Below are 72,089 nucleotides of genomic sequence, written 5' to 3' on the forward strand. Positions count from 1 at the left end.
AGAGAGACATCAGGCAGTTACAGTGCCAAGCAGGAGAGAGTGAGACATCAGGCAGTTACAGTGCCAAGCAGGGAGAGAGAGACATCAGGCAGTTACAGTGCCAAGCAGAGAGAGAGACATCAGGCAGTTACAGTGCATCAGACAGTTACAGTGCCAAGCAGGGAGAGAGAGACATCAGACAGTTACAGTGCCAAGCAGGGAGAGAGAGACATCAGGTTACAGAGAGGGAGAGAGAGAGAGATCAGGCAGTTACAGTGCCAAGCAGGGAGAGAGAGACATCAGACAGTTACAGTGCCAAGCAGGGAGAGAGAGACATCAGGCAGTTACAGTGCCAAGCAGGGAGAGAGAGAGAGAGAGAGATCAGGCAGTTACAGTGCCAAGCAGGGAGAGAGAGACATCAGGCAGTTACAGTGCCAAGCAGGGAGAGAGAGAGATCAAGCAATTACAGTGCCAAGCAGGGAGAGGGAGAGAGAGACATCAGGAAGTTACAGTGCCAAGCAGAGAGAGAGAGAGACATCAGGCAGTTACAGTGCCAAGCAGAGAGAGAGAGAGAGACATCAGGCAGTTACAGTGCCAAGCAGAGAGAGAGAGAGACATCAGGCAGTTACAGTGCCAAGCAGGGGGAGAGAGAGATCAGGCAAGGGAAAACAGTACCCTTGCTACACTACACCCACACCTTCTTGCCAACCCAAATCTCTCTCCCCCTATCTAGTCTACATCCTTGTTCCTCACCTTTTATCCGCCTCGCCTGCGCTCAAACCTCTCTCTCTCTCTCTCTCTCTCTCTCTCTCTCTCTCTCTCTCTCTCTCTCTCTCTCTCTCTCTCTCTATCTCGCTCTCCCTCTCTCTCTTGCTATCTCTCTCTCTCTCTCTCTCTCTCTCTCTCTCTCTCTCTCTCTCTCTCTCTCTCTCTCTCTCTCTCTCTCTCTCTCTCGCTCTCTCTCTCTCTATCTCTCTCTCTCTCTCACTATCTCTCTCTCGCTCTCTCTCTCTATCTCTCTCTATTTCTCTCTACTCTCTCTCTCTCTATCTCTCTCTCTCTCTCTCTCTCTCTACTCTATCTCTCTCTCTCTCTCTCCCTCTCTCTCTCTCTGGGCTGTCAAACAGATGGTGTGTTCCGAGCTCCTGTCTGCAGCAGAGCAGAGCTGAGACGGTATAAGGTGATGTCATCCTGCAACGTGAGCTTCCCTGTAGCACTGATGCAACACTTTGTAACGAGCTGCGGTCAGGCACAACTGTTGAGCCCTCTATCTATCTCTATCCCTCTTTCTAGCCCTCTTCCTCTCCTCCATCTTTCTACCCTATATTTCTCAATTTGTGTTTCTTTGTTTGATTCAAATCCCCACTTCCCCTCGTTTATATTTGTTCTCTACCCACACAGTCCCCCTCCCTCCCTCCCTCCCTCCCTCCCTCCCTCCCTCCCTCCCTCCCTCCCTCCCTCCCTCCCTCCCCCCTCCCTCCCTCCGGTTGTCACAGTTTCATGGCACCACGGCTCAGCATTACTCATGCAGTAGCACAGTCAGCCAGTCAGCCAGTCAGCCAGCCAGTCAGTCAGTCAGTCAGTCAGTCAGTCAGTCAGCAAGTCTGCCATTCAGCCAGGCAGTCAGCCAGTCAGTTAGCCCGTCAGTAAGCCAGTCAGTCAGTCAAGAAGAACCTCTTCAGTTAAAGGGCCAGCTCTACCGTTGGCTGCTGGGTTAACCCTTCCTCCCCTCTCCATACCGATGACTGCTGGGTTAACCCTTCCTCCCCTCCCCATACAGATGGCTGATGGGTTAACCCTTCCTCCCCTCTCCATACCGATGACTGCTGGGTTAACCCTTCCTCCCCTCTCCATACAGATGGCTGATGGGTTAACCCTTCCTCCCCTCTCCATACCGATGACTACTGGGTTAACCCTTCCTCCCCTCTCCATACAGATGGCTGATGGGTTAACCCTTCCTCCCCTCTCCATACAGATGGCTGATGGGTTAACCCTTCCTCCCCTCGCCATACCGATGGCTGATGGGTTAACCCTTCCTCCCCTCTCCATACAGATGGCTGCTGGGTTAACCCTTCCTCCCCTCTCCATACAGATGGCTGATGGGTTAACCCTTCCTCCCCTCTCCATACAGATGGCTGATGGGTTAACCCTTCCTCCCCTCGCCATACCGATGGCTGCTGGGTTAACCCTTCCTCCCCTCTCCATACAGATGGCTGCTGGGTTAACCCTTCCTCCCCATACCGATGACTGCTGGGTTAACCCTTCCTCCCCATACAGATGGCTGCTGGGTTAACCCTTCCTCCCCATACAGATGGCTGCTGGGTTAACCCTTCCTCCCCATACCGATGACTGCTGGGTTAACCCTTCCTCCCCTCTCCATACTGATGACTGCTGGGTTAACCCTTCCTCCCCATACCGATGGCTGCTGGGTTAACCCTTCCTCCCCTCTCCATACCGATGACTGCTGGGTTAACCCTTCCTCCCCATACCGATGGCTGCTGGGTTAACCCTTCCTCCCCTCTCCATACCGATGACTGCTGGGTTAACCCTTCCTCCCCTCTCCATACCGTTTTCTGCTGGGTTAACCCTTCCTCCCCATACCGATGACTGCTGGGTTAACCCTTCCTCTTCTCCCCATACCGATGACTGCTGGGTTAACCCTTCCTCTTCTCCCCATACCGATGGCTGCTGGGTTAACCCTTCCTCTCCTCCCCATACCGATGGCTGCTGGGTTAACCCTTCCTCTCCTCCCCATACCGATGACTGCTGGGTTAACCCTTCCTCCCCTCTCCATACCGTTTTCTGCTGGGTTAACCCTTCCTCCCCAGACCGATGACTGCTGGGTTAACCCTTCCTCCCCAGACCGATGACTTCTGGGTTAACCCTTCCTCCCCAGACCGATGACTGCTGGGTTAACCCTTCCTCCCCAGACCGATGACTGCTGGGTTAACCCTTCCTCTCCTCCCCATAACGATGGCTGCTGGGTTAACCCTTCCTCCCCTCCCCATACCGATGGCTGCTAGGCTAACCCTTCCTCCCCATACAGATGGCTGCTGGGCTAACCCTTCCTCCCCATACAGATGGCTGCTGGGTTAACCCTTCCTCCCCTCTCCATACAGATGGCTGCTGGGTTAACCTTTCCTCCCCTCTCCATACAGATGGCTGCTGGGCTAACCCTTCCTCCCTTCTCCATACAGATGGCTGCTGGGCTAACCCTTCCTCCCCTCTCCATACAGATGGCTGCTGGGCTAACCCTTCCTCCCTTCTCCATACAGATGGCTGCTGGGCTAACCCTTCCTCCCCTCTCCATACAGATGGCTGCTGGGTTAACCCTTCCTCCCTTCTCCATACAGATGGCTGCTGGGCTAACCGTTCCTCCCCTCTCCATGCAGATGGCTGCTGGGTTAACCCTTCCTCCCCTCTCCATACAGATGGCTGCTGGGTTAACCCTTCCTCCCCTCTCCATACCGATGGCTGCTGGGTGAACACTGACCTGACAGAAAATTACATTGAGCATTGAAGTATTCAATGAATATCAAATCTATTCTACAGAGGAAATGGAATATTCACTGGGGTTATACATACTGTATGTGATTGAGAAACAAGTGTCCAAACACATATTGTCTGTGTTGGTTTTCCCATATCCTGAGAATAGCTGTGTGTGAGTGTTTTACATTTGACTCATTTAGCAGACACTCTTATCCAGCACTTACACTAGTGGGTGCATACATTTGAATACTACATGTTTTTCTTTCATACTGTTCCCCCTCGTGGGAATCGAACCCACAACCCTGGCACTGCTCTAACAACTGAGCCACACAGTGCTGAGAATAGAGAATATCTGAGTGTGAGGGTTTTCTTTTTGTCTGTGTTAATATCTTCTGAGTCCTCTTGAGTTATCAACAGGGTCCCAACCATGACCAGGAAGCAACGCCTGATACTACAGCACAGAGGCACAGCACCCTAGGATAAGATTACACCACCAAACAAACAACACTATCTCACCAGTGATATGTCAATCAGGACTCCCTCCCTCCCTCTTTAATAAACCCCCATTGTTGGCTGGAGATGGCTCCTGCAACTCTAGTCCTCCCTCCTCAGGCATAGCTTTCTGTCATGTCAGTCAGAGCTAAGCTGCAGAACAGGGTAAGCGATCGCATAGCTGCTAGCCATGCACGCCAAACACTGCACCCTCCCATGACTGGCTCTAGGCTCTGCGAGGCTGGGTGTGCAGCGGTGGACTGGTGTGAACTGCGTGTTTGGGAACTGCGTTTGTGTGCGTGTGAATGTGCCACTTCATCCTGTGACCTGGCGTAGAGATTAGACAGGCAGCAGAAACGAGATGTGTCATCCTGACAGGAGCCTGCTACAGTGGAATGACAGGAGGTGGAGCTTCAGCCTGGCTGAGCCTGGGCTGGATTAGAGGGACACTGAAAGAGAGAAGAGACACTAGAGCCCTAGCGAACCAAACTCTCTCTCTTTTTCTCATCCACTTACTTTCTGCCAATGTCCTGGTAGGGCTCTGTAGCCACCAACCGGAGTATGAAATATAACTGCATCAATCTACGCTAACATATGGAATTGTTTTAAGATGGTCATACTAAGGATAATTTAGTTATTTGATTTTGAATTTTATGAAAAACATTTTTGGGGATGAAATAATGAATTTGGTGTTACTGCTATGAGCCCAAACAACAGAATTAATATAAGAAAGATCAGGAAACATTTTAATTATTTTTATAAACACGTATTTAAACGGGTGAAGATGAGTTATGGTGGAAATATTTACCATTCAACACCATGGCCATTGAAATTGCATTGGGATTTATGCAAATATGGTTGTAGTGTGAAAACTATAAGTCGTATCAACAAGTTCACTTCAGTCAGCCTCCGTGTGATAAAGTTGTTTTAGTGTTGGTGTCTTTTTACGGTTTTGGCGCTACAGTTGGCAACACAAGGCAAATAATAAGTATGAACCATTTCTAACATTATGCTTTTATTTCAGCAATCACACCTACTAATAAGAGACTGTGCAGGGCTTGGAGCTGTGCTGCATGTTCGTGCTGCCTCCTCCACCTCCTTATCAGCTGCACATACAGGGCCGTCATGATGCAAGCCGTGTGTGTGTGTGTGTTTTTGTGTGTGTTTGATACAGTGAATGTTTATTTTTTGTTTGCTTGTGTGTGTTAGTTATGATATTGTGAGTATTTTTAGAGTGAGAATGTGTGTTTGTATGAGTACGTGTGCGTGTGTGTGTGCGTGTGTGTGTGCGTGTGTTTGTGAGGGGGGTGTGATCTAAATTTGTATTTCTGCTTGCTTTGGATGCAATTCAAAAAAAATTTAACCTCAAGGGAGAGAAGAAGGGAAGCTGGTTGTGTAGTGGATACAGTGATGCTCTATCAAACATCCCACTACAAGTAGCACCTACATCACGATACACCTACATCACAATACACCGACATCACAATACACCGACATCACAATACACCGACATCACAATACACCGACATCACAATACACCTACATCACAATACACCGACATCACAATACACCGACATCACAATACACCTACATCACAATACACCGACATCCCAATACACCGACATCACAATACACCTACATCACAATACACCGACATCACAATACACCTACATCACATACACCTACATCACAATACCTCACAATCACAATCACAATGCCTGACATCACAATACACCATCACAATGACATCACAATACACCGACATCACAATACACCGACATCACAATACACCGACATCACAATACACCGACATCACAATACACCGACATCACAATACACCTACATCACAATACACCGACATCACAATACACCAACATCCCAATACACCGACATCACAATACACCGACATCACAATACACCAACATCACAATACACCAACATCACAATACACCAACATCACAATACACCGACATCACAATACACCGACATCACAATACACCAACATCCCAATACACCGACATCACAATACACCTACATCACAATACGTATGTTTGTTTCCACTAATATTTCCACTCTTTTGTATTGATAGATAACGCAGACTACTTCATAGTCATTCACTGTCAATACACTGTCTAACCCATACAGTCATTCACTGTCAATACACTGTCTAACCCATACAGTCATTCACTGTCAATACACTGTCTAACCCATACAGTCATTCACTGTCAATACACTGTCTAACCCATACAGTCATTCCAATACACTGTCTAACCCATACAGTCATTCATAATACACTGTCTAACCCATACAGTCATTCACTGTCAATACACTGTCTAACCCATACAGTCATTCACTGTCAATACACTGTCTAACCCATACAGTCATTCACTGTCAATACACTGTCTAACCCATACAGTCATTCACTGTCAATACACTGTCTAACCCATACAGTCATTCACTGTCAATACACTGTCTAACCCATACAGTCATTCACTGTCAATACACTGTCTAACCCATACAGTCATTCACTGTCAATACACTGTCTAACCCATACAGTCATTCACTGTCAATACACTGTCTAACCCATACAGTCATTCACTGTCAATACACTGTCTAACCCATACAGTCATTCACTGTCAATACACTGTCTAACCCATACAGTCATTCACTGTCAATACACTGTCTAACCCATACAGTCATTCACTGTCATACAGTCAACCCATACAGTCATTCACTGTCAATACACTGTCTAACCCATACAGTCATTCACTGTCAATACACTGTCTAACCCATACAGTCATTCACTGTCAATACACTGTCTAACCCATACAGTCATTCACTGTCAATACACTGTCTAACCCATACAGTCATTCACTGTCAATACACTGTCTAACCCATACAGTCATTCACTGTCAATACAGTCATTCATTCACTGTCAATACACTGTCTAACCCATACAGTCATTCACTGTCAATACACTGTCTAACCCATACAGTCATTCACTGTCAATACACTGTCTAACCCATACAGTCATTCACTGTCAATACACTGTCTAACCCATACAGTCATTCACTGTCAATACACTGTCAACCCATACAGTCATTCACTGTCAATACACTGTCTAACCCATACAGTCATTCACTGTCAATACACTGTCTAACCCATACAGTCATTCACTGTCAATACACTGTCTAACCCATACAGTCATTCACTGTCAATACACTGTCTAACCCATACAGTCATTCACTGTCAATACACTGTCTAACCCATACAGTCATTCACTGTCAATACACTGTCTAACCCATACAGTCATTCACTGTCAATACACTGTCTAACCCATACAGTCATTCACTGCCAATACACTGTCTAACCCATACAGTCATTCACTGTCAATACACTGTCTAACCCATACAGTCATTCACTGTCAATACACTGTCTAACCCATACAGTCATTCACTGTCAATACACTGTCTAACCCATACAGTCATTCACTGTCAATACACTGTCTAACCCATACAGTCATTCACTGTCAATACACTGTCTAACCCATACAGTCATTCACTGTCCATACACTGTCTAACCCATACAGTCATTCACTGTCAATACACTGTCTAACCCATACAGTCATTCACTGTCCAGGATTTCAGTCTATCTCCTCCAAATCTCTCAAGTCAGAGCCATATCTACCTCAGGACTGACTCTGGGTCAGTTTCTCTTCATACAGCACTGTTACCTAGCTCCTTAAGGGCCGACTCTGGGTCAGTTCCTATTCTTTCTATAACATCCTGACTCCATCTCCCTTTGAGGCTGACTCTGGGTCACATCATATGAGGGGTTTTGGTCAAACGAGGCAGAACAAAGGAAGGCCAGATTCAAACCCTCTAACTCCATGGCTCTCTTCCAGGGGCCATGTGCATCATGGAAATGACTGCTGTTTACACTAACAACACAGAGGACAGGGAGGGCATGGGGGAGGGAAAAAGAGAGGGCAGGGAGGAGGGGGAGAGAGGGAGGGTGGGGGGAGTAGAGGGAGGAAGGAAGGGAGGGAGGGGAGGGGGAGAGTGGGGAAGAGACGGAAGGAGGCGAGGGACAGGAGGAGGGGAGGGAAAAAGAGGGGGGAAGGGTTAGTGTGGGACACCGCTTGTGTAAGCCAATGTAACAGGACTCAAAGCCTGTGCAGCAGAACAGACTCAAGGCTCAGTTGCGTTTACACAGTTTGTATGTTTAGGGTCTGCATTGGTCAATAGAGACTGTATCGTGACACTGCTGAAATCAGGCCTAAGTGACAGTGGAGTGGTTGAGTAACCATGACCGGGTGAAAAAATAAGAAGAGAACGTTTTAGTGGAAACCCATCCTCCGCTGGCCAGTTCCTGATGTCACTTGGCAGCCACATCCCCATGGCAACTGCACCCATACTAACCAAACTGAGGAGGAGGAGATGAGATGGGGGAGGTTGTTTGACAACAGTCCTGTTTATACAGTAAATCCTATCCTGTTGAGAGGTTTATGGTCACAATGCTGTCAGTGAATGGACAGAGCCCTACAAAACACACACAGGGGACACTCATTCAGACAGTGACTGTCACAGCCGAGCTCAGTGTCTTCTCAATGGAGCTGGAGTGGGTGGTTGGGTTGCTGGTTGTGTACAAGAAAAACAGAGGGTCATTTGCTTCTGTAGCTCAGTTGGTAGAGCATGGCGCTTGTAACGCCAGGGTAGTGGGTTCGATCCCCGGGACCACCCATACGTAGAATGTATGCACACATGACTGTAAGTCGCTTTGGATAAAAGCGTCTGCTAAATGGCATATATTATATTATTATTATTATTTGGATGAGACTACTAGCCAAACACTGATTGTGGGGGTGAAGATGGTGGGGGTGGAGATGGTGGGGGTGAAGATGGTGGAGGGTGTAGATGGTGGAGGGTGGAGATGGTGGGGGTGGAGATGGTGGGGGTGAAGATGGTGGGGGTGGAGATGGTGAAGGGTGTAGCTGGACCAGGCTGTGGTGGAGCGGGGGTGTGGGGTCACCATGCAGGCACAAAAACCACACACACACACACATCTTCTGGCACTCAGCTCACAACCAAACACACAGGCCCAAACGAACACCCACAAATCACACTAAACGAAATGAAACACGTTGAGTCGGGCCTAACGCGGACGGATCGGGAGAAGGATCTGAGGGATTCCAACACTCAGAGAAGGAAATGAGAGATTTGACAGAGAAGAGGAATGAGAGAGAGAAAGAGAGAGAGGAAGCGAGATGAAACGAGAGGAGAGGCAGGCGGGCGAGGTAAACAGAGTGCCTGTGGTGGGTGGACCACCTCAACGTGCCAAACAGAGCCCAGAACCCAGAGCCCAGAACCCAGAGCTGAGCTGGCACATTGGGTGTGAGTGAGAGAGAACAGATGGAAAAGTCTTACCAGTTATCAACTCAATTGTTGCTTTGCTGTACAGTGTCAGCAGCACTCTATCGCCTAGAGCTGAGAGGTCATATTGAAGGCATCACCATCCTGTTATAGAGGCCATTTTGGAACAGACTAAACTATAGGAGTGCCTTACAAAAGCATTTTCCATCTTTATGAAAAACGTTTCTGTAACAAAGGTCTTGATAAAACAAAATATATACTTACATTTTTTTTTTCAAAGAACATTACTTATGACAAAATACGAAGAAATACATTTTTATCTATGGGTCACTTATCTCAGTTCAAACTGTGTTTAACATCCCTCCTACAGGAAGGTAATGATAAGGAGGTGGACGTTCTAAAGTGCCTGAAGAACAGTGTGAACCTATTAGAGGCACATCAGTTGGCTTTCTTTCTACGTCTGCAGGGTCAGGGAGAGAGGCAAAGGTCAGCGTGTATTGAACTGTCCTTGAGAAGGGGACTGAGGATCACAGACATGAGAAGAGGTCTTTTTGGTATTTTATTAGGATCCCCATTAGCTGATGCAAAAGCAGCAGCTACTCTTCCTGGGGTCCAACACAAAACATGCCATAATACAGAACATTAATAGACGCGAACAGCTTAAGGACAGAACTACATACATTGTTTTTAAAGGCACACAGCCGACATATCAATACATACACACAAACTATCTAGGTCAAATAGGGGAGAGGCGATGTGCCGTGAGGTGTTGCTTTATCTGTTTTTTGAAACCAGGTTTGCTGTTTATTTGAGCAATATGAGATGGGAGTTCTATGCAATAATGGCTCTATATTATACTGTACGCTTTCTCTAATTTGTTCTGGATTTGGGGACTGTGAAAAGACCACACTCAAGCCTTTTCACAGAGGCTTGAGTGTGAGAGTGAATGTTCATTTATTTGTATGTTCATTTGCATATGTTTGTATGTTACGAAAATGTGCTGGTACACATGTATGTGAATTCTCTGTGGTTTTGTGTGTCGTTCCAGAGTAGAATAGTACATCACAGATGGTTTTACTGCCAGAGTGTGCTTCAGTCTGTTAACCAGCACTCTAGTCCTGGACTGGAAGGGGTTAACATCAGCTGACTAAACAGAGGGTGAACAAAATGACTCATTTGAATATCTTTCTGACAGGCGAGAGAGGAATCTGCCTCACAAAAATCTACCAAGTCATGCTGCACTGATTAGAAATCCACTCTATTTTATTTAAAAAAATATAAACCTTGTTCACTTCGTTACTTCATCAAAACCGTTCATTTCCCAAGGGCTCCGATGTGCATTATCTAAACAATAAACAATCAACGTGCTGGTACTAAATGTGCTAAAACCATGTTAAAATAACCTTAAATGACTTAAGTCAAAGTAGTGCTGGGACACACTCTTAGCTGATACGGTTAGGCCTGTGTGTGTGTGTGTGTGTTTTGTCTGTGTGTGTGTTTTGTCTGTGTGTGTGTGTGTTTTGTCGGTGTGTCTGTGTGTGTTTTGTCTGTGTGTCTGTGTGTGTGTGTGTGTGTATTTGGTTGGTGTGTCTGTGTGTGTGTGTGTGTTTTTGTCGGTGTGTCTGTGTGTGTGTGTTGTATGTGTGTGTGTGTGTGTGTGTTTTGTCGCAGTGTCTGTGTGTGTGTGTGTGTGTGTTTTGTCGGTGTGTCTGTGTGTGTGTGTGTGTGTGTGTGTGTGTGTGTGTGTGTGTGTGTGTGTGTGTGTGTGTGTGTGTGTGTGTGTGTGTGTGTGTGTGTGTGTGTGTGTGTGTGTGTGTGTGTTTTGTCGGTGTGTCTGTGTGTGTGTGTGTGTCTGTGTGTGTGTGTTTTGTCGGTGTGTCTGTGTGTGTGTGTGTGTCTGTGTGTGTGTGTGTGTCTGTGTGTGTGTGTGTCTGTGTGTGTGTGTGTCTGTGTGTGTCTGTGTGTGTCTGTTTGTGTGTTTTGTCGTGTGTGTGTGTGTGTGTGTGTGTGTGTGTGTGTGTGTGTGTGTGTGTGTGTGTGTGTGTGTGTGTGTGTGTGTGTGTGTGTGTCTCTACTTTTATTAGATTAGAAGAGAGAAAAACAATCAAATAAAGGATGGCCTATCAACCTATATGAAAACAGCTACTTATGTGATAATGCCGGTGATTGGAGGATATATTGACACAGGTGTTGTTGGGCCCAAGTCGAAGTCGAGGAAACCGTGCCAGTATATCCTCCAATCACCGCCCTCCAGGGCAGTATCCCTTCTATACAACGGGTTACCAACCTATTCAAATCATGTTTGACAAAACAGCTACAATGAGCTAAACCCTCATCTATATTATTCCTCTGTCCTCTCAGCCGAGGAACACATTACAGTATAATCAATATAAAGTAGTAAAGATGTGCTTCCGTTGGTGAGCAGATGTGTTCATAAACACACTAACTAACTAATGGGACAAGCTGGGCAGTTTAGAAAAAGAGGCTAAAAACTGACCGTGGGAAAAGCTAATCGAATCAAAGTTTTGACAAATTAGGTCAGAGGAGAAGAAAGAGGATGTTGTGTGTGTGTGTGTGTGTGTGTGTGTGTGTGTGTGTGTGTGTGTGTGTGTGTGTGTGTGTGTGTGTGTGTGTGTGTGTGTGTGTGTGTGTGTGTGTGTGTGTGTGTGTGTGTGTGTGTGTGTGTGTGTGTGTGTGTGTGTGTGTGTCAGAACCAGTATACATCAGCACATAACTTGACACTACATTACATTGCATTAGACTTCATATATTTAGCTAGCAGATGCTCTTGTCCAGACTACAGAGTGAATTCTCAGCTCTGTAACACAACGCTGCATGACGCTGCAGAACAGAACACACAAAACAACCACACTGGAGCAACAGCGGCCGGCGCTGACGGAAGGTTCAGTTAATGACGTTACAGACAGTGTGTGTGTGTGTGTGTGTGTGTGTGTGTGTGTGTGTGTGTGTGTGTGTGTGTGTGTGTGTGTGTGTGTGTGTGTGTGTGTGTGTATGTGTGTGTGTGTGTGTGTGTGTGTGTGTGTGTGTGTGTGTGTGTGTGTGTGTGTGTGTGTGTGTGTGTGTGTGTGTGTGTGTGTGTGTGTGTGTGTGTGTGTATGTGTGTGTGTGTGTGTATGTGTGTGTGTATGTGGGTGTATGTGTGTGTGTGTGTATGTGTGTGTGTATGTGTGTGTGTGTAATGCATGTGTATGTGTGTGTGTATGTGTGTGTGTGTATGTGTGTGTGTGTGTATGTGTGTGTGTATGTGTGTGTGTGTGTGTGTGTGTGTGTGTGTGTGTGTGTGTGTGTGTGTGTGTGTGTGTGTGTGTGTGTGTGTGTGTGTGTGTGTGTGTGTGTGTGTGTGTGTGTGTGTGTGTGTGTGTGTGTGTAATGCATGTGTATGTGTGTGTGTGTGTTGGGGCGCAGGGTGTTGCGTCACCTCTATGGTGGGGTGATGACCGACACCAGGCCGCGATGCTGTGGCACTGATCCCCATGTTCCCAGCTTTGTCACTGTTTAGCCAATCATTAGGGCCGTTGTTTAATTATTCAGAGGCTGGGCCGGCCCAGGCCACTCAGCCGACCTGATGGAGATGATTGCAGCCGTTACAGGGATAAATAGGTTAAGCCTCTCAGATGGCCTGAGAAAAATAAATGATGAGACAGACCAGCCTGACAGTAGGTCTCGGTAATGAAGAGCACAAAGGGTTAACCTTACTGAACATACATTAAGCTCAGTGTGTCCAGTAAGTCAGTAAGTCAAATGGACAGATACTATTACATATTGGAATAATATCTTTCGAGACAGAAACAACTGTTTGGTAGCAGCACACTGTGTAACTCAGAGCAGTGACATTAACACTCACAGCAACACTCACAATAACACTCACAGTAACACTCACACTCACAGTAACACTTACACTCACAGTAACACTCACACTCACAGTAACAGTCACACTAACATTAACACTCACAGTAACACTAACACTCATAATCACAGTAACACTCACACTCACAGTAACACTAACACTCACAGTAACACTCACAGTATCACTCACACTAACACTCACAGTAACACTAACACTCACAGTAACACTCACAGTAACATTCACACTAACATTAACACTCACACTCACAGCAACACTCACACTTACACTCACAGCAATACTAATACTTACACTCACAGTAACACTCACACTCACATTCACACTAACACTCACAGTAACACTAACACTCACAGTAACACCCACACTCACAGTAACACACACACTCACAGTAACACTCACACTCACACTAACACAAACATTCATAGTAACACTCACAGTAACACTCACACTCACACTAACACTCACACTCACACTAATCTCATCCACCAGCCGGCTCTCTCTCAAACTGTCTGACTTCACAGAATGTAAATTGAATGGGAGTCTATGGCAGGAACGACGAAAACAACCGCTGTGTAATTGACTGATCTCTCAGTCCATCACCATCTAGTGCAACCCTTAGAACCTCCCACCTACATTGTGGACTTCAAAGCACCAACAGCGCAAGTGATTTAAACAAGTGAGTTCGGAAAATCTGAAAGAGTCTTAGAAATAATTTTCACATATAAACTTTCTATGCCAGAACTCAATATGGTTAATGTGATGGAACATTTACTTTGATTGGTATATTTTTGCAATTTTTCAAAGTCCCGTCTAATACAACGGTTGCAGGCTTGCTCCCTCTCGCGCCTCGATTTAGAGCCACGCCTAGTGATTCGCTCAGAATTTGAATTGATGAGCATGTCACCCTCCCACGGGGGACGAGGTTATACACACATACAGTACAAGGTCACAGGCAACACTGTGAAATAATAGAAAAGCTCATTGTGTTTTAATGCAGCTGCCACACTTGGACATGAACAGGCACTCTGCCCTGTTCAGAGTTCAGAGTTCAGGCCTGATCCCGGGAGGGCGTGACCTAGATTCCACCCAGAGAGACAGAGGGATATAACAGACCTGGGTAGAGTTGTTCATATCGTCATACCGTTTCTGTACCATATCGGGGTATACGGTATTACCGGAAGTGCACACAAAGGGCGCTTTAAAAAAATAATCGCTCAAATCCTTTTGTACAATCTATAGTCACATTTTCAAAACTCTAAACACAATTAGCACAACATGCGTCTGTTGCGGACCATACCATTAACACAATTCATGTTGCTTTCACAGAATTAACACGTTTCTACAATGCTCATACTTTTTTCATCATTTTCCCAATACTAAAATGATGGATCTTTCTTGTCTTATTTACAAATGCTTGCACACGGCCAGAAATGAAGACCAAATGTTCAAAACCTTAAATATAGTATAAAGCCTGTACTTCTGCAACAACAGCATCTCTAAAGCTATAGTCTCTGATCCACCTCTACGCAGACGACACCATTCTGTATACTTCTGGCCCTTCTTTGGACACTGTGTTAACAACCCTCCAGGCAAGCTTCAATGCCATACAACTCTCCTTCCATGGCCTCCAATTGCTCTTAAATACAAGTAAAACTAAATGCATGCTCTTCAACCGATGGCTACCTGCACCTACCCGCCTGTCCAACATCACTACTCTGGACGGCTCTGACTTAGAATACGTGGACAACTACAAATACTTAGGTGTCTGGTTAGACTGTAAACTCTCCTTCCAGACCCATATCAAACATCTCCAATCCAAAGTTAAATCTAGAAATGGCTTCCTATTTCGCAACAAAGCATCCTTCACTCATGCTGCCAAACATACCCTTGTAAAACTGACCATCCTACCAATCCTCGACTTTGACGATGTCATTTACAAAATAGCCTCCAATACCCTACTCAACAAATTGGATGCAGTCTATCACAGTGCAATCCGTTTTGTCACCAAAGCCCCATATACTACCCACCATTGCGACCTGTACGCTCTCGTTGGCTGGCCCTCACTTCATACTCGTCGCCAAACCCACTGGCTCCATGTCATCTACAAGACCCTGCTAGGTAAAGTCCCCCCTTATCTCAGCTCGCTGGTCACCATAGCATCTCCCACCTGTAGCACACGCTCCAGCAGGTATATCTCTCTAGTCACCCCCAAAACCAATTCTTCCTTTGGCCGCCTCTCCTTCCAGTTCTCTGCTGCCAATGACTGGAACGAACTACAAAAATCTCTGAAACTGGAAACACTTATCTCCCTCACTAGCTTTAAGCACCAACTGTCAGAGCAGCTCACAGATTACTGCACCTGTACATAGCCCACCTATAATTTAGCCCAAACAACTACCTCTTTCCCAACTGTATTTAATTTATTTATTTTGCTCCTTTGCACCCCATTATTTTTCTACTTTGCACATTCTTCCATTACAAATCTACCATTCCAGTGTTTTACTTGCTATATTGTATTTACTTTGCCACCATGGCCTTTTTTGCCTTTACCTCCCTTCTCACCTCATTTGCTCACATTGTATATAGACTTGTTTATACTGTATTATTGACTGTATGTTTGTTTTACTCCATGTGTAACTCTGTGTCGTTGTATGTGTCGAACTGCTTTGCTTTATCTTGGCCAGGTCGCAAATGTAAATGAGAACTTGTTCTCAACTTGCCTACCTGGTTAAATAAAGGTGAAATAAAATAAATAAATATTGGCGGCAGGGTAGCCTAGTGGTTAGATCGTTGGACTAGTAACCGGAAGGTTGCAAGTTCAAACCCCAGAGCTGACAAGGTTGTTCTGCCCCTGAACCCATTGTTCCTAGGCCGTCATTGAAAATAAGAATTTGTTCTTAACTAACTTACCTCATTAAATAAATATTGAAACAGCTGATAAGCATTTTTGAATGAACAGATCATTGAAACATTGAGATATAGCTGATTTACTGTAAGTTGTGTAAAATATACCAACTGATTCCAATCTCAATCGGAGATTTAACCAGGTTTTGAAGTTCTTTCAATTACATGGATATACACAGTAAAATGGAGACTCTTTGGATTGATTTTGTTCAATGTGGTTTTTCAAAAAATCATGTCTGGACAAGGGAGAGGAATAGTTTGACCAGGGAGAGGAATAGTTTGACCAGGGAGAGGAATAGTTTGACCAGGGAGAGGAAAGCTCCTTAGTGAAGATCAAGACCATTGTAGGATTGGTCATTGCTGACAATGCAATAAAACTGAGAGAAATTCAGAGCAGAATTGTAGAGGACAACCTGGTGTTTCACAGTGTGGAAAGCATCAGCCTGGCTACCATTGGTTCAGACTCTGACCAAACAGAGTTGGAATGAAACAGTTGTACACAGTTCCTTTTGAAAGGAGCATCGAGCGGGTCAAGGATCTCCGGCACCAATACGTCCAGGTATGGAGTCTATCCATTATGTCTTGTTCTATAGTGAGTTTTACACTATGCTACTCTACATGTAAACATGGGTTACAGTACATACAGTAGGACATAGTGAAAAGCATTTACACATACTGTGTTTGATTTCTTTCAGAGAATCATGGAGTTGGAGGTTAATCAGACCCCACATGAAGTAATTTATGTAGAAGAGGCAGAAACACATCGGCAGGGAAAAACATAATCGGGAAATGGGCGACCGTTGATGTGCCGGGTCAGAGAGGAGCAAATATCACGATGTGTGCTGCCATCTCCAGTGCTGGTTTGGTCCTGCAGAAATGCCCTACAACACTGAGCACCTTCTTCTGTGTTTAGATGACCTCCACCAACAACTGGTGCCAGAAGCAGAAAGCGAACCGCTGGGAGGAAACATGAGGACATTTGTGATTGCATGGGTCAATGTAGCATTCCACCAATCACATGTAATCACAAACTGGTCTGCAGCCCATCCAAGAATGGTTTCCCCTTTTCTCCCCCCCCCTCACCTATCCTCCCCCCTACTCACCTTTTCTCACCTCTACTCACCTTTCCTCACCTCTACTCACCTTTTCTCCCCCCTACTCACCTTTTCTCCCCCTACTCACCTTTCCTCCCCCTACTCATCTTTCCTCCCCCTACTCACCTTTCCTCCCCCTACTCATCTTTCCTCCCCTACTCGTCTTTCCTCCCCCTACTCATCTTTCCTCCCCCTACTCACCTTTCCTCCCCCTACTCACCTTTCCTCCCCCTACTCATCTTTCCTCCCCCTACTCATCTTTCCTCCCCCTACTCATCTTTCCTTCCCCCTACTCACCTTTCCTCCCCCTACTCACCTTTCCTCCCCCTACTCATCTTTCCTCCCCCTACTCATCTTTCCTCCCCCTACTCACCTTTTCTCCCCCTACTCACCTTTCCTCCCCCTACTCACCTTTCCTCCCCCTACTCACCTTTCCTCCCCCTACTCATCTTTCCTCCTCCCTACTCATCTTTCCTCCCCCTACTCACCTTTCCTCCCCCTACTCACCTTTCCTCCCCCTACTCACCTTTCCTCCCCCTACTCATCTTTCCTCCTCCCTACTCATCTTTCCTCCCCCTACTCACCTTTCCTCCCCCTACTCACCTTTTCTCCCCCTACTCACCTTTTCTCCCCCTACTCACCTTTTCTCCCCCTACTCACCTTTTCTCCCCCTACTCACCTTTTCTCCCCCTACTCACCTTTTCTCCACCCTACTCACCTTTCCTCCCCCCTACTCATCTTTTCTCCACCCTACTCACCTTGTATTTTGGATGTGTTGTTAAACCAAAGGTCATGTATGTTGGAGGTGTTGTTGAACCAAAGGTCATGTATGTTGGATGTGTTGTTGAACCAAAGGTCATGTATGTTGGAGGTGTTGTTGACCAAAGGTCATGTATGTTGGATGTGTTGTTGAACCAAAGGTCATGTATGTTGGAGGTGTTGTTGACCAAAGGTCATGTATGTTGGATGTGTTGTTGAACCAAAGGTCATGTATGTTGGATGTGTTGTTGAACCAAAGGTCATGTATGTTGGATGTGTTGTTGAACCAAAGGTCATGTATGTTGGATGTGTTGTTGAACCAAAGGTCATGTATGTTGGATGTGTTGTTGACCAAAGGTCATGTATGTTGGATGTGTTGTTGAACCAAAGGTCATGTATGTTGGATGTGTTGTTGAACCAAAGGTCATGTATGTTGGATGTGTTGTTGAACCAAAGGTCATGTATGTTGGATGTGTTGTTGAACCAAAGGTCATGTATGTTGGATGTGTTGTTGAACCAAAGGTCATGTATGTTGGATGTGTTGTTAAACCAAAGGTCATGTATGTTGGAGGTGTTGTTGAACCAAAGGTCATGTATGTTGGATGTGTTGTTAAACCAAAGGTCATGTATTTTGGATGTGTTGTTGAACTTTGGCAGTAATTTCATGTTGCTAATAAAGCTTTTACAGCAGCAATTCTGTCACTTACTATTTTTTTCTACTGTACATTTTATAAAGTAAAGATGACTCATTCACTTTTAGATAGTTTGCTGCCAAAAAAAACACACATCCGACACACAACCAAAAAATGTAGAGTGGTTTACAGTAAAAGGAAACTGAATTATAAAAACAATAGATTTCATATTGTCTATTGTCTGCAGGTAGAACTGAAACATGAAAAGTAATGCAGTTTTTTGTAATGTCATTATCTGTTAGTATTTTGAAAGTCGATGTGCTATAATTGACTATACGTTCCTCTTGGATAGAAAACATGTGCTAGTGTTTTGACAGAATAATTAGATATTGAGTCGGGTTTTCCGTGTTTTGATAGAGTTATTCTATGCAGAAAAACGTTTTTTTTGCATTTTGAAATGTAGTTAGTATTTAAAGAACAAAATGTGGTTTTGAGTAGAAAATTAACTATTTGGTTAATTGTGTGATGTGGGTGTGTTGCTGTGTTGAGTTTAGTAAATGGATCTTAAGTATAGGTAAACGCTTGTTAGCAATTGTAAAAAATATATATATATATATAAAAGCAACAGGGATCTTGATACAGGACAGTATTGAATGTCTCTGCTGGAACCAAGAAGATTGATCTTGACATCTCGCCACTTTGCTAGCAAGTTAGCAAACCAAATGAATAGCTGGAGGTCTGAGCAGGATATCATTTATATTTTTTAATGGTATTGAAAATCATACCGTCAGTATTTTCAAATACCCCGGTATATGGTATAAGCAGTATATCACCCACGCCTAGTCTTGGGTTCAAATAGGTATGAGACAGATGGAAGAGGGTCTGGATGAGTTGATAGAGGTATGAGACAGAGGGAAGAGATAGCGGGATCAAGGGTCTGGATGAGTTGATAGAGGTATGAGACAGAGGGAAGAGATAGCGGGATCAAGGGTCTGGATGAGTTGATAGAGGTATGAGACAGAGGGAAGAGATAGCGGGATAAAGGGTCTGGATGAGTTGATAGAGGTATGACAGAGGGATGAAGAGGCAAAGACAGAGAGGTCTCTTTAACAATGATTATTATGTCACATAAGCCAAGCTAAAATACCCTGATCCACCACACAGGGTGACATCAGGTCACCACCTCAACCTGCCTTCTGACTGGCTGCCGCTGGCCTAAGTCCCGGTCAGGCCTCCCGCTCCCAGCCAATCAGGCTAAAGGGCCATATGTCACCATGGAGATACAGTATTCAGAGCAGATACTGTATTTAGCATTGACAGCTGATGGCAATATGGAACCTTCTGCCCAAATTCCACTCTTTCCTCTCCTCCCTGTGTCCCTCTATCTACACTTGAAGTCAGAAGTTTACATACACCTTAGCCAAATACATTTAAACTCAGTTTTCACAATTCCTGACATTTAATCATAGTAAAAATTCCCTGTATTAGGTCAGTTAGGATCACCACTTTATTTTACGAATGTGAAATGTCAGAATAATAGTAGAGAGAATTATTTATTTCAGCTTTTATTTCTTTCATCACATTCCCAGTGGGTCAGAAGTTTACATACACTCAATTAGTATTTGGTAACATTGCCTTTAAATTGTTTAACTTGGGTCAAATGTTTCGGGTAGCCTTCCACCAGCTTCCCACAATAAGTTGGGTGAATTTTGGCCCATTCCTCCTGACAGAGCTGGTGTAACTGAGTCAGGTTTGTAGGCCTCCTTGCTCACACACACCTTTTCAGTTCTGCACACAAATGTTCCATGGGATTGAGGTCAGGGCTTTGTGATGGCCACTTTGTTGTCCTTAAGCCATTTTGCCACAACTTTGGGAGAATGCTTGGGTTCATTGTCCATTTGGAAGACCCATTTGCGACCAAGCTTCAACTTCCTGACTGATGTCTTGAGATTGTGTGGATATATTGAAGCAACATTTTCCTTCCTCATCACAATGCCATCTATTTTGTCAAGTGCACCAGCCCATCCTGCAGCAAAACACCCCCACAACATGATGCTGTCATCCCCGTCCTTCACAGTTGGGATGGAGTTCTTTGGCTTGCTAGCCTCCCCCTTTTTCCTCCAAACATAACGATGGTCATTATGGCCAAACAGTTCTAGTTTTGTTTCATCAGACCAGAGAACATTTCCCCAAAAAGTTTTTTTTATGGCAGTTTTGGAGCAGTGGCTTCTTCCTTGCTGAGCGGCCTTTCAGGTTATGTCGATAAAGGACTCGTTTTACTGTGGATATAGATACTTTTGTACCCGTTTCCTCCAGCATCTTCACAAGGTCCTTTGCCGTTGTTCTGGGATTGATTTGCACTTTTCACACCAAAGTACGTTCATCTCTAGGAGACAGAACACGTCTCCTTCCTGAGCGGTATGACGGCTGCGTGGTCCCATGGTGTTTATACGTGTGTACTATTGTTTGTACAGATGAACGTGGTACCTTCAGGCATTTGGAAATTGCTCCCAAGGATGAACCAGACTTGTGGAGGTCGAATTTATTGTTCCTGAGGTCTTGGCTGATTTCTTTTGATTTTCCCATGATGTCAAGCAAAGAGGCACTGAGTTTGAAAGTAGGCCTTGACATACATCCACAGGTACACCTCCAATTGACTCAAATGATGTCAATTAGCCAGAAGCTTCTAAAGCCATGACATAATTTTCTGGAATTTTCCAAGATATTTAAAGGCACAGTCAACTTAGTGTTTGTAAACTTCTGACCCACTGGAATTGTGATACAGTGAATTATAAGTGAAATAATCTGTCTGTAAACAATTGTTTGAAAAATTACTTGTGTCAAGCACAAAGTAGATGTCCTAACCGACTTGCCAAAACTATAGTTTGTTTACAAGAGATTTGTGGAGTGGTTGAAAAACAAGTTTTAATGACTCCAACCTAAGTGTATGTAAACTTACAACTTCAACTGTATTTCTAATTTCTATCTTTCCATTCCTCCCACTATCTCTTTCCTAAGTCTCTGAATTGGAGAGAGTGAGTGGCAGTCAGCCATCCTCTCAGACCTGTAGCACTCCACTCACTCTGGCTCTACTCTAGTTTCACTCTGAATTGGAGAGAGTGAGTGGCAGTCAGCCATCCTCTCAGACCTGTAGCACTCCACTCACTCTGGCTCTACTCTAGTTTCACTCTGAATTGGAGAGAGTGAGTGGCAGTCAGCCATCCTCTCAGACCTGTAGCACTCCACTCACTCTGGCTCTACTCTAGTTTCACTCTGAATTGGAGAGAGTGAGTGGCAGACAGCCATCCTCTCAGACCTGTAGCACTCCACTCACTCTGGCTCTACTCTAGTTTCACTCTGAATTGGAGAGAGTGAGTGGCAGTCAGCCATCCTCTCAGACCTGTAGCACTCCACTCACTCTGGCTCTACTCTAGTTTCACTCTGAATTGGAGAGAGTGAGTGGCAGACAGCCATCCTCTCAGACCTGTAGCACTCCACTCACTCTGGCTCTACTCTAGTTTCACTCTGAATTGGAGAGAGTGAGTGGCAGTCAGCCATCCTCTCAGACCTGTAGCACTCCACTCACTCTGGCTCTACTCTAGTTTCACTCTGAATTGGAGAGAGTGAGTGGCAGACAGCCATCCTCTCAGACCTGTAGCACTCCACTCACTCTGGCTCTACTCTAGTTTCACTCTGAATTGGAGAGAGTGAGTGGCAGTCAGCCATCCTCTCAGACCTGTAGCACTCCACTCACTCTGGCTCTACTCTAGTTTCACTCTGAATTGGAGAGAGTGAGTGGCAGTCAGCCATCCTCTCAGACCTGTAGCACTCCACTCACTCTGGCTCTACTCTAGTTTCACTCTGAATTGGAGAGAGTGAGTGGCAGTCAGCCATCCTCTCAGACCTGTAGCACTCCACTCACTCTGGCTGAGTAATCAGTGGTGATGACATCATAAAGAGACTCCAGAGGCATTTAGAGTCACTGTGGCATCTGTAAGTGCTGGGGTGGTTCTTATACAAGGCCAGTAGTTTGGCAGTGAAAACACCGGACTAAAACACATACAGCAGATACTGTACATATTATAATATATGCCATTTGGCAGACACTTTGATCCAAAACGACTGACAGTCATGTGCGGATAAATTTAGCATATGGGTGGCCCTGGGAATTGAACCCACAACCCTACCAACTGAGCCACACAAGACCAGAGTACATGGGTAAGTCACCGAGGACATTGGATATGGGATGGAACCACTGCAATCATGTCTTCATAAGATCCTACATCTGCACATGTACAGATGTAGGATCTTAATTTGAGCCAGTTTGCTACGGCAGGAAAATGATTCTGCAGCAACAGGAAATGTGAATTTTTATGTAGATTATAATTAGTGGACATTTGTGTAAGGGGTTGATCCATATTTGTGAGGGAAAATCAAGTCTGATATTTCAACCAATGCCCAGAAACAGCTAACAGACATGGGAGAAAGGGTTGGAGAGAGACAGAGTGGGAATAAAGTGTAAGGGAGGTGAGAGAAGGGTGAGGAGTGTGTGTTTGTGTGTGTCTGTGTCTGTGTGTGTGTATGTGTATGTGTTGGCATAGAAAACATTCAGTAGCTCACACCTCTAGTTTTGGGTGTGTCTAACAGAATTGATGAGGTAGAATATGGGAGTTTTAATCAGGATTTAGAGTGAGAGCGGCTGATAGACTGAGCTTAACACAGCTGGAGGCTCAGCCCAACTGGCAGGGCACAAACACATAAGCATGGAAGAAGACATGCTGTCTCCCCTCTCTCGGTCTCCCTCTCCCTCTCTCTCTCTGTCTCCCTCTCTCTGTCTCCCTCTCTCTCTGTCTCCCTCTCTCTCTGTCTCTATCTCCCTCTCTCTTCCTCTCTCTCTCACGCTGTCTCTCTCCCTCTCTCCCTCTCTCTCTGTCTCCCTACATTTACATTTACATTTAAGTCATTTAGCAGACGCTCTTATCCAGAGCGACTTACAAATTGGTGCATTCACCTTATGACATCCAGTGGAACAGCCACTTTACAATAGTGCATCTAAATCTTTTAAGGGGGGTAGAAGGATTACTTTATCCTATCCTAGGTATTCCTTAAAGAGGTGGGGTTTCAGGTGTCTCCGGAAGGTGGTGATTGACTCCGCTGTCCTGGCGTCGTGAGGGAGTTTGTTCCACCATTGGGGGGCCAGAACAGCGAACAGTTTTGACTGGGCTGAGCGGGAACTGTACTTCCTCAGTGGTAGGGAGGCGAGCAGGCCAGAGGTGGATGAACGCAGTGCCCTTGTTTGGGTGTAGGGCCTGATCAGAGCCTGGAGGTACTGAGGTGCCGTTCCCCTCACAGCTCCGTAGGCAAGCACCATGGTCTTGTAGCGGATGCGAGCTTCAACTGGAAGCCAGTGGAGAGAGCGGAGGAGCGGGTTGACGTCTCTCTCTGTCTCCCTCTCTCTGTCTCCCTCTCTCTGTCTCTCTGTCTCCCTCTGTCTCTCTCCCTCTCTCTCTGTCTCACTCTCTCTCTGTCTCCCTCTCTCTGTCTCCCTCTCTCTGTCTCTCTCTGTCTCCCTCTCTCTCTGTCTCCCTCTCTCTCTGTCTCCCTCTCCCCCTCTGTCTCTCTCCCTCTCTCTCTGTCTCCCTCTCTCTCTGTCTCCCCCTCTCTCTGTCTCCCTCTCTCTGTCTCCCTCTCTCTCTGTCTCCCACCCTCTCTGTCTCCCTCTCTCAGTCTCTCTCTGTCTCCCTCTCCCTCTCTCTCTGTCTCCCTCTCTCTCTGTCTCCCCCTCTCTCTCTCTCCCTCTGTCTCTCTCCCTATGTCTCTCTCCCTCTCTCTCTGTCTCCCTCTCTCTCTGTCTCCCCCTCTCTCTCTCTCCCTCTGTCTCTCTCCCTATGTCTCTCTCCCTATGTCTCTCTCTGTCTCCCCCTCTCTCTCTCTCCCTCTGTCTCTCTCTGTCTCCCACCCTCTCTGTCTCCCTCTCTCTGTCTCTCTCTGTCTCCCTCTCCCTCTCTCTCTGTCTCCCCCTCTCTCTCTCCCTCTGTCTCTCTCTGTCTCCCCCTCTCTCTCTCTCTCCCTCTGTCTCTCTCTGTCTCCCACCCTCTCTGTCTCCCTCTCTCTGTCTCTCTCTGTCTCCCTCTCCCTCTCTCTCTGTCTCCCTCTCTCTCTGTCTCCCCCTCTCTCTCTCTCCCTCTGTCTCTCTCCCTATGTCTCTCTCCCTCTGTCTCTCTCCCTATGTCTCTCTCCCTCTGTCTCTCTCTGTCTCCCCCTCTCTCTCTCTCCCTCTCTCTCTCTCCCTCTCTCTCTCTCCCTCTCTCTCTCTCCCTCTGTCTCTCTCCCTCTCTCTCTCTCCCTATGTCTCTCTCCCTCTGTCTCTCTCCCTCTCTCTCTCTCCCTCTGTCTCTCTCCCTATGTCTCTCTCCCTCTGTCTCCCTCTCTCTCTGTCTCCCCCTCTCTCTCTCTCCCTCTGTCTCTCTCCCTATGTCTCTCTCCCTCTGTCTCTCTCCCTATGTCTCTCTCCCTCTCTCTCTGTCTCCCCCTCTCTCTCTCTCCCTCTGTCTCTCTCCCTCTGTCTCTCTCCCTATGTCTCTCTCCCTATGTCTCTCTCCCTCTCTCTCTGTCTCCCCCTCTCTCTCTCCCTCTGTCTCTCTCTCTCTGTCTCCCTCCCTATGTCTCTCTCCCTATGTCTCTCTCCCTCTGTCTCTCTCTCTCTGTCTCCCTCCCTATGTCTCTCTCCCTATGTCTCTCTCCCTCTGTCTCTCTCTCTCTGTCTCCCTCCCTATGTCTCTCTCCCTATGTCTCTCTCCCTCTGTCTCTCTCTCTCTGTCTCCCTCCCTATGTCTCTCTCCCTATATCTCTCTCCCTCTCTATTCAATTCAAGGGCTTTATTGGCATGGGAAACATATGTTAAAAAAGTGAAATAAACAACACAAATTAACAGTAAACATTACACAGAATAAAGATATTTCAAATGTCATATTATGTGCAAATACTTCAAGTACAAAAGGTCAAATAAATAAACATAAATATGGGTTGTATTTACAATGGTGTTTGTTCTACATTGGTTGACCTTTTCTTGTGGCATCAGGTCACACATCTTACTGCTGTGATGGCACACTGTGGTATTTCACCCAGTAGATATGGGAGTTTATCAAAATTGTGTTTGTTCTTGAATTCTTTGTGGGTCTGTGTAATCTGAGGGAAATATTTGTCTCTAATATGGTCACACATCGGGCAGGAGGGTAGGAAGTGAGGCTCAGTTTCCACCTCATGTTGTGGGCAGTGTGCACATAGCCTGTCTTCTCTTGAGAGCCATGTCTGCCTACGGCGGCCTTTCTCAATGGCAAAGCTATGCTCACTGAGTCTGTACGTAGTCAAAGCTTTCCCTAAGTTTGTGTCAGTCACAGTGGTCAGGTATTCTGCCACAGTGTACTCTGTTTAGGGCCAAATTGTATTCTAGTTTGCTCCGTTCTTTAGTTAATTCTTTCCAATGTGTCAAGTAATTCTCTTTTTGTTTTCTCAAGACATGGTTGAGTCTGATTGTGTTGCTGTCCTGGGGCTCTGTGGGGTCTGTTTGTGTTTGTGAACAGAGCCCCAGGACCAGCTTGCTTAGGGGGCTCTTCTCCAGGTTCATCTCTCTGTAGGTGATGTCTTTGTTATGGAAGGTTTGGGAATCGCTTCCTTTTAGGTGGTTGTAGAATTTAACGACTCTTTGCTGGATTTTGATAATTAGTGGGTATCGGCCTAATTCTGCTCTGCATGCATTATTTGGTGTTTTATGTTGTACACAGGGGATTTTTTTGCAGAATTCTGCATGCAGAGCCTCAATTTGGTGTTTATCACATTTTGTGAATTCTTGGTTGGTGAGCGGACCCCAGACCTCACAACCATAAAGGGCATCGGTTTCTAAGTATTTTTAGCCAGGTCCTAATTCGTATGTCGAATTTTATGTTCCTTTTGGTGGCATAGAAGGCCCTTCTTTCCTTGTCTCTCAGATCGTTCACAGCTTTGTGGAAGTTACCTGTGGCGCTGATGTTTAGGCCGAGGTACATATAGTTCTTTGTGTGCTCTAGGGCAACGGTGTCTAGTTGGAATTCGTACTTGTGGTCCTGGCAACTGGACCTTTTTTTGGAACACCATTATTTTTGACAAAGTCTGTGTAGAAGATCTAGGTGCTGCTGTCGGCCCTCCTTGGTTGGGGACAGAAGCACCAGATCACCAGCAAACAGTAGACATTTGACTTCAGATTCTAGTAGTCTCTCTGTCTCTCTTTCTGTGCCTAAACTCTAAAGCCTTTTCACAATGTGCTGTATCAGTGCCACTGCAGGGGCCTCACACAGCACAGCTCAGCATGACAGAGTGTTAGCCACAGTGGGTCACTGCCCCTTTAAGACAGCTTCACGCCTGACCAGACCGTTTCACACAATGAAGTACAGAGTGCCCCCTCAGAGTGCCGAATCAGTGGTTTTGACAACGATACGTGTTAATCAACACACACACACACTCTCTCACACACACACACACACACACTACACACACTACACACACACACACACACACACACACACACACACACACACACACACACACACACACACACACACACACACACACACACACACACACACACACACACACACACACACACACACACACACACACACAGTGTGTGCCCAGGCCCGGGACCAGGCCCGGGGTGGCAGAGGGCTTATCAGAGGGAGCAGCTGTTTCCTGCTCAGACCCAATGGGCAGCGAGCAGATGAATCACCAGTCCGAGTGGCAACACCAGACTGGTGGCCTCAGGGAAGGGTGTGTGTGTGTGTGTGTGTGTGTGTGTGTGTGTGTGTGTGTGTGTGTGTGTGTGTGTGTGTGTGTGTGTGTGTGTGTGTGTGTGTGTGTGTGTGTGTGTGTGTGTGTGTGTGTGTGACTGCCCTTGCCCAACATGATGGATGATAGTGTGTGGATTTGAACAGTGTAAATGTAGCATAAAAGCCCTGCCCTGGGGCAGATTGGAGCGGAGAACGCTATCAGAGGAGAGATGGACCGAACTGGAACATGTGTGTGTGTCTGCGTGTGTGTGGCGTGCGTCTGGCAGACTTTGGAGTAGACATGTAGAGGAGCTTATAAGAGGGCCTCTGGATATACGGACACACACCAGCTGGCAGAAATACAGACCTATAGACCTATTTCAAACCTTGTATGTGTGTCTGTCTTTGTGTGTGTGTGTGTCTCTGTGTCTCTCTGTCTGTGTGTGTGTGTGTGTGTGCTCCAGCTGAGCACTAATAGAGGACAGGTCAGCTGATGGGGGTAGGGGGGGCCAGCCCAGCAGGCTTCTCTTCTGCCCTCTGGCAGCCAGCCGGCCAGCCTGGAGATTACACTCACTAGTCATTTACCTAGCCCTAGAGAGCGGGAGGGAGGGGAGAGATTGGAGGGAGAAGGAAAGAGGGAGAGAGGAGAAGGGAGGGAAGGAGGGAGGGATGGGAGGGGGAGAGAGAGAAAGAGGGGAGAGAAAAGAGGGTAGCATGAGAGAGAGAAGGAAGTGGAACCAGGAGAGGGAAGAGGGGACTGAGTGAGAGGGGGAGAGAGGGAGAGAGGAGAGAGGGGGAGAGGGGGAGAGGGAGAGAGAGGGAAATAGAGTGGAGCCAGGGGAGAGAAGGAGAGAAGAGGGAGTGAAAGGGGGAGATAGGAGAGAGAAAGGGAGAGAGAGAGGTGTGTGAGAGGAGTAGAGAGGAGTGAGTGAGAGGGAGAGAGAGGAGAGAGGTGGAGAGAGGGAGAGAGGGAGAGAGAGGGAGAGAGGGAGAGAGAGGGAGGGGAAGAGAGAGGGGAAGAGTGGAGCCAGGAGAGAAGAGAAGAGGGAGTGAAAGGGGGAGATAGGAGAGAGAAAGGGAGAGAGAGAGGTGTGTGAGAGGAGTAGAGAGGAGTGAGTGAGAGGGAGAGAGTGAGAGGGGTAGAGAGGAGAGAGGAGTGAATGAGAGGGGGTGAAAGGAGGAGAGAGGAGTAAATGAGAGGGGGTGAAAGGAGGAGAGAGGAGAGAGTGAGAGTGAGAGGGGTAGAGAGGAGTGAGTGAGAGGGAGATAGTGTGTCACGTAGAGTAGGCCAGAAGGCTAAACTGGATAACCTAACCTCTATCAAAATAAAAAGATGGCGGAGCCGCAAAAGTTCTTCTGTGCAAAGGTGTTTATTTACAAGTGATTCCGGAACAAAAAACACCAGTACTGCCATCAACGTCTACCTTATGGGACAGCTTAAAAACAATGCTGCCCCATCCACAGCTCAATCCAAAACAAAAACCTCCCCATGACTGAAAGAGAGGCTCCTTTTGTAGGGCTAGCCCCTCCCCTCAGAACAATTAACTCTAATTAATTAATCAATTAACAAAACAAACCTACATTTTCCATGAACTACACATACTAAAGGATATACATTGCAACACGGTTTTAAACAATATCACAACATAACATTTACAACATTACATCACTACTGACAATATCTTTCAATATGCCCATATGCATTAATGAGCCATTTGGGACAGGCACTATAAAGCCAACCCAATTCCCTTAGCTCGGGTCCTTTTCCAGCATACCCGGAAGCTACAGAACAAACAATGCGCTCATCCACAACATTGATAAGTATAAAATGCATGCACCAAGACAGAAGTTAATTTGTGTGTCGACCCACATTGTTAACTTATCTTATAATGGCGCAGGGAGGAGTGATGAATATGTGTGTGCGTTAAAGAACCAAATGCTGCCCGCGGCCAGTGACGGACTTCTACGTCACAGAGTGAGAGGGGTAGAGAGGAGTGAGTGAGAGGGAGAGAGTGAGAGGGGTAGAGAGGAGTGAGGGAGAGAGTGAGAGGGGTAGAGAGGAGAGAGGAGTGAATGAGAGGGGGTGAGAGGACCAGAGAGGACTGAGCAGTACAAATGAGTGTGATGAATTGATTTAATAACTTTGACTGTGGTATTAAAGAAACACAAAATCACACACTAACACACTGCTTCTTTTTAGCCATTGTTGATGGGGAAATACACACACACACACACACACACACACACACACACACACACACACACACACACACACACACACACACACACACACACACACACACACACACACACACACACACACACACACACACACACACACACACACACACACACACACACACACACACACACACACACACACACAGTGCCCTTTGATTCTGGGGAACATGGGATTCAATTGTTAATAGACTAATCTGAGCATTTGAGTCATCACAATACCTCTGTGCATTAAGAAAAAATAACACAATCCCTGACACAATATTACTTGACATTTTCCCAGAACTACAGATCTACCCAGAATCAGCCAGCAGTGAAGAAATACTTCCTGTTGTTTTCTGGAAGTCAGTCTTTTAGACAAAGGGTCAACACTATGAACAAACCATAAATTAAAATTCCAGGCTAATCTCCCATTAAAATAAACACGCCCCAAAAAAGTATTTCATATTCAATCAAACTAGGGGTGAGGAAAGTATTTAGGGAATGTCCTCTCAAATATTCCCCCTTTCCCCTATAGGAATCACTAACTTATCCAATGAACAGTATTTCCCATAAGGTTCCTGCCTGCCTTCACTCACTATGCAAACAGTAAAGCAGAGCTTTGTGACACATTGTGTGGTTCTACAGGAGGAACCCAGACAGCTAATGGGATGAGCCCAGGACCCTGAGACCCTGACTGGAGAGAAAGAGAGGCAGCACTGGGATCTGAGAAAAGGAGGGCCGACCTACCAGACTACCACTCCTACCACCGGTGGTGCCTGCTGGGCTGGTAGCACTATCGACAGCCCCCTGACAGATCTGGGGCATGGAGGGGTTAGATTTAGGGCCTGGAAGACCAGACACTCCTGCTGAGTGGGAGTAGTAGGGTGTGAGGGTTGAGGATGGCATGGGGGGGGGGTTAGATTTAGGGCGTGGAAGACTAGACACTCCTGCTGAGTGGGAGTAGTAGGGTGTGAGGGTTGAGGATGGCATGGGGGGTTAGATTTAGGGCGTGGAAGACTAGACACTCCTGCTGAGTGGGAGTAGTAGGGTGTGAAGGTTGAGGATGGCATGGGGGGGTTAGATTTAGGGCGTGGAAGACTAGACACTCCTGCTGAGTGGGAGTAGTAGGGTGTGAGGGTTGAGGATGGCATGGGGGGGTTAGATTTAGGGCGTGGAAGACTAGACACTCCTGCTGAGTGGGAGTAGTAGGGTGTGAAGGTTGAGGATGGCATGGGGGGGGGTTAGATTTAGGGCGTGGAAGACTAGACACTCCTGCTGAGTGGGAGTAGTAGGGTGTGAGGGTTGAGGATGGCATGGGGGGGGGTTAGATTTAGGGCGTGGAAGACTAGACACTCCTGCTGAGTGGGAGTAGTAGTGTGTGGGGGTTGAGGATGGCATGGGGGGGTGAGTGGATGGTTGTACAGCAGAGAGTGATTGTCTAACAGCACTTGAAGAAGCCACCATCAGCATGTCCATTTTTCAAACAAGTCCAACTGTGACCAATCGCCTGCTTGACTATACAGCTACAGCAGATAGATAGATAGATGGATGGATTAACTATACAGTTAATTTTTATTGTTTATTTCACTTTTGCATATTATCTACCTCACTTGCTTTGGCAATGTTAACACATGTTTCCCATGCCAATAAAGCCCCTTGAATTGAAATAGATAGATAGATAGATAGATAGATAGATAGATAGATAGATAGATAGATAGATAGATAGATAGATAGATAGATAGATAGATAGATAGGCCTGCTACATTAATTTACTAGAAAACGTGGGGATGTCAGTGGGGTGTCTGTCTCTGTCTGAGAGTCTGTCTTCCTGTCCATCTCTGCACTCATCCTCCCTGTCTGCCTCCTCCTCTCCCTGCCCTCTCTTTTAAACCCCAGTCCCCTCCCTCCTCTCCCTGTCAGAGAGTGGAGCCCTCACAAGGGTAAAATCAACCCAACACTTATGACAATGATGTACCATATTTCACTGTGACATTTGCCAGATGCACATATGCCTGGAACGCTGTGCTCTCATGAGTGAATGACAACCGTCACACAGAACCCTCATGTTGTGTGTGTGTGTGTGTGTGTGTGTGTGTGTGTGTGTGTGTGTGTGTGTGTGTGTGTGTGTGTGTGTGTGTGTGTGTGTGTGTGTGTGTGTGTGTGTGTGTGTGTGTGTGTGTGTGTGAGTGTGAGTGTGTCTAAGAGAGTGTGTGTGTGTCAGTGGCCCTTCATGCGAAAGAGAGACAGAGTGAGAGAGAGAAAGAGTGATAGAGGGGGGAGAGAAAGAGTGATAGAGGGGGGAGGGAGAGGATAGCGGGGGGAGAGGGAGAGAGACGCAAAGGAGAGGATGAGAGAGAATGATGAGAAAGACTGAGAGGATGATGACAAAGAGAGGGGGGTTAACAAAGAGAAGGAGAGAGTGGTAAAAAGAGAGAAATTAGAAGAGAAAGATAGAGGGGATGAGAGAGTGAGAGAGAGGGACATCTGCTCCAGTTCCCCTCACACCAATGTGACACATGATGGATGATGTAAGCAGCGCTGCCTTCATTTGTTAAGATTTTCCTCCTTCTGAGTCCTGCTTTGTGTTGTATAAACATTAAGAAATGTGCTGCCTGAGAACCAACCATCTCTGGTGCTGGGCCCTTCACTCACATAAGCCTACATGCATGTCCTCATCTCATGCTGGGCTCTTCACTCACATAAGCCTACATCATGTCCTCAATTCATGCTGGGCCCTTCACTCACATAAGCCTACATCATGTCCTCAATTCATGCTGGGCCCCTCACTCACATACGCCTGTCCTCATCTCATGCGGGGCCCTTCACTCACATAAGCCTATATGCATGTCCTCATCTCATGCGGGGCCCTTCACTCACATAAGCCTATATGCATGTCCTCATCTCATGCGGGGCCCTTCACTCACATAAATATGAAAGAAAGAAAAAGGACATGAAAATGTTCTACAGTAGCTAAGCATCTGATGATATGTGTCACAATGCAACAGATGAAACATACAGTAGCTAGTCTTCTTCTTGTCTAGAAGAAGGTAAAGAGTATTAGGACTAATAGATTCAGGCAGCCAAACGTGCTGACGTCTGCTCATCAAAGAAAAGGTTAGACAAGCCTGGGAGTGAGAACAATCAGGATTAGACGTATATCATGTATTATCAAAGCATTTACACAGAACCTCCTTGTCTAGCAAAGACACCATCCGCAGCAGCAGCCATATCCAATCACTGTGTGTGTGTGTGTGTGTGTGTGTGTGTGTGTGTGTGTGTGTGTGTGTTTGTGTGTGGGTGTGTGTGTGTGTGTGTGTGTGTGTGCGCGGGCGTTCGTGTGTGTGTGTGTGCGTGTGTGTGCGTGTGTGTGTGTGTGCCCGCGTGCGTGTGTGTGTGCCCTGTCTGTCTCTCTGTGTCCTTCTGTTCTTAAGACTATTACCATCCCTATTAACTGGTCATCATCTGCGTGAAGAGAATACTCAAAATAACCAACACACAGCTGAGGGATCAATAGTGAGTAGAAAGAGACAATAGGAGGGGGAGCACAATGATATAACCCCCTTAATGAAGGACAGGGATAAAACAAAGCATTACACAGACAATCAGAACCAGGATGGGTAGGGGTGGAGGGGTGTGTGTGTGTGTGTGTGTGTGTGTGTGTGTGTGTGTGTGTGTGTGTGTGTGTGTGTGTGTGTGTGTGTGTGTGTGTGTGTGTGTGTGTGTGTGTGTGTGTGTGTGTGTGTGGGGGAAGGGGGGGGGCAGTGAATTGGCAAAGAGGAGATGAACAAGGAAAAATGGTGGTGGCTTAGCTATTAATAATTAAAAGGGAGGGTGTAGGGGGGAAAGGGAGGGGTGGCAGGCAGTAAGCACTAAGCTGTGACAGATAAAGGATAATGCCTCTTCAGACAGCACTATTAAAGCCCGAGCTATAACTATATTGAGCTTATCGCCTGGAGACAGGGCACGACTCTCCCCTCACAATGGCGTCATTATTTACACCCAGATGGAGAGGGCCATTGTTAGCCTCCGTGGAGGAGCCCCAGATTTATAACCCTCGTGCATCGACCTCTGACTTTCACTGGAAAGCAGCCAGCACCATCCTCAGGTCTGGAGGATTGATGTCTGGGCTGGACACAGGGCTGGACACAGGGCTGGACACAGGGCTCGACACTGGGCTGGACAAGGGGCTAGACACGGGGCTGGACACGGGGCTCGACACTGGGCTGGACACGGGGCTAGACACGGGGCTGGACACGGGGCTAGACACGGGGCTGGACACGGGGCTTGACACGGGGCTCGACCGATGCAACAATGGACAGGGACAGTAAGCCGAGGAGGAAGGGAGACAAACAAAGTCCAAGCACATGAACAGATATCATTTGTAATTTTTAAATGGTGAGTGCATCTGATCACAGGACTCTGATGATGGTTGCTATAGTAACTACTAACTGAATCACAGGACTCTGTTGATGGTTGCTACAGTAACTACTAACTAGAGTCACAGGACTCTGATGATGGTTGCTATAGTAACTACTAACTGAATCACAGGACTCTGATGATGGTTGCTTTAGGAACTACTAACTGAATCACAGGACTCTGATGATGGTTGCTATAGTAACTACTAACGGAATCACAGGACTCTGGTGATGGTTGCTATAGTAACTACAAACTGAATCACAGGACTCTGATGATGGTTGCTATAGTAACTACTAACTGAATCACAGGACTCTGATGATGGTTGCTATAGTAACTACTAACTAGAGTCACAGGACTCTGATGATGGTTGCTATAGTAACTACTAACTGAATCACAGGACTCAGTTGATGGTTGCTACAGTAACTACTAACTAGAGTCACAGGACTCTGATGATGGTTGCTATAGTAACTACTAACTAGAGTCACAGGACTCTGATGATGGTTGCTATAGTAACTACTAACTGAATCACAGGACTCTGACGATGGTTGCTATAGTAACTACTAACTGAATCACAGGACTCTGATGATGGTTGCTATAGTAACTACTAACTGAATCACAGGACTCTGTTGATGGTTGCTACAGTAACTACTAACTGATCACAGGACTCTGATGATGGTTGCTATAGTAACTACTAACTGAATCACAGGACTCTGATGATGGTTGCTATAGTAACTACAAACTGAATCATAGGAAACTGATGATGGTTGCTATAGTAACTACTAACTTAATCATAGGACTCTGATGATGGTTGCTACAGTAACTACTAACTAGAGTCACAGGACTCTGATGATGGTTGCTATAGTAACTACTAACTGAATCACAGGACTCTGTTGATGGTTGCTACAGTAACTACTAACTGAATCACAGGGCTCTGATTATGGTTGCTATAGTAACTACTAACTGAATCACAGGACTCTGATGATGGTTGCTATAGTAACTACTAACTGAATCACAGGACTCTGATGATGGTTGCTACTGTAACTACTAACTGAATCACAGGACTCTGATGATGGTTGCTACAGTAACTACTAACTAGAGTCACAGGACTCTGATGATGGTTGCTACAGTACCTACTAACTAGAGTCACAGGACTCTGATGATGGTTGCTATAGTAACTACTAACTGAATCACAGGACTCTGATGATGGTTGCTACAGTAACTAAATCACAGGACTCTGATGATGGTTGCTACAGTAACTACTAACTGAATCACAGGACTCTGATGATGGTTGCTATAGTAACTACTAGCTGAATCACAGGACTCTGATGATGGTTGCTACAGTAACTACTAACTGAATCACAGGACTCTGATGATGGTTGCTATAGTAACTACTAACTGAATCACAGGACTCTGATGATGGTTGCTACAGTAACTACTAACTGAATCACAGGACTCTGATGATGGTTGCTATAGTAACTACTAACTGTATTACAGGACTCTGATGATGGTTGCTAATGGTGTGGTAGACTCCATCAAGTTAGCAATGGTGACTGCTTTAGAGGCAGAAGAGACTCTCTGGTTATTGTCTGTGAAATTGCTTTTGGGTAGCACATAGTTGGTTCGTTCCATAAGTTACCAACATTGGGTACTATAGAGCCTACCAACAGGCAGCTCAGATTATAGTTATTTTATGGTTATATTGTGGGTGAAATAGAATTTTGGGTAGCACAGAAGTGGTTTGCTATCTTTACAGCAGTGTGGTGCATCATGGATAGATAATAAGTCCTTAACAGATACTGTCAACCACATTTTGTTTCACCTTTATTTAACCAGGTAGGCTAGTTGAGAACAAGTTCTCATTTGCAACTGCGACCTGGCCAAGATAAAGCAAAGCAGTGTGACACAGACAACAACACAGAGTTACACAATACACAAGCCAAAGGCAGCCAAATGAGGTGTTGGCTTTGGCGATGATGAGTGATATTTACCTGCTGGAACATGTGCTACGGGTGGGTGTTGTTATCGTGACCAGTGAGCTGAGATAAGGTGGAGCTTTACCTAGCATAGACTTATAGATGACCTGGAGCCAGTGGGTCTGGCGACGAATATGTAGCCAACTAGAGCATACAGGTCACAGTGGTGGGTGGTATAAGGTGATTTGGTAACAAAATGGATGGCACTGTGATAGACTGCATCCAGTTTGCTGAGTAGAGTGTTGGAAGCTATTTTGTAGATGACATCGCCAAAGTCAAAGATTGGTAGGATATTCAGTTTGGCGGTGTGAGTGAAGGATGCTTTGTTGCGAAATAGAAAGCCGATTCCAGATTTGATTTTTGATTGGAGATGTTTAATATGAGTCTGGAAGGAGAGTTTACAGTCTAGCCAGACACCTAGGTATTTATAGTTGTCCACATATTCTAGGTCGGAACCGTCCAGGGTGGTGATGCTAGTCGGGCGTGCGGGTGCGGGCAGTGAACGGTTGAAAAGCATGCATTTGGTTTTACTAGCATTTAAGAGCAGTTGGAGGCCACGGAAGGAGTGTTGTATGGCATTGAAGCTCGTTTGGAGGTTAGTTAGCACAGTGTCAAAGGAAGGGCCAGAAGTATACAGAATGGTGTCGTCTGCGTAGAGGTGGATCAGGGAATCGCCCGCAGCAAGAGCGACATCATTGATATATACAGAGAAAAGAGTCGGCCTGAGAATTGAACCCTGTGGCACCCCCATAGAGACTGCCAGAGGTCCGGACAACATGCCCTCCAATTTGACACACTGAACTCTGTCTGCAAAGTAGTTGGTGAACCAGGCGAGGCAGTCATTAGAAAAAACAAGGCTATTGAGTCTGCCAATAAGAATGCGGTGATTGACAGTCGAAAGCCAGGTCGATGAAGACGGCTGCACAGTACTGTCTTTTATCAATGGCGGTTATGATATCTTTTAGTACCTTGAGTGTGGCTGAGGTGCACCCGTGACCGACTCGGAAGCCAGATTGCACAGCGGAGAAGGTACGGTGGGATTCAAAATGGTCAGGGATCTGTTTATTAACTTGGCTTTCGAAGACTTTAGATATGCAGTGCAGGATGGATATAGGTCTGTAACAGTTTGGGTCTAGGGTGTCACCGCCTTTGAAGAGGGGGATGACCGCGGCAGCTTTCCAATCTATGGGAATCACGGACAATATGGAAGAGAGGTTGAACAGGCTGATAATAGGGGTTGCAACAATGGCGGCGGATAGTTTTAGAAAGAGAGGGTCCAGATTATCTAGCCCAGCTGATTTGTACAGGTCCAGGTTTTGCAGCTCTTTCAGAACATCTGCTGTCTGGATTTGGATGAAGGAAAAGCTGGGGGGCTTGGGCCGGGGTTGGAGTAGCCAGAAGGAAGGCATGGCCAGCCATTGAGAAATGCTTATTGAAATTTTCGATTATCATGGATTTATCAGTGTTGACCGTGTGTCCGTGTTACCTAGCCTCTGAGGCTTTACAGTGTCCCAAAACCTTTTGGAGTTAGAACTACAGGATGTGAATGTCTGCTTGAAAAAGCTAGCCTTTGCTTTCCTGACTGACTGCGTGTATTGGTTCCTGACTTCCCTGAATAGTTGCATATCGTGGGGACTATTCGATGCTATTGCAGTCCGCCACAGGATGTTTTTGTGCTGGTCAAGGGCAGTCAGGTCTGGAGTGAACCAAGGGCTATATCTGTTCTTAGTTCTGCACATGCAGTCCACCTAACTGCCTGATCACAAATCATCTTCACTAAAATATACATTTTTATCTGAACCATGGTTAACAATCAGGCTAATCTGAGTCCAGGATAAACAATCAGGCTGATAATTTTTTACATATTATATCTTATTAAGCAGACAGTCTTATCCAGAGTGTCTTACAGGAGCAATTAGGGTTCAGTGTCTTGCTCAAGGGCACATCGGTGAGCGGCCCAATGCTCTTATCCGCCAGGCTACCTGCCGCAAAGCCCCCGGTTAACAATCAGATTGATCAGAGCCCAGGGTTAACAATCAGGATCAGAGCCCAGGGTCAACAATCAGTCTGATCAGAGCCCAGGGTTAACAATCAGGCTGATCAGAGCAGCAGGGTCAACAATCAGGCTGATCAGAGCCCAGGGTTAACAATCAGGCTGATCAGAGCCCAGGGTTAACAATCAGGCTGATCAGAGCAGCAGGGTTAACAATCAGGCTGATCAGAGCAGCAGGGTTAACAATCAGGCTGATCAGAACCCAGGGTTAACAATCAGGCTGATCAGAACCCAGGGTTAACAATCAGGCTGATCAGAACCCAGGGTTAACAATCAGGTTGATCAGAGCAGCATGGTTAACAATCAGGCTGATCAGTGCCCAGGGTTAACAATCAGTCTGACCAGAACCCATGGTTAACAATCATGCTGATCAGAGCCCAGGGTTAACAATCAGGCTGATCAAAGCAGCAGGGTTAACAATCATGCTGATCAGAACCCAGGGTTAACAATCAGGCTGATCAGAACCCAGGGTTAACAATCAGGCTGATCAGAACCCAGGGTTAACAATCAGGCTGATCAGAGCAGCAGTGTACAAGAGACATCATCCCACAGGGTCTAGTGCGTTTGATGGGAAACTATATCACCCCCCTCACACATCCACTCACGCTACCGACCCCCCCCCCCCAACACACACACACAGTGAGAGGATATGCTGTGCCATCAGGGATCTTTCCAAGGGACCATTCATTTTCATCTCTGTGCAGCTCACCCTCTCGTTCTCTCTCTCTTATTATCTCCCCTCTCAGTTTCGAGGGCTCCTGTTATTTACATGGCACGGCTACAGTACATAATCCCCAGTAAAAGTCTTAGTGAACGGCTTAGAGGTGTATAACCTCCCCCTCTAAGCCAGTTAATGAACGTCTGTCCTGATCATTTAGCCAGAATGACACCAAATAGTGCTGAGATAGCTGCCCTGGACTGGAAACACACTTGGTGCTTTCAAAACCGCTCATAGTGCTCTATTCAAAAGTAGTGCACTATTTAGGGAAAAGGGTGCCAATTTGGATATAGCCACTTTCTGCATGATAAGAGCCTCCAGGGAGAAGACCAAGTCCCAGTCATTCAGTCATTCAGTCAGCCACTACAGACCTGTCATTGGACAATGACAGGTCAATCCACAGTATCTTCTTGGATTTATTGTAATTATTGTAATCATTTCTAAGTGAGGTCAGAATCAGTCTAGTTTCATCTAAAACAATAACAGGGCCAGTTTAGTCTAGTTGTGGTACGCCCATATCATTCTGTTGTTGTGGTACGCCCACATCATTCTGTTGTTGTGGTACGCCCACACCATTCTGTTGTTGTGGTACGCCCACATCATTCTGTGGGTCATGAGCGTGTCACACACACACACACACACACACAACAACAACAACAACAACAACAACAAAAAACACACACACACAAAAGGATATCCATCCACAGCCAGGCCTTATGGGATTGAAGGAGCGTCCCTCGTCAGTCACCTTCCAACCCAGGGATGGGCAGTGTGTTTCCCCTCTGGGACGATTCATATCCCCTGGGGTAGCCCAGCGCTAGTAAGAGCTAGGCTAATTTGTTAGCGCAGAGCGGGCGCTGTGGCCACAACATATTTACCATCACAGGGGTCAGACTTCGACATCATCACCACAGTGATTCTCCACATATCTCCCATGATTCTGTCTGTCTGGCAGCCAGGAAGGCACCCTCATTCCATCTCACCCTCTCACCTCTCCCTCACTGAGTCTCCTCTCCCTCAATCTCTCACCTCTCCCTCACTGAGTCTCCTCTCCCTCAATCTCTCACCTCTCCCTCACTGAGTCTCCTCTCCCTCAATCTCTCACCTCTCCCTCACTGAGTCTCCTCTCCCTCAATCTCTCACCTCTCCCTCACTGAGTCTCCTCTCCCTCAATCTCTCACCTCTCCCTCACTGAGTCTCCTCTCCCTCAATCTCTCACCTCTCCCTCACTGAGTCTCCTCTCCCTCAATCTCTCACCTCTCCCTCACTGAGTCTCCTCTCCCTCAATCTCTCACCTCTCCCTCACTGAGTCTCCTCTCCCTCAATCTCTCTCCGCTCCCTCATTTATTCTCCTACACCTCTCCTCTCCCTATAACTCTCTTCTCCCTTAATCCCTCTCCCTTGTTTGTTCTCCTCTCCCTATACGTCTCTTCTCCCTTAATCCCTCTCCCTGGTTTGTTCTCCTCTCCCTATACCTCTCTTCTCCCTTAATCCCTCTCCCTGGTTTGTTATCCTCTCCCTATACCTCTCTTCTCCCTTAATTCCTCTCCCTTGTTTGTTCTCCTCTCCCTATACCTCTCTTCTCCCTTAATTTCTCTCCCTTGTTTGTTCTCCTCTCCCTATACCTCTCTTCTCCCTTAATCCCTCTCCCTTATTTGTTCTCCTCTCCCTATACCTCTCTTCTCCCTTAATCTCTCACCTCTCCTTCCTTCCCTCTCCTGTCCCTCCGCCCCTCTCCCCCTACCTTCATCCCTCACCTCTCCTGCCTTCCCTCTCCTGTCCCTCCGCCCCTCTCCCCTACCTTCATCCCTGACCTCTCCCTCTTCACCCTCCTTCCCTCTCCTGTCCCTCCGCCCCTCTCCCCTACCTTCATCCCTCACCTCTCCCTTTTCACCCTCCTTCCCTCTCCTGTCCCTCCACCCCTCTCCCCTACCTTCATCCCTCACCTCTCCCGCCTTCCCTCTCCTGTCCCTCCGCCCCTCTCCCCTACCTTCATCCCTCACCTCTCCCGCCTTCCCTCTCCTGTCCCTCCGCCCCTCTCCCCTACCTTCATCCCTCACCTCTCCCTCTTCACCCTCCTTCCCTCTCCTGTCCCTCCGCCCCTCTCCCCTACCTTCATCCCTCACCTCTCCCTCTTCTCCCTCGTTCCCTTTCTACTCCTTGTGCAATTTATCTTGAGTAGAGATGATTAACCCTTCCTATCTGACATTAGTAGACCATGTGTTGTGCTGTGGTAAGCTAGTGGAGTCGGGGCTTAGCCAGGCTGGGCTGCAGATAGTATTAAGGGTCTGCTGAGCTGCCCTAAGCCCTGCAATGGAGTCATTATCCTATCTTCTCCTCTAACACACCCACACATGCAGACACGCTCCACCAGGTCAGGCCAAGCCAGGGTAGACTAGTGGTTGGGTCTACTTAGCAGGGTATAGTAGTCTGTGGGTCTACTTAGCAGGGTATAGTAGTCTGTGGGTCTACTTAGTAGGGTATAATAGTCTGTGGGTCTACTTAGCAGGGTATAGTAGTCTGTGGGTCTACTTAGCAGGGTATAGTAGTCTGTGGGTCTACTTAGCAGGGTATAGTAGTCTGTGGGTCTACTTAGTAGGGTATAGTAGTCTGTGGGTCTACTTAGCAGGGTATAGTAGTCTGTGGGTCTACTTAGTAGGGTATAGTAGTCTGTGGGTCTACTTAGTAGGGTATAGTAGTCTGTGGGTCTACTTAGCAGGGTATAGTAGTCTGTGGGTCTACTTAGCAGGGTATAGTAGTCTGTGGGTCTACTTAGTAGGGTATAGTAGTCTGTGGGTCTACTTAGCAGGGTATAGTAGTCTGTGGGTCCACTTAGTAGGGTATAGTAGTCTGTGGGTCTACTTAGCAGGGTATAGTAGTCTGTGGGTCTACTTAGCAGGGTATAGTAGTCTGTGGGTCTACTTAGCAGGGTATAGTAGTCTGTGGGTCTACTTAGCAGGGTATAGTAGTCTGTTGGTCTACTTAGCAGGGTATAGTAGTCTGTGATTGAATTGGTAGTAGTTCATCTTATCATGGGACACTGACTGACCTCAGACATACTAAGCACTAATCATTTTACAGTAGCGTCACGGCTTTGCCTGGATTAGGGTAATTCATCCCCTAGGTTAGCGTAATTCATCCCCTGGGTTAGCGTAATTCATCCCCTGGGTTAGCGTAATTCATCCCCTGGGTTAACGTAATTCATCCCCTGAGTTAGGGTAATTCATCCCCTGAGTTAGGGTAATTCATCCCCTGAGTTAGGGTAATTCATCCCCTGAGTTAGGGTAATTCATCCCCTGAGTTAGGGTAATTCATCCCCTGAGTTAGGGTAATTCATCCCTTGAGTTAGGGTAATTCATCCCCTGGGTTAGAGTAATTCATCCCTTGAGTTAGGGTAATTCATCCCCTGGGTTAGAGTAATTCATCCCTTGAGTTAGAGTAATTCATCCCCTGGGTTAGAGTAATTCATCCCTTGAGTTAGAGTAATTCATCCCCTGGGTTAGAGTAATTCATCCCTTGAGTTAGAGTAATTCATCCCCTGGGATAGAGTAATTCATCCCTTGAGTTAGAGTAATTCATCCCCTGGGTTAGGGTAATTCATCCTCATGTCAAACCAATAGACCCTCATTACCAAGCTATATGCACTGACCTTTCCTGACTTATTTGCCCTTTGGTTAAAAAATAACCCAGATGAGAAGCAGAAACAGGCACCAGATGGATAGGGGATCTGACCACCAATCACATTCTATTCTACTGTTTGTCCTCATTTCACCCACGTTTTGACTATGGTGGTTCCATCTAAGTTGTACAAGGAGTCGAAAGCGTTCCACAGGGATGCTGGCACATGTTGACTCCAATGCTTCCCACAGTTGTGTCAAGTTGGCTGCATGTCCTTTGGGTGGTGGACCATTCTTGATACACACGGGAAACTGTTGAGCGTGAAAAACCCAGCAGCGTTGCAGTTCTTGACACTCAAACCAGTGCGCCTTGACACTCTACTACCAAACCCAGTTCAAAGGCACTAAAATCTTTTGTCCTGCCCATTTATCCTCTGAATGGCCCACATACACAATCCATGTCTCAATTGTCTCAAGGCTTAAAAACCCTTCTTTAACCTGGCTCCTCCCTTAATCTACACTGATTGAAGTGGCTTTAACAAGTGACATCAATAAGGGATCACCATTCACCTGGTCAGTCTGTCGCGGAAAGGGCAGGTGTTCATAATGTGTTGTACACTCTGTGTATATTGAATATTGATTGATTTAGTGATTGAGCATCAAGCAACTCATCTAATCTATATTATTCACAATTGAAAACAAGCATGTACTATTTTTAGGGTAGACTAACAAACATTCTGTGTTAAACCACAGTATGCCTTTTTGTTACGGATAGAAAAGTGAGGCGAAAGTTCAACTTCACCCATGTCATATTCTAGGCAAAGACAGAAGAGGTGCATGCTTCATTCTTTCACCTGATGTTTCATTACTTCAACTGAATTTTCATTCTCAGAAGTAGAACAAAATGCATTGGGAGTTTACTGAGACTCAGCGATAGTGTTATAGAGTCGACGCACTGACATTACATTGTAACAATTCAGTCTACCTAAATCTCCAATGTGCAAAATACATTTACACTGCAAGGCGCCGTTGACAAAACTCTCACTCTCTGTCTACTTCCTATAGGGACCTGTGAGAGATGCCTATGTATTTAACATAGGCATGCTATGTCATGTGGGTGTATGCCTGATTCAAGAGCTGTAGTCGATACAGACACGCAAGACAACCGGGAAAGGTTGCACGGAGTAGCAGTTATGACTTTACGGTAGGTAGCCTAGCATTAACTGTGATGAAGACATAAGGCGACAGCTTCTGTAGTTCTGAATACAGGCCCACAATCAACACTAGTGAAGCTGGCTAGCAAGCACACTAATATGAGATGACACTACGTTAGTCTATCTGCTGTTCTCTTCCTCGCAATTTAATTTGGAAGTTCAAATTTCCTTCAAGGAGCATAAACCCCAAATCTCTTTTGGAATTATTTTCCTAAAACATACAGGCTTTTCTGCTTGCGTTTGCGGTGACCACCATAGAGACGCAGTGAGGGACGGGGCTTTCCTCCCTGTCTGCCCGGGGTTCACTCAGAGGATAACGTCTTTAAGTGGGTGCTTGGATTTCCCACAAGTCTCTGTGTATAATTTAGTAACACAACCCTATGCTTAAGCAGCCTGTCCAATCCTTAATCTCACACAGACACACATCCACCACAACACAGTGCAACACTGTCAGGGACTGCTGACCCACACACACACACACACACACACACACACACACACACACACACACACACACACACACACACACACACACACACACACACACACACACACACACACACACACACACACACACACACACACACACACACACACACACACACACACACACATGAACACGGGCACAAACGTCCATGCCCTCCCACACCCATCGACTAAAGCTAGCATGTATTAAATGTTCTAACACAAAGTACAGAAACTCATGACCTTCGCATTAACCTCATGCACTCTGTGTTTAATAGTACCAAGCGTCATATAGACTACTGATCCTACATTGTCATAGGCAGCTTTCTACTGATCTAGGGAGGAGCACTACTGAACACAACAGCCTTTTGTTTGGTTAGGGTTATGTGGCCCAGGAGAACAGCATTGTCACACACTAACTCCACCACACACAGCTCATTGGCTGGAGGAAAGCCGTGTGATTGGCTGGTTTGTTTGCATTTGGGGCTGAAACAAGGACAATGCCATGACCTTTGACCCCTGGCCTTTAGCTTTCTCCTCCAGGTGTCATAAACTCTAAACTCCAGCTCGGAGGAAGTTCAGAAGTCTCCCAGGCAGCAGGCAGGCGGGGAAAGTTCACTTCACTTCTCTCCTTCTACCCAAAGTGACAACAGTGTGGGTCTGACAGCTTTTACATAATTAACCATCTATCTAGGGATGTGACGATACCAGTAGCACTTTATATTTTTCCATGGCAAAAATGAAAACACGAAGCAGACTAAACTCTTCGGTCCTGCTGTATATAACGTATTGTGTGCTATAGGTTGGAGAATAAACACATGTCGCCCTGGATAACAGCAACATGTTTGGGCTGTTTTCTTAAAGAAGTGTTCCCTTGCCACGATACTAACTAGTATCGCGATACAGGTATCGTTCCGGGCCTTCATCTACATCTTTAAAAAGACAACAACCAGGACCTACCGCACAAACACTTATTCAAGAGAGTTAGTCAGCTAGCTGAGCTCTAGTCTGGTTTATCTGGTGTTTGCTGCCGCGATGCACGAGGAGGAGAGCCATGGATCCATCTAAAGCCTGTGTCACGCAAAAGGCCAAGTCAGAATCTATTCCCCTGTCCTCCTGACATAGGGAGAGATGGATGGAGGGAGGAGGGGAAGGGAGAGAGAGAGGGAGGGAGGGAGGGAGGGAGGGAGGGAGGGAGGGAGGGAGGGAAGGGAGGGGGGAGGGAGGGAGGGAGACCAGAGTTCCTGATCAGGGGAATGGGATAGCGTGAGAGACTGGGAGAGGAAAGAGGACACGCAACAGGACCCCCTGCCTGATGTGCTGCCACACACACACACACACACACACACACACACACACACACACACACACACACACACACACACACACACACACACACACACACACACACACACACACACACACACACACACACACACACACACACACACACACACACACACACACACACACACACACGCAAGCTCATACACACACACTCGCTCAAACGAGCCCAAAACCAGACAGACAAGCACTCATTTTAGACACACAAACGTGGTTGCATACACACGTCACTCTCACTGCCCCTCTTTCTCATGCTCAAATGACCCCCACACACACACACATCACTCTCACTGCCCCTCTTTCTCGTGCCAAAAAGTTTTGAGAACGACACAAATATTAATCCCTCTTTGCAATGCAAATGAACTGAATCCCCACAAATCATTTCCACTGCATTTCAGATTTGCCACAAAAGGACCAGCTGACATCATGTCAGTGATTCTCTCATTAACACAGGTGTGAGTGTTGACAAGGACAAGGTTGGATATCACTCTGTCATGCTGATTGAGTTCGAATAAAAGACTGGAAGCTTCAAAAGGAAGGTGGTGCTTGGAATTATTGTTCTTCCTCCGTCAACCATGGTTACCTGCCAGGAAACATGTGCCCTCATCATTGCTTTGCACAAAAAGGGCTTCACAGGTAAGGATATTGCTGCCAGTAAGATTGCACCTAAATCAACCATTTATTGGATCATCAAGAACTTCAAGGAGAGTCGTGAAGAATGCTTCAGGGCACCCAAGAAAGTCCAGCAAGCGCCAGGACCGTCTCCTCAGGTTGATTCAGCTGCAGGATCGGAGCACCAACAGTACAGAGCTTGCTCAGGAAGGGCAGCAGGCAGGTGTGAGTGCATCTGCACGCACAGTGAGGCGAAGACTTTTGAAAGATGGCCTGGTGTCAAGAAGGGCAGCAAAGAAGCCACTTCTCTCCAGGAAAAACATCAGGGACAGGCTGATATTCTGCAAAAGGTACAGGGATTGGACTGCTGAGGACCGGGGTAAAGTAATTTTCTCTGACGAATCCCCTTTCCGATTGTTTGGGGCATCCGGAAAAAAAGCTTTTCCGGAGAAGACAAGATGAGCGCTACCATCAGTCCTGTGTCATGCCAACAGTAAAACATCCTGAGACCATTCATGTGTGGGGTTGCTTCTCAGCCAAGGAAGTGGGCTCACTCACAATTTTGCCTAAGAACACAGCCATGAATAAAGAATGGTATCAACACATCCTCCGAGAGCAACTTCTCCCAACCATCCAGGAACAGTTTGGTGATGAACAATGCCTTTTCCAGCATGATGGAGCACATTGCCAAGGTAAAAGTGTTAACTAAGTGGCTCGGGGAACAAAACATTGATATTTTGGGTCCATGGCCAGGAAACTTGTGGTATATCCTCAAGAGGCAGGTGGACAAACAAAACCCCACAAATTCTGACATACTCCAAGCATTGATTATGCAAGAATGGGCTGTCAGGCCTCGAGGGTGGCGCATTGGTTAAGGGCGCTGTACTGCAGCGCCAGCTGTGCCATCAGAGTCCCTGGGTTCGCGCCCAGGCTCTGTCGTAACCGGCCGCGACCGGGAGGTCCGTGGGGCGACGCACAATTGGCCTAGCGTCGTCTGGGTTAGGGAGGGATTGGTCGGTAGGGATGTCCTTGTCTCATCGCGCGCCAGCGACTCCTGTGGCACGCATTGCGCGCTAACCAAGGTTGCCAGGTGCACGGTGTTTCCTCCGACACATTGGTGCGGCTGGCTTCCGGGTTGGATGTGCGCTGTGTTAAGAAGCAGTGTGGCTTGGTTGGGTTGTGTATTGAAGGACGCATGACTTTCAACCTTTGTCTCTCCCGAGCCCGTACGGGAGTTGTAGCGATGAGACAAGATAGGAGCTACTACAACAATTGGATACCACAAAATGGGGGAGAACATAAAAAAAAAAAGAATGGGCTGTCATCAGTCAGGATGTGGCCCAGAAGTTAATTGACAGCATGCCAGGGTGGATTGCAGAGGTCTTGAAAAAGAAGGGTCAACACTGCCAATATTGACTCTTACATTTACATTTACATTTAAGTCATTTAGCAGACGCTCTTATCCAGAGCGACTTACAAATTGTAATTGTACATGTAATTGTTAATAAAAGCCTTTGATACTTCAGTATTCCATAGTAACATCTGACAAAAATATCTAAAGACACTGAAGCAGCAAACTTTGTGGAAATTAATATTTGTGTCATTCTCAAAACTTTTGGCCACAACTGTATAATATTCAACAGTCCCACCAACCTTCTTACACACAACCCCCCCCTCCTTCTCTCTGATTCACAACACCCCCCCCTCCTTCTCTCTGATTCACAACACCCCCCTCCCTCCTTCTCTCTGACTCACAACACTCTCCTTCGCTCTTATTCACACTGCCCCCTCCTCTCCTGCTCTTTCCTCGAGTGAGGAGGCTAGTCTAGAGAGAGGGCTGAACATGGAAACCACTCACATGCAAAGGCCTTCACGACCAGCCCTCGCACTACTGAAGGACCAACAGAGCGTGTGTTGTATCACACTGGGACTCAGTACAAGACCAAACACCATTCCGGGGGCAGGCGAGCGTGTGTGTATGTGTGTGTGTGTCTGTATGTGTGTCTACCAGACAGGCAGTCATCACTTGGGATGAACGGCGCATACGGTTGCTCTTACCGATGTGTTTACACTTTAGCAGAATGCCCCTAGAGAGAGAATGAGATTGAAATAAGAAAAGCTGAATGAAGCAGAGACTCTTTCTCTCTCTCCATCTACCTGAGTGGTAACCTGATGACCCCCCCTCTTCCACTGAGTAATCCTGGGGTGTGAATGTAAAAAGTCACTGGTCCATGTCTTCTATAACTCTGGGTGTCTTGGTGTCTCTTACTCATTCATGTGTATGTGTGTGCGAGTGTGCATTCATGTGTGTGTGTGTGCATTCATGTGTGTGCATGCTTGCGTGCATGACTATATATATGTGTGTGTGTGTGTGTGTGTGTGTGTGTGTATGTGTAAGTTCTGACCCCTGACCCCTGACAGGCAAGACAGTAGAGTATTTTCTAGGAGCTGCAGTGATGTTGTAAAATAATTAGTTGCTAACTTCAGCTGGTGTGGATCGAGATACAGCGTACTTGTGTACTAAATCACAGCTGTTAATGTCCATCACTCTGCTCTGCTATTCCTACAGCATGTAAATACATCACATATCTGGAGTCAAACCAGGACTTATACAGATAAAGACTAAGAAGGAAAGGGATGGGGATGGAGAGAGAGGGGGGTGGGGGAGGGAGAGAGAGAGCGAGAGAGAGAACGAGAACGAATGAGAGAGAGAGAGAGAGAGAGAGAGAGAGAGAGAGAGAGAGAGAGAGAGAGAGAGAGAGAGAGAGAGAGAGAGAGAGAGAGAGAGAGAGAGAGAGAGAGAGAGAGAGAGAGAGAGAGAGAGAGAGAGAGAGAGAGAGAGAGAGAGAGAGAGAGAGAGAGAGAGAGAGAGAGAGAGAGAGTACGAGAGAGAGCAAAAGCAGAGAGAACAGTCTATGACTTGGGTGACTGGAGTCTCTGACAATGTTTTGAAACTTCCTCTGACACTGCCTGGTATATAGGTCCTGGATGTCAGGAAGCTTGGCCCCAGAGATGTACGTGGGCCGTACGCACTACCCTCTGTAGCGCCTGAGCAGTTGCCATACCAGGCGGTGATGCAACCAGTGATGCTCTCGATGGTGCAGCTGTAGAACTTTTTGAGGATCTGGGGACCCATGCCAAATCTTTTCAGTCTCCTGAGGGGAAAAGGTGTTGTCATGCCCTCTTCACGACTGTCTTGGTATGTTTGGACCATGATAGTTTGTTCGTGATGTGGACACCAAGGAACTTAACTCTCGACACGCTCCACTTCAGCCCCGTCAATGTGAATGGGGGCATGTTCGGCCCTCGTTTCCTCGATCATCTGCTTTGTCTTGTTCATGTTGAGGGCTGAGGTTGTTGTCCTGGCACCACACTGACAGGTCTCTGACCTTCTCCCTATAGAATGTCACATCGTTATCGGTGATCAGGCCTACCACTGTTGTGTCATCAGCAAACTTAATGATGGTGTTGGAGTCGTGCAAGGCCACACAGTTGTGGGTGAACAGGGAGTACAAGAGGGGACTAAGTGTTGAGGATTAATGTGGCATATATGTTGTTGCCTACCCTTACTACCTGGGGTAGCCCGTCAGGAAGTCCAGGGTCCAGTTGCAGAGGGAAGTGTTTAGTCCCAGGGTCCTTAAGTTAGTGAGGAAATTTGAGGGCACTATGGTGTTAAACACTGAGCTGTAGTCAATGAACAGCATTCTCACATAGGGGTTCCTTTTGTCCAGTGTGTAGTGTGATTGAGGTTGCATCATCTGTGGATGTGTTGGGGCAGTATGTGAATTGGAGTGGGTGTGTTGATGTGAGCCATGACCAGCCTTTCAAAACAATTGATGGCTACTGACGTGAGTGCAATGGGGCGATAATCATTTAGGCAGGTGGGTCTATGGTGGTCTGATTGAAACATGTAACTATTACAGACTCGGTCAGGGAGATGTTGAAAATGTCAGTGAAGACACTTGCAAGTTGATCTGCGCATGCTTTCACTACACTTCCTGGTAATCCGTCTGGGCCCAGCGGCTTTGTGAATGTTGTCCTGTTTAAAGGTCTTGCTCACATCGGCTACGGAGAGAGTGATCACACAGTCATCCGGAACAGCTGGTGCTCTCATGCATGCTTCAGTGTTCCTTGCCTCGAAGCGAGCATAAAAGGCATTTAGCTCGTCTGGGAGGTTCGAGTCACTGGGCAGCTCGCGGCTGGGTTTCCCTTTGTAGTTTGTAATATTTTTCAAGCCCTGCCACACCCGACGAGCGTCAGAGGCGGTGTAGCAGGATTCAATCTTAGTCCTGTACTGATGCTTTGCCTATTTGATTGTTCATCTGAGGGCATAGCGGGATTTCTTAGAAGCGTCCAGATTAGTGTCCCGCTCCTTGAAAGCGACAGATTTAGCCTTTAGCTCGGTCGGATGTTGCCTGTAATTCATGGCTTCTGGTTGGGAAATCTACGTACGGTCACTGTGGGAACGACGTCATCGATGCACTTACTGATGAAGCCGATGACTGAGGTGATATACTCCTCAATGCCATTGGATGAACCCCAGAACATATTCCAGTCTATGCTAACAAAACAGTCCTGTAGAGTAGCATCCACATCATCTGACTATTTCCGTATTGAGCGAGTCACTGGTACCTCCTGCTTTAGGAAGCCATAATATGACATTAGACTCTATGTCTCTATTCCTTCAATACTTTAAAAAGTATCTTGCCTATGCCGCTCTGTACCATCACTCATTCATATATCTTTATATCTTTATGTACATATTCATTATCCCCCTACACTTGTGTGTATAAGACAGTAGTTTTTGAATTGTTAGTTAGATTACTTACTTGTTGGTTATTACTGCATTGTCGGAACTAGAAGCACAAGCATTTCGCTACACTCGCATTAACATCTGCTAACCATGTGTATGTAACAAATACAATTTGATTTGATTTGATTTGTTTACAGGTCATTTCTGATTGTTTTTGTTTATTATCTATTTCACTTGTTTTGGCAATGTAAACATATGTTTCCCATGCCAATAAAGCCCCTTGAACTGAATTGAATTGAGAAATGCAGGGGTGAGAGATGGGGATAGAAAGAGAGAGAGAGGGAAAGAGAGCGAGAGAAGGGGAGAGAAAGCAAGAGAGACAGAAAGAGAGAGAGAGAAGGGGGAGGGAGAGAGAAGAAGAGAGAGAGTACAGATAGGGGGGAGAGAAGAAGAGAAAGAAAAAGATTGAGGGGAGCGAGAGAAAGAGAACGGTAAGGAGAAAGTTACAGGTTACAGGATAAAGGCCTTCCCATTTCTGGGGTTCTAACTATCCTCAATTGAGGTTAGATTACTTTAAGTGTCAGGTTAAAGCGTTGGGCCACTAACTGAAAGGTTGCTGGTTTGAATACCAGAGCAGACAATGTGAATAATCTGTGACCTTGAGCCATACTACTATGGCTGTCACTTTAAAACAAGACATTTCATTGCAACTATCTGGTGTATGTGACAATTAAATATATATATTTGTTTTAATTTTACCGGAGAAACAGCAGGCGAAAAAAGGCCTTTGTTTACCTAATACAAAATCACCAGTCTTGTTTTTGGTTCAGTACGTTTGACCTGTTTATATGATAATGGGAGCAAACAGGCGAGGTTGTTTGGTGACAGCTAAGAGGTTGTTAAATGCAGTATTTGAGTGGTTGGCGTGGGAACTATTCTCCAAGGGTCTGAGCCCTGAAGGTTGTGGTGACGTACTGACTGGAGGAGAGCGTACGTGACATGTCCTAATGTTCGGCCATGCGTGTGTGTATGTGTGGTTGTGTGTATGTGTGTGTTCAATTCTAGGAAAGCCCAGGGTGACACAGAGAATGCAGACAGGAGGGTGACAGAGAGGAGAGTACTGTTGTTTGAGGATAACCACATACCTCCATACGCCCCCATACTATAGCATACACAACAACTAGCATGTTGAGAGAGAGATCGAGATAGAGATAGAGAGAGATAGAGAGGGAGAGAGAGAGAGAGACAGAGAGAGAAACAGAGAGAGAGAGAGACAGACAGAGAGAGAGAGAGAGAGACAGACAGAGAGAAAGAGAGAGAGACACAGAGATAGAGAGACAGAGAGAGAAACAGAGAGAGAGAGAGAGACAGACAGACAGAGAGAGAAACAGAGAGAGAGAGACAGACAGAGAGAAAGAGAGAGACACAGAGAGAGAAGACAGAGAAAAAGAGAGAGAGGACAGAGAGGGAGAGAGAGACAGAGAGAGACAGAGAGAGAGAGAGAGAGAGAGAGAGAGAGAGAGAGAGGGGAGACTCCCGAACCATGGGACGCCATATTCACAGCCTACTTCCATTAGCGGGTGGGTGATATACCCTAACAATCCTAAAAATCCTATTTATGGATGATTCACAGTATATATATCTATATTTGTGGGACCAAACCTCAAATGCAAATGGAGAGTTGAAACTGCTTGTTGTCAGAGGAGAAATTATATTTAGTCTTTATTGTTGTGAGTGGAAGGAGGAGGGGCTTGGTGTCTGTGTACCAATGGGAAGGTGCACAGTGCACACAGCACAGAAAGAGGAGGGGCTTGGTGTCTGTGTACCAATGGGAAGGTGCACAGTGCACACAGCACAGAAAGAGGAGGGGCTTGGTGTCTGTGTACCAATGGTAAGGTGCACATTGCACACGACACAGAAAGAGTAAACATTCATAAAAAGTAAAAATACAGGCATTTGGAACACCGTGCTAAAACATACATTCTAATTAATCAAATGAATTTGATATAACACCCAGCCCTAGCACTGAGTTTCTCTCTCTATCACTGTGATCCCATCATCGCCACTACTCCCGGTGATACAGTGGTCACCAATTATTGACCTTATCTTATGCACCGTCCTCTCTAATTTCATCATCCGCTAAAGGCCTACCGAATTACCACAGGGTCACTCTCCTGGGACAGAGGGCCGTTACTACGCTCACTGTGCACTGTCGCCAAGGAAATGATGCCAGTTGCTAGGGACAGGGGTGGTGTGATATGGACAGGGTGGACCGAGGGACAAATAGTGACAGATGAGGAATGGGGACCAATCAGAACCTCTGGCCCTTTCTGCATCATCTGATGACATCACGCTATCATCACTCCAGGAAGCGGAGCCTGTTCCTAGAACAGTTTAATTAGCCAATTACATCTGCCGATTGGCTTTTTATTCCCTTTCTATTGTCCCTGATGATGAATGAATGAGCTTAAGGGCTTCGGCACCTGGGGGTCACCCGGGGATCAGCGGGGCCAGCAGTACAGTAGACTGGCTAGCTGTACAGGACTTAACAGGCCTAAGGAACAGGTCAATCCTGTTTGACTAATGTTGTTGGTAATCAGCTGAACAATAGGTGATGACAATAGAACACTGTTAAGAGTCAGCAAGCTAAGGGCTGATGTTAAAAGCCCTTTAAGTTCATGTGTTTTAAAGGGAGAGGATCAACTAATATGACGAAACACTAGAAATAATGTTTTACAGTAGCAAGATCCGCACATGACAAGAACTTAAACCAGTCAGATCCCTGCACAACTTCATGTCCATGTGACATGACCAACAGACATGTGCAAACATAGCAAACATGAGTTTTAAACATGAGTTTTAAACATATTGACTATTAAACATATTGAGTAATAAACATATTGAGTATTAAATATATTGAGTATTAAACATATTGAGTATTAAACATATTGAGTATTAAACATGCTGAGTTTGAAACATGCTGAGTTTGAAACATGCTGAGTTTGAAACATGCTGAGTTTGAAATATACTGAGTAATAAACATATTGAGTATTAAATATATTGAGTATTAAATATATTGAGTATTAAACATATTGAGTATTAAATATATTGAGTATTAAATATATTGAGTATTAAATATATTGAGTATTAAATATATTGAGTATTAAATATATTGAGTATTAAATATATTGAGTATTAAATATATTGAGTATTAAACATAATGAGTATGAAATATATTGAGTATTAAACATATTGAGTATTAAATATATTGAGAATTAAATATATTGAGTATTAAACATATTGAGTATTAAATATATTGAGTATTAAACATATTGCGTATTAAATATATTGAGTATTAAATACACTGAGTATTAAACATATTGAGTATGAAATATATTGAGTATTAAATACACTGAGTATTAAACATATTGAGTATGAAACATATAGAGTATTAAATATATTGAGTGCTTTTTCTGTTGTGTGTTTTAAATGTGGCCAAAACATCAGTCAGGCCTTTCCTGGGAAAACTGGTGCCACAAAGGGAGGGATGGATGGAGAGACATAGAGCAATGGACAGAGTTAGCGGACAGTGGGACAGGGACAGGATAGCCTGTGGTTTTCTCTCTCTCTGCCGTTCTTTCCAGAGCGAGCCTCACCCTGGAGAGACCTCTGAAATGCAAACACTGTGGTTTTCCACAGGGGGAAAATTCCCCGGATTTGTGAATTTGTCAGCAGACAGAGGGTATGAGGAGCCACAGTGAGGACATGTGTGTGTTTGTGTGTGCAGTGTATTTGTGTGTGTGTATCTGGGAATCTGTTGAGGCATGAGGGTTTTCAGCTAGTCTTACGTGCCACCCCCCTCTCTGTCTGTTCTCTCTCTCTCCCTCTCTGTCTGTTCTCTCTCTCTCTCTCTCTCTCTCTCTCTCTCTCTCTCTCTCTCTCTCTCTCTCTCTCTCTCTCTCTCTCTCTCTCTCTCTCTCTCTCTCTCTCTCTGTCTGTTCTTGCTCTTTCTCTGTCTCTCCTCTCTCTCTCTCTCTCTCTCTCTCTCTCTCTCTCTCTCTCTCTCTCTCTGTCTCTCTGCCTGTTCTCTCTCTCTCTCTCTCTCTCTCTCTCTCTCTCTCTCTCTCTCTCTCTCTCTCTCTCTCTCTCTCTCTCTCTCTCTCTCTCTCTCTGTCTGTTCTCTCTCTTTCTCTGTCTCTCCTCTCTCTCTCTCTCTCTGTCTGTTCTCTCTCTTTCTCTGTCTCTCCTCTCTCTCTCTCTCTCTCTCTCTCTCTCTCTCTCTCTCTCTCTCTCTCTCTCTCTCTCTCTCTCTCTCTGTCTCTCCTCTCTCTCTCTCTCTGTCTGTTCTCTCCCTCTCTCTGTCTGTTCTCTCTCTTTCTCTCTCCTCTCTCTCCCTCTCTTGCTTCAATCAGCTGATGAGTTCACCTCAGTAGCCTCTGCACTGATGCTCTTTTCCCAAACACTCTTTGAAGCCAGAAAAACAGAGAAGCACAGAAACAGAGTCTTAATAAACACACTGCCGCTCTGTTTTCAAACCGCCTATTTTCTTGATAATATCTCCTTTAGTCTTCCCTCTCTGGTCTGGTTCTGCACCCTTATTTAAAAAGGAATGAGATTGAGTGTGTGTGTGTTTGTGTGTGTGTCTGTGCTGTCAGAGAGGAGTGTATGATATGCGTGCGGAGGCCAAGGTGCGGAGGCCAAGGTGCATTTTAGACCCACATTCCTGGCTGAGAGCCCCCCCCCAGGCTGAGAGCCTCCAGTGGGCTCTCTGCCAGGCTCTGCCTACAGACGGAGGGATGCGAGGGGTTGGAGCCAGGCCTAGTGGTTCTTCCCTCCCTGGATGAGTAAGATAGCTCTCAGCCTGCAGCAGCCTTCAGTCTGGAGACCCAACAACAGTATAGACCTGATTTCCTTGAGTTCCAATTATCCCTCTATAGCCCAGCTATACAAACGACCTCTCTTGACAATAAAGTCAACCCATATTCCTGCAGCCTCCATAACACAAAGACCCCCCCTCTCTTCCTGCATGCCCCCTATGGCAGAATGCTGTAGGCTACAGCCCTCTTTACCTCTAATGCTATTATCCCCAATCTGTGTTTGTTAAGACAGACGAAGATAACCCCCCTATTTCACCTGGGCTGCCTGTCCTAGTGGGGCCTGTGTGTGTGTGTGTGTGTGTGTGTGTGTGTGTGTGTGTGTGTGTGTGTGTGTGTGTGTGTGTGTGTGTGTGTGTGTGTGTGTGTGTGTGTGTGTGTGTGTGTGTGTGTGTGTGTGTGTGTGTGGTAACAGTCGGGTGGGGTCAGTCTTTAAAGCAGGCTCCGGTGGGTGTGAGGGCCCCAGCTCGTTTATTGATTGGTCTGTGATGTGGACAGACAGACAGAGGCGCCGTGGCCCCCCTCTACCCCCTGCCCCAAGGCGCAGTCGTCACACTGGAGGGGCTAGGGTGGAGGAGCCCAGGTGGGCCTCTTTGAAATCAGGGCCTGTCCTGTCGCCCACCTCAGGGCTAATCTGGCAGGGGTATACCAATTACAGGGACCCCCAGTGGTAAGAGTAATTGGGGGAAGAGAAAGAAGAGGGCAGAGAGAGGGATGGTGGGGTGTGATAGAGAGGCTGTTGGAGGGAGTCTCCTCTCTCTCTCTCTCTCTCTCTCTCTCTCTCTCTCTCTCTCTCTCTCTCTCTCTCTCTCTCTCTCTCTCTCTCTCTCTCTCTCTCTCTCTCTCTCTCTCTCTCTCTCTCTCTCTCTCTCTCTCTCTCTCTCTCTCATACACACACACACACACACAGTCTCTATAGGCCACATATTAAACCTGCATCTACATCCACACAAGCCAAGTCTGCTCAATTGGAACGCCGACTTGCTCAAGATCATTAGTGAGATCGGGCACTGATGTTGGGAGAATAGGCCTGGCTCGCAGTCGGCGTTCCAATTCATCCCAAAGGTGTTTGATGTGGTCCTCTGTAGCTCAGTTGGTAGAGCATGGCGCTTGTAACGCCAGGGTAGTGGGTTCAATCCCCGGGACCACCCATACGTAGAATGTATGCACACATGACTGTAAGTCGCTTTGGATAAAAGCGTCTGCTAAATGGCATATATTATTATTATTATTATGTGGTTAAGGTCAGGGCTCTGTGCAGGCCAGTCAAGTTCTTCTGACAAATAATTTCTGTATGCACCTCGCTTTGTGCATGGGGGCAAAGTTGGAAGCACAGAATCATCTAGAATGTCATTGTATGCTCTAGGGTTAAGATTTCCCTTCACTAGAACTAAGGGGCCCAAACCATGAAAAACAGCTCCAGACCATTATTCCTCCTCCACAAAACTTGGCACGCCACAGTTGGCACTATGCATTTGTTCAGGTACTGTTCTCCTGGCATCCGCTAAACCCAGATTTGTCCTTCGGATTGCTAGATGGTGAGCGTGATTCATCACTCCAGAGAACGCGTTTCCACTGTTCCAGAGTCCAATGGCAGCGAGCTTTACACCACTCCAGCCGACGCTTGGCATTGCGCATGATGATCTTATACTTGTGTGCGGCTGCTCAGCCATGGAAACCCATCTCCTGAGGAACAGTTCTTGTGCTGATGTTGCTTCCAGAGGCAGTTCGGAACTCGGTATTGAGTGTTGCAACTAAGGACAGACAATTTTTACGCGCACTCGGCTGTCCCGTTCTGAGCTTTTGTGGCCTATCAATTCGCGGAAGAGTTGCTCCTAGACATTTCCACTTCACAATAACAGCACTTACAGTTGACTGGGGCAGCTCTACCAAGGAAGAAATTTGACGAACCGACTTGTTGGAAAGTTGGCTTCCTATGACGGTGCCATGATGATACTCAATGATCTCTTCAGTAAGGCCATTCTACTGACAATGTTTGTCCATGGAGATTGCATGGTTGTGTTCTCAAATGTATACACCTGTCATCAGCAGGTGTGGCTGAAATAGCCAAATCCACTCATTTGAAGGGGAATCCAAATACTTTTGTGTATATATAGTTTATTTCGGAGTGTGCATCAATGTAAGCTTCAACCAAAATATTCCCAGGATTGTTGACGTAATATGACACAACCATGTAAAAAACGAGACACAATTTCTTAAAAACAATGGCGGCTGACTTCAGTGCGAAAAGTTGCCCACTTACTTACTTAAGAGATCATTAGAGTGTGAAGAATGGTAGTATGCAAATGTAGAAATACACACAGATATGTACGTATTACTCATGTATCCACTTGAGACTTGGGGCCTAATTCACTCAGTATTTATGTACCTTCTTCCCACCATTAGCTCTGACAAATTGAAAACTCTAGTCATTGGCGACTCCATTACCCGCAGTATTAGACTTAAAGCGAATCATCCAGCGATCATACACTGTTTACCCGGGGGCAGGGCTACCGACGTTAAGGCTAATCTGAAGATGGTGCTGGCTAAAGCTAAAACTGGCGAGTGTAGAGAGTATAGAGATATTGTTATCCACGTCGGCACCAACGATGTTAGGATGAAACAGTCAGAGATCACCAAGCGCAACATAGCTTCTGCGTGCATATCAGCTAGAAAGATGTGTCGGCATCGAGTAATTGTCTCTGGCCCCCTCCCAGTTAGGGGGAGTGATGAGCTCTACAGCAGAGTCTCACAACTCAATCGCTGGTTGAAAACTGTTTTCTGCCCCTCCCAAAAGATAGAATTTGTAGATAATTGGCCCTCTTTCTGGGACTCACCCACAAACAGGACCAAGCCTGACCTGCTGAGGAGTGACGGACTCCATCCTAGCTGGAGGGGTGCTCTCATCTTATCTGCCAACATAGACAGGGCTCTAACTCCTCTAGCTCCACAATGAAATAGGGTGCAGGCCAGGCAGCAGGCTATTAGCCAGCCTGCCAGCATAGTGGAGTCTGCCACTAGCATAGTTAGTGTAGTCAGCTCAGCTATCACCATTGAGACCGTGTCTGTGCCTCGACCTAGGTTGGGCAAAACTAAACATGGCGGTGTTCGCCTTAGCAATCTCACTAGGATAAAGACCACCTCCATTCCTGTCATTACTGAAAGAGATCATGATACCTCACATCTCAAAATAGGGCTACTTAATGTTAGATCCCTTACTTCAAAGGCAATTATAGTCAATGAACTAATCACTGATCATAATCTTGATGTGATTGGCCTGACTGAAACATGGCTTAAGCCTGATGAATTTACTGTGTTAAATGAGGCCTCACCTCCTGGCTACACTAGTGACCATATCCCCGTGCATCCCGCAAAGGCGGAGGTGTTGCTAACATTTACGATAGCAAATTTCAATTTACAAAAAAAAAAAAAATGACGTTTTCGTCTTTTGAGCTTCTAGTCATGAAATCTATGCAGCCTACTCAATCACTTTTTATAGCTACTGTTTACAGGCCTCCTGGGCCATATACAGCGTTTCTCACTGAGTTCCCTGAATTCCTATCAGACCTTGTAGTCATTGCAGATAATATTCTAATCTTTGGTGACTTTAATATTCACATGGAAAAGTCCACAGACCCACTCCAAAAGGCTTTTGGAGCCATCATCGACTCAGTGGGTTTTGTCCAACATGTCTCTGGACCCACTCACTCTCACAGTCATACGCTGGACCTAGTTTTGTCCCATGGAATAAATGTTGTGAATCTTAATGTTTTTCCTCATAATCCTGGACTATCGGACCACCATTTTATTACGTTTGCAATTGCAACAAATAATCTGCTCAGACCCCAACCAAGGAACATCAAAAGTCGTGCTATAAATTCACAGACAACACAAAGATTCCTTGATGCCCTTCCAGACTCCCTCTGCCTACCCAAGGACGCCAGAGGACAAAAATCTGTTAACCACCTAACTGAGGATCTCAATTTAACCTTGCGCAATACCCTAGATGCAGTTGCACCCCTAAAAACTAAAAAAATGTCTCATAAGAAACTAGCTCCCTGGTACACAGAAAATACCCGAGCTCTGAAGCAAGCTTCCAGAAAATTGGAACGGAAATGGCGCCACACCAAACTGGAAGTCTTCCGACTAGCTTGGAAGGACGGTACCGTGCAGTACCGAAGAGCCCTTACTGCTGCTCGATCGTCCTATTTTTCTAACTTAATTGAGGAAAATAAGAACAATCCGAAATTCCTTTTTGATACTGTGGCAAAGCTAACTAAAAAGCAGCATTCCCCAAGAGAGGATGACTTGCACTTTAGCAGTGATAAATTCATGAACTTCTTTGAGGAAAAGATTATGATTATTAGAAAGCAAATTACGGACTCCTCTTTAAACCTGCGTATTCCTCCAAACCTCAGTTGTCCTGAGTCTGCACAACTCTGCCAGGACCTAGGATCAAGAGAGACGCTCAAGTGTTTTAGTACTATATCTCTTGACACAATGATGAAAATAATCATGGCCTCTAAACCTTCAAGCTGTATACTGGACCCTATTCCAACTAAACTACTGAAAGAGCTGCTTCCTGTGCTTGGCCCTCCTATGTTGAACATAATAAACGGCTCTCTATCCACTGGATGTGTACCAAACTCACTAAAAGTGGCAGTAATAAAGCCTCTCTTGAAAAAGCCAAACCTTGACCCAGAAAATATAAAAAACTATCGGCCTATATCGAATCTTCCATTCCTCTCAAAGATTTTAGAGAAGGCTGTTGCGCAGCAACTCACTGCCTTCCTGAAGACAAACAATGTATACGAAATGCTTCAGTCTGGTTTTAGACCCCATCATAGCACTGAGACGGCACTTGTGAAGGTGGTAAATGACATTTTGATGGCATCGGACCGAGGCTCTGCATCTGTCCTCGTGCTCCTAGACCTTAGTGCTGCTTTTGATACCATCGATCACCACATTCTTTTGGAGAGATTGGAAACCCAAATTGGTCTACACGGACATGTTCTGGCCTGGTTTAGGTCTTATCTGTCGGAAAGATATCAGTTTGTCTCTGTGAATGGTTTGTCCTCTGACAAATCAACTGTACATTTCGGTGTTCCTCAAGGTTCTGTTTTAGGACCACTATTGTTTTCACTATATATTTTACCTCTTGGGGATGTTATTCGAAAACATAATGTAAACTTTCACTGCTATGCGGATGACACACAGCTGTACATTTTAATGAAACATGGTGAAGCCCCAAAATTGCCCTCGCTAGAAGCATGTGTTTCAGACATAAGGAAGTGGATGGCTGCAAACTTTCTACTATTAAACTCGGACAAAACAGAGATGCTTGTTCTAGGTCCCAAGAAACAAAGAGATCTTCTGTTGAATCTGACAATTAATCTTAATGGTTGTACAGTCGTCTCAAATAAAACTGTGAAGGACCTCGGCGTTACTCTGGACCCTGATCTCTCTTTTGAAGAACATATCAAGACCATTTCGAGGACAGCTTTTTTCCATCTACGTAACATTGCAAAAATCAGAAACTTTCTGTCCAAAAATGATGCAGAAAAATTAATCCATGCTTTTGTCACTTCTAGGTTAGACTACTGCAATGCTCTATATTTTCCGGCTACCCGGATAAAGCACTAAATAAACTTCAGTTAGTGCTAAATACGGCTGCTAGAATCCTGACTAGAACCAAAAAATTTGATCATATTACTCCAGTGCTAGCCTCTCTACACTGGCTTCCTGTCAAAGCAAGGGCTGATTTCAAGGTTTTACTGCTAACCTACAAAGCATTACATGGGCTTGCTCCTACCTACCTCTCTGATTTGATCCTGCCGTACATACCTACACGTACGCTATGGTCACAAGACGCAGGCCTCCTAATTGTCCCTAGAATTTCTAAGCAAACAGCTGGAGGCAGGGCTTTCTCCTATAGAGCTCCATTTTTATGGAACGGTCTGCCTACCCATGTCAGAGACGCAAACTCGGTCTCAACCTTTAAGTCTTTACTGAAGACTCATCTCTTCAGTGTGTCATATGATTGAGTGTAGTCTGGCCCAGGAGTGGGAAGGTGAACGGAAAGGCTCTGGAGCAACGAACCGCCCTTGCTGTCTCTGCCTGGCCGGTTCCCCTCTTTCCACTGGGATTCTCTGCCTCTAACCCTGTTACGGGGGGCTGAGTCACTGGCTTGCTGGGGCTCTCTCATGCCGTCCCTGGGGGGGGTGCGTCACCTGGGTGGGTTGATTCACTGTTGTGGTCGGCCTGTCTGGGTTTCCCCCCCCCCCTTGGGTTGTACCGTGTCGGAGATCTTTGTGGGCTATACTCGGCCTTGTCTCAGGATGGTAAGTTGGTGGTTGAAGGGTTTCCCTCTAGTGGTGTGGGGGCTGTGCTTTGGCAAAGTGGGTGGGGTTATATCCTTCCTGTTTGGCCCTGTCCGGGGGTGTCCTCGGATGGGGCCACAGTGTCTCCTGACCCCTCCTGTCTCAGCCTCCAGTATTTATGCTGCAGTAGTTTATGTGTCGGGGGGGCTAGGGTCAGTTTGTTTATCTGGAGTACTTCTCCTGTCCTATTCGGTGTCCTGTGTGAATCTAAGTGTGCGTTCTCTAATTCTCTCCTTCTCTCTTTCTTTCTCTCTCTCGTAGGACCTGAGCCCTAGGAACATGCCCCAGGACTACCTGACATGATGACTCCTTGCTGTCCCCAGTCCACCTGGCCATGCTGCTGCTCCAGTTTCAACTGGCCTGGGCCCTAGGACCATGTCCCAGGACTACCTGACATGAGGACTCCTTGCTGTCCCCAGTCCACCTGGCCATGCTCCTGCTCCAGTTTCAACTGACCTGAGCCCTAGGACCGTGCCCCAGGACTACCTGACATGATGGCTCCTTGCTGTCCCCAGTCCACCTGACTGTGCTGCTGCTCCAGTTTCAACTGTTCTGCCTTATTATTATTTGACCATGCTGGTCATTTATGAACATTTGAACATCTTGGTCATGTTCTGTTATAATCTCTACCCGGCACAGCCAGAAGAGGACTGGCCACCCCACATAGCCCGGTTCCTCTCTAGGTTTCTTCCTAGGTTTTGGCCTTTCTAGGGAGTTTTTCCTAGCCACCGTGCTTTTACACCTGCATTATTTGCTGTTTGGGGTTTTAGGCTGGGTTTCTGTACAGCACTTTGAGATATCAGCTGATGTACGAAGGGCTATATAAATAAATTTGATTTGATTTGATTTAATGTGACACAAAGCATAGTGAACTCACACACCAGACATGGTGAGACTTGTGATATGCTTCATTTCTAAAAAAAAGCATTTTAAATGTACAGAACAGCCACTGTTACAGGCCGCAGCTCTGGGTCTAAAAGCACAATCTGATTGCTTAAGGAGATTTCCAGCTATGTGTGACCAACGATGGATGAAATGCGAAGAGAACATTGTGTGACTTTGGCAAAGAGAGCGTACTAAAGAAATAGCTAATGATGTGAACACTGTGGCTGTGCTGTGCTGCGGTGGAGTTTGCCCAGAGTTGTTCCTGTGTGTTAAAAGTGAAAAGTGGAGCAGAGGGATGGCGTGAGAGAGGTCCAGGGAACTGTGACTGGCAGAGACCAAGGCTAAAGCTAGCCTGAAGGCATCACATGCTAGGCTAACTAACCCGGCAACTCTGCTCTGCATACTACTAAATTCAATTTGATTCAATGGGGCTTCATTGGCATGGGAAACGTGCTCACATTGTCAAAGCAAGTGAAAACACACACATAAAAAAACAAAAGTGAGAAGACACAAAAAAAATGAATACTGAACATTGCACTCACAAACGTTTCAAAATGATAAGGACATTTCAAGTGTTATATTATCAGCTATGTGTTTTTGCAATGTGCAAATAGTTGTAGGGGAAGATAAACAGATAAATATTGGTGGTATTTACATCATTGTTTCTCATGGCAACGAGCCATGCTGATATGATGGCACACATTTAGCCTAACAGACATGGGAGTTTATCATTGTTTGAGGGGTTTTCTAATTCTTCGTGGGTCTGTGTGATCTATGAGAAATATGTATCTCAAATATGGTCAAACATTTGGCAGGAGGTTAGGAAGTGTAGCTCAGTTTCCACCTCATTATGTGGGCAGTATGCATATAGCTGGTCTTCTCTCGAGAGCCAGGTCTGCCTATGGCGGCCTCTCTCAATAGCAAGTCTGTACATAGTCCATTTTTTTTTAAATGTGGGGTCAGTCACAGTGGTCAGGTATTCTGTCACTGGGTACTCTTTGTTTGTGGCCAGGTAGCATTCCAAATTTTTCAATTTTTTGGGTTGATTGTTTCCAGTGTGTCAAATAGTTATCTTTTTGCTTTCTCGTAATTTGGTTTGGTCTAATTCTGTTGCTGTCCTTAGAGCTCTGTGTGGTAAACAGAGCCCCAGAACCAGCCGGCTGAGTGGACTTCTCTAGGTTAATCTCTCTGTAGCTGAGAGCTTTGTGGAGGAACGTGTGGGCATCGCTTACTTTTAGATGGTTATAGAATTTAACATCTCTTTTCTGGATTTTGATAACTAGCAGGTAGTCCTATATGGAGACTATTTATTGGCAAAAATAAGGGGTTACACATATAAAAATATATATTTATGTTTCCTAATCTTTCTTATATTGCTCAGATATAGGACAGACACTTCGGAACACTTCAGAACTGCAAAGTTGCTGGGTTTTTTCACGCTCAACAGTTTCCTGTGTGTATCAATAATGGTCCACCACCCAAAGGACATCCAGACAACTTGATAAAACTGTGGGAAGCATTGGAGTCAACATGGGAGGGCATCCCTGTGGAACGCTTTCAACAACTTGTATAGTCCATGCACAGAGGAAATTAGATTCTACCTCCACACTTGTTTGTGTACATGGATTTTATAGTGTTATATGTTTGTCCCCCATCACCGCCTTCCTCTGTATATTAAACACTCATGTCAAATTGAGTCAAGCTTCTTTTTTTTTTATCAACAAAACATAAGACTTTGCTTTTGTTTGTTTGTCAATAAGGGTGGGAAGGGTGTATACGTGATCTGTCCTATGGTATTTTGTGTAAGAAGCCAATTTGACATTAGCCCAGGACATTGTTTTCCCTGTGGAGTCTACTGTTGATGATACTGCAATGGATTTTTACGTGATTGCAAAATCCACAGTAATTATTGGGTAAAATTTTTCTCCACTTTTGTGGACTGGGCTGATCAGACATTGATTCCAACTATTGGGGAAGATGCCAGAGTTGAGAATAATGTTGAAGAGTTTAGGAATAGCCTATTTGAATTTGGTCTGTATATTGTGGTCTGTATATTGTGGTCTGTATATTGTGGTCTGTGTATTGTATCATTTCATGTAGGATACCATCAACACCACAGACCTTTTTGGGTTGGAGGGCTTGTATTTTGTCCTGTAGCTCCTCCAATGTAACTCAAGACTACTCTCTATCTATCCCTCTCTACTTTACATCTCAGTAAGTTAACAATGGCTGAAGTGAAGGAATGACATGTCACTATTTATACGAGGCTATAGGACCACTGACTACATTTTACCTCAGTGTCTGAGGTCTCAGCCTTGGACCACTCTAAGGTTAGAGATTAGACTGGTGTTTAGAGTTTGGTTTTAAAACACAGTGATACTGGAGGCTTCGCCTCGGTGGCACCACGGCCTGCCATGCTTCGGTGTTCCACTGCTCATTAACCACGTTACCAGCAGAACAATCGCCTGCTCTGTCCTGACACAATATCTGTCTGCCATAGGGCCCCTATGAGCTCAGAGCACCCTATTCCCTAGTGCACTACTGACCTGAACCAGGGTCAAATGTCGTGCACTGTAAAGGGAATAGGATGCCATTTGGGACACAGACCAGTGTCCTGTAAGTGTCTGTCTGGCAGATGTCTTTGCCAGGACACTGCCACAAACCTATTGACTCACAACTGCACCACTGTTATATTGCTACTACTGTTAAATCTATCAGGTATTTATCTTTGAAACAAAGACTGACGCTTGTGAGGTTGAAGTGCAACATAATGAAAATAACTCACTGATTTGATTATCATAGATATGTGCCATTTATAAAAGTTGAACCGCTCCTAATTGACACTGGAGGAAAGAGGCACAGCCTCTCTAATCGAAAAGGCCCCACTTGCCCCAGTGCACACACACACACACACACACACACACACACACACACACACACACACACACACACACACACACACACACACACACACACACACACACACACACACACACACACACACACTATGAGGTGGCCAGAGGGGTTTGGTAAGGTCATGTTAATTAACCCCAGATCAACTCTCTGTATTATCATTCAGTAATTGCTGAGTTCTAATCTCTATCGGGTATAATTTAGAATCTCTTAATGGGGAATGTCATTGCTCTCAAGTCCTCATTAACAAATATGAGTCCATTCCATTGTTTGTGTCTTTCTCTAGTGGTAGAAGATGGTGTCTAGTGTATAGAGAGATAATCAACATGGGGAAAAGCAGTCTCAGCAAGACATCGATAGAAAGAGTGAAGAGATAAAGGGAAGTGTGAAATAGAGGAAGGTGAGAGGGGAGGGGTAGGAGGAATGATTACCGATTTTGTGTGTTCCCCTCCAGGTGTGTGTGTGTGTGTGTGTGTGTGTGTGTGTGTGTGTGTGTGTGTGTGTGTGTGTGTGTGTGTGTGTGTGTGTGTGTGTGTGTGTGTGTGTGTGTGTGTGTGTGTGTGTGTGTTCGGATGGCCTTCTCCCCTCCCGATCCACCTGCTACTGGCCATAAACAGTGTTGCCCTGTAAATCCTGAGCGAGTAGAAAACATTGATACATTTTTATGGCTCAGTTATCAGCAGGGGGCAGAGATTATCCTTGACTCCTGCTGTAATCTCTCTCATTCATCCAAAACTGGCCGCCCGCCATCCACCACTCCCTGCCGCCATCCCAGCCCAGATTGATTAGGACATGAACGGGCTCAATAAAAAGCACAGGTAAAAAGTTTGATCAGGGGCTCAGGAGAGGGGTTAGGCTGACCTTGGACGGGATGGGGGCTGTTTGTTAAACAGGGGAGGAGGGAGGAGGAGGAAGCTCCAATCATAATGTCAGATATGGAAGAAGGAAGCATCGTAACGTCAAGTGGCATATGACTTATTAAACCAAAAGGCAGTTGCCGTCGCATAGTTAGATATTACAAATACAATGTATTTCTGCTCGCTAAAACATTTGACAGAATAATAAAGCCTGAAGACTTAACAAACAACCCTGAATAAGTGTTTACAACAATAAGACAACCGCTCTAGTCCTTCAACTTCAATGTCTCCAACTGGGCCTTCAGAAAGTATTCACACCCTTTGACCTTTTAACATTTTGTTGTGTCACAGATTGAATTTAGATTTTGTTTTACTGGCCTGCACACAATACCCCATAATGTCAAAGTGGAATCATGTTTTTAGAAATGTTAACAAATTAATAAAAATCTAAAGCTGAAATGTATTGAGTCTATAAGTGTCACGTTGGCATAAATGATTCGGGAGACAAGCGCAGGAATGCGTAATAGGGTTTTTAATTAAGCCCAAATTACGGCGTGCCGTGTAAAGACACGGGGATTGCACAACGATTAACACACGGGACGAGACACGTAATCATCTGCGCAATCCACAAGGGCACGAAAGCCAAAACACACAGCACAGGTACTCACACGACCAACGGACATTGTAACAGTACTCGACCGCCCAATGGAAGCCAAAGGGCACATTTATACAAGTACTAATCAGTGGGAAACGTGTGTGTGTAATGAAAGTTCAGGAGGGATCCATAACAATAAGTATTCAACCCCTTTTTTATGGAAAGGCAAAAATAAGTTCAGGAGGGATCTGTAACCATAAGTATTCAACCCCTTTGTTATGGAGGCAAAATCCTAGAGGGAAAAAAATCCTTGAAAATCTATAGCAAGACTTGAAAATGGCAATGAGCAACAACCAACTTGACAGTGTCATGTTTTGTCATTTATTGTCATGTCTTGTCCTTGTGCTTTCTCTTCTATTCGTTTCCCCCTGCTGGTCTTATTAAGTTTCTTTCCCTCTCTCTCTATCCCTCTCTCTCTCTATCCCTCTCTCTCTCTATCCCTCTCTCTCTCTATCCCTCTCTCTCTATCGTTCCGTTCCTGCTCCCAGCTGTTCCTCATTCGTCCGAACTACCTCGTTTACTCTTTCACACCTGTCCCCTATTTTGCCCTCTGATTAGAGTCCCTATTTCTCCCTCTGTTTCTGCGTCTGTCCTTGTCGGATCCTTGTTTGATGTTTGCTGTGCTGTGTTCTTGTTCCGTCGTGTTTTTGCCTTCTTCAGATGCTGCGTGTGAGCAGGTGTCTATATCAGCTACGGCCTGCTCTTTCACGAAGCGACCTGCAGTCTGTGGTCGCATCTCCAGTTGTCCCCCTCTACTGACTAGAGGGTTTCAGTTTTCCTGTTTTGACTTGGAATAAACTCTGTTTCTGTAAAGTTGCTTTTGGGTCCTCATTCACCTGCATAACAGACAGAGCTTGGATCCTTTTTGTTTGATTAATGTGCAAATATTGTACAATCCAGGCATGCAAAGCTCTTAGAGACTCACCCAGAAAGACACACAGCTGTAATCGCTTCCAAAGGTGATTCTAACATGTGTAAATGAGATATGTCTAAAAACCTGTTTTTACTTTGTCATTAAAGGGTATTGCGTGTAGGATGGTGAGAAACAAAATATATTGAATCCATTTTGAAGTCAGGCTGTAAAACAACAAAATGTGGAATAAGTCAAGGGCTATGAATAATAATTGAAGGCACTGTCACTAAACAAAGGGACCTCGGGAGGCCTCAGCCCAGGCTGCAGAACAAACAGTTTACATGTACAGGCTGGTTGGCTGTCAGACGGTAGTTAGTTCACGTGCAGCCTGCTCAGGAAACACGGGCAGCTTTGTTAAGACCAAGACGTGCTGTTGTCATCCACTGTACCGTGACAGAGGTAGGCTACCCCTCAGCAACAGGACACACACACACACACTCTTGCATGTACACACACAGCTATCCCTGACCCTTGACCTTTACGCAGAATCTGACGTACTGCATTAGCAGCTACCAACTCACAGAGGTTTACTGCTATGCTTAAGACGTTATTGTTATTTCTGCAGATTTTGAATACCTTCTCATGAAACTGTAGTCACATGAGTCTGTGTCACACTGATACGCCATTAAACACCAGGCTTTGTCCAGTGGAAAAACACCACAACAGAGACTATTCACAATCAACAAATCCTGCATATTCGACAAATGATCCTGTGACTGTGTGACTGTCTGTGTCTGTGCATACCCCTCATCAGTCACATCGCCCATTGGCACAGTGGTAATGGTTTCTCTGTGGCCATGATAAAGGGCCATTGACGAGGCCCAGCCCTTGGTCTGAGCGGTGCATATTGGAGCCAAGATGGAGAAGGCCAGTCTGATTGCATAGAGAGTGGGATCCTCTTCCACTCTTTATAAAGTAATGAAATAAAAACTATTTGGCCGGCGGAATCCCTTTAGCTAACCGCCCAGATTGCTCCCAATCAGATTAAGGCCAATGCAGGGAATTAAAGCCTGGCTTTGGGATGTCTCTTCTAATTCACTTACTGGGCCTTGGCCCTCCAATACCACGGGTCAGGGCCCTCCAATACCATGGGTCAGGGCCCTCCAATACTATGGGTCAGGGCCCTCTGATACCACGGGCCAGGCCCCTCCAATACCATAGGTCAGGGCCCTCCAATACCATGGGTCAGGGCCCTCCGGTACTATGGGTCAGGGCCCTCCGATACCATGGGCCAGGGCCCTCCGATACTATGGGTCAGGGCACTCCGATACTATGGGTCAGGGCCCTCCAATACTATGGGTCAGGGCCCTCCAATACCATGGGTCAGGGCCCTCCAATACCATGGGTCAGGGCCCTCCAGTGCTATGGGTCAGGGCCCTCCGGTACTATGGGTCAGGGCCCTCCGATACTATGGGTCAGGGCCCTCCGATACTATGGGTCAGGGCACTCCGATACTATGGGTCAGGGCCCTCCAATACTATGGGTCAGGGCCCTCCGACACCACGGGCCAGGCCCCTCCAATACCATGGGTTAGGACCCTCCGATACCAAGGGTCGGGACCCTCCAATACCATGGGTCAGGGCCCTCCAATACCATGGGTCAGGGCCCTCCAATACCATGGGCCAGGGCCCTCCGATACTATGGGTCAGGGCCCTCCAATACCATGGGTCAGGGCTCTCCAATACTATGGGTCAGGGCCCTCCAATACCATGGGTCAGGGCCCTCCAATACCATGGGTCAGGGCCCTCCGATACCATGGGTCAGGGCCCTCCGATACCATGGGTCAGGGCCCTACAATACCATGGGTCAGGGCCCTCCAATACCATGGGTCAGGGCCCTCCAATACCATGGGTCAGGGCCCTCCAATACCATGGGTCAGGGCCCTCCGATACCATGGGTCAGGGCCCTCCAATACCATGGGTCAGGGCCCTCCAATACCATAGGTCAGGGCCCTCGAATACCATGGGTCAGGACCCTCCAATACCATGGGTCAGGGCCCTAAGCACTTCATGTGGATCTATATCACAATGAAGCCATTCACTACTTCACTGGACCAATGGCTACCCTGCCCTCAGGGGCCCTGGTTGTCTCTCTATGGGACTCTATGACCGGGGCTGTATGGTGCTCAGTGGTGAGATGGTTCCCATTACCTCTCTCTGTGGGTTGTGGTTTGGCCATCAGAAGCCATAGACAAGTATCAAGGCTGAACACTGAACAATGAGGACTTTTAGATTATTACATTTACCCATAAGTGGTTTTGTTGGCTTGTTGTTGGGACCAACCCAAAGTCAAGCATGATAAAGTTATGGGAGGATACTGACTGCATTTTGTGTTAACACATTTCAAACACAGAAATCTCCAAGCTAGTTAGCTAGTAAGCATATCATCAATGACCTTTTAAAGAATCAATCCCCCAGAAATATACATGTAGGCCTCTTTACAAGATCCACTTGATTCAAATCAGTGCAATTAATGCATTACAAGTCCTGGGTAAGCCAGTAATAATGTAGCAGGGAGGGCAGACGCACCATATCCTCCTGATCCCCCCTCCCCTTCCACTCACTGAACATTACATAAGAGCACAGAAGAGAGGCTCTTTGTTGCTAGTGTTGCATTATAGGTAGGGTGTAGAGCTATGCATATTTCACTGGAGCATCACATCACTAGAGCACCAAGTCCCTAAAACCCCACAGAGAGGGAAAGAAAGACAGAGACACAGAGAGGGAGAGAAAGACAGAGACACAGAGAGGGAGAGAAAGACAGAGACACAGAGAGGGAGAGAAAGACAGAGACACAGAGAGGGAGAGAAAGACAGAGACACAGAGAGGGAGAGAAAGACAGAGACACAGAGAGGGAGAGAAAGACAGAGACACAGAGAGGGAGAGAAAGACAGAGACAGAGAGGGAGAGAAAGACAGAGACAGAGAGGGAAGAAAGACAGAGACAGAGAGGGAGAGAGACAGAGAGGTTAAAGAGAGAGCGAGACAGAGAGGTGAGAGAGAGAGAGAGAGAGGCACAGAGAGGTTAGAGAGAGAGAGAGAGAGAGAGAGAGAGAGAGAGAGAGAGAGAGAGAGAGAGAGAGAGAGAGAGAGAGAGAGAGAGAGAGACAGAGAGAGAGAGAGGGAGAGAAAGACAGAGACAGAGGGAGAGAGAGACAGAGAGGTTAAAGAGAGAGACACAGAGAGAGAGAGAGAGAGAAAGAGAGAGATAGAGAGAGAGAGAGACACAGAGAGGGAGAGAAAGACAGAGACAGAGAGGGAGAGAGAGACAGAGAGGTTAAAGAGAGAGACACAGAGAGAGAGAGAGAGAGAGAGAGAGAGAGAGAGAGAGAGAGAGAGAGAGAGAGAGAGAGGCAGACTGTGGCCATTTGCTACACCGTCCAGATGTGTAAAGCAAAAGGCCTGTGAAGAGCTAGAGTAAGTTAACAATGGCTGAAGTGAAGGAATGACATGTCACTATTTATACGAGGCTATAGGACCACTGACTACATTTTACCTCAGTGTCTGAGGTCTCAGCCTTGGACCACTCTAAGGTTAGAGATTAGACTGGTGTTTAGAGTATGATATGGGCTCACTCTCTCATTTTTTCTCTGCCCTGAGCCCTCCATCGGGACTCTGATCTTTCACTTGGGGAGAAACAAACCTCTGAGCTCTCCTAATCATTTAGGGACCGAGAGGGGTTAGTTTGGGAGGAGGAGGAAGAGAGGAGGGGAGAGGAGCAGGAGGGGAGGGGAGGAGGAAAAGAGGGGAGAGGAAAGGAGGGGAGAGGAGGAGGAGGAAAGGAGGAGGAGGAGGAGGAGGAGGAGGAGGAGGAGGAGGAG

This window comes from Oncorhynchus gorbuscha, linkage group LG15, assembly GCF_021184085.1.
Source record: "Oncorhynchus gorbuscha isolate QuinsamMale2020 ecotype Even-year linkage group LG15, OgorEven_v1.0, whole genome shotgun sequence".
Lineage (NCBI taxonomy): Eukaryota > Metazoa > Chordata > Actinopteri > Salmoniformes > Salmonidae > Oncorhynchus > Oncorhynchus gorbuscha.